The 71,894-nt window shown below is 46.7% G+C and overlaps 2 protein-coding genes across 2 annotated transcripts; both read left to right on the forward strand.

Moving 5' to 3' along the window:
- The first annotated feature begins 42,165 nt into the window (after positions 1-42,165).
- Positions 42,166-48,545, forward strand: LOC103630321 (decapping nuclease DXO homolog, chloroplastic). The gene is made up of 13 exons (XM_008651386.3): positions 42,166-42,694; positions 43,639-43,862; positions 43,943-44,008; positions 44,114-44,192; positions 44,651-44,733; positions 44,820-44,843; positions 45,078-45,199; positions 46,318-46,525; positions 46,617-46,670; positions 46,981-47,027; positions 47,429-47,513; positions 47,798-47,861; positions 47,993-48,545. Exons 1-13 carry the CDS (start codon positions 42,280-42,282, stop codon positions 48,112-48,114), a joined length of 1,593 nt encoding a protein of 530 aa, XP_008649608.1. The 5' UTR covers positions 42,166-42,279; the 3' UTR covers positions 48,115-48,545.
- A 791-nt stretch (positions 48,546-49,336) lies between these two features.
- LOC100285195 (uncharacterized) lies at positions 49,337-52,281 on the forward strand. The gene is made up of 8 exons (NM_001158089.2): positions 49,337-49,752; positions 50,282-50,395; positions 50,476-50,544; positions 50,728-50,747; positions 50,830-50,882; positions 50,977-51,007; positions 51,089-51,170; positions 51,830-52,281. The coding sequence occupies exons 1-8, from the start codon at positions 49,551-49,553 to the stop codon at positions 52,033-52,035; spliced, it is 777 nt and encodes a 258-aa protein (NP_001151561.2). The 5' UTR covers positions 49,337-49,550; the 3' UTR covers positions 52,036-52,281.
- Positions 52,282-71,894: the final 19,613 nt, after the last annotated feature.

Genomic DNA, 71,894 nt, shown 5'->3' on the forward strand with positions numbered 1-71,894 from the left:
GGACGTCGACGTCTTCTGCGAGGACTACGACGTCCACGACGACGACGACGAGGTATGTAGAGGAGTAGCGGTTCCGTCTAGGTATAAAATCTGGCTGGTCTCATATTCAACTCATATTTTTCTTAGTGTTTTTCCTAAACAAAAGTACAGTTTAGTATCTAATATATGGGCTATATATCCACCTTAATTTTATTCTTTTTGGGAGGGTCCACTTTGATTTTAAATTTATGTTTTGTGGGAGGGTACATCACACAGGCTTGCAACTCGGTCTTAAATATGATTAGTGTGTCGTTGCAACGCACAGTCATTGTACTAGTCTATATATATGAAAGAGTTTGTTTGCATCCACTCCTCTAAACTTTAAAGTTCCAAAATATTTAGAGTATTTTAACTTGTTTTTTAACTATAAGGCTCTTATGTGAGATGGATTAAAGTTTACAGTTAATTTCAGACCATTTATTTAGAGCTTTAGCTAATTCTGGACCTCTAAAATTTAAAAGATAAAACGTAAAAGGTCCTAAATATGGTGCTACTATGCAATATTACTATGTTGAACTTGTAAGAATTACTTGTGTCATGCTGTTATGCAATTGTAATAGCTGACAGCTGCGAATCTAGTCGAAAATACTGTCGGGGTCATCAAGAGCAGCTTTGTTATATTATACAAAATTTTATGAACGTTAACAGTGTTTGTTTAAATAAAATTTATCGGGGTTGGCTGACCCCGATAAATCCTCCTAAATTCGCCCCTGATAGCTGAACTCGTGTTATATAATGCTCAAAAGTTGTGTTTCATGTTGTTGAGAGATTGTGTAACATCAAACGAAACTACTCGGTTGCCCGTGTGTTACTACAATTTCTATATTCAGAATATTTACAATATATATTTTTTGTTGAACACAAATGATTATGAGTTACAATGTGCTTTATAATAATAGAGATAAATGTCAAATATATACTACTCTATTAATAACCTAACGTGGGTGCCCTGGCGATACCATGACTTCGCCCCTCCCCTCCCCTCCCCGTACGATCGACCAACGCTAACGCCTAGGCGCAGATCCTGTCCACACCGCGCCCCCGCCTCACCGTGCTCCCGCCCGCTCGTCTTGTCGCGACTGCCACCCCTGCTCTCCCTGCTTCCATTCCCTGCGGCCTCGGTGCCGCGACCCCCCGTGATGCTCGACCTTCCTTCACCTCCACGCGCCACAACCGCTCCACACCTCCTCGGCTCCCCTCTAGCTCCACCCCCTCCATGCCAGGCTCCCCCACCCCCTCGCCCCTATCACAACTGCCCCAAGAGAGTTGCCACCCAAAGACACTGTCGTCCCGCCCGTCGTGCCCACCTCTACGGTTCCTTCCTCTCCATCATAGGCACCGGGTGGACAACACGACTAGGGCGTAGCCTTCGGCTACTCTGCCTCCTCATCTAGCCCCGACACTCGGCATCTCCTCCCATGACTCCTCTGGCATCTCCTCCCATGACTCCTCTGGCATCTCCTCCCACGATGACTCCTTCGGCTACTCGATGGGAGACGCAGTCACGACTCGCCTAAGGCCAACCACGGGTGGGAGACATAGTCACGACTCGCCCGAGGCCAACCCTAGGCGGGAGAGGCAGTCACAACTCGCCCGAGGCCAACCCCGGACGGGAGACGCAGTCACGACTCACCCAAGAACAACCTCGGGTGGGAGATGCAGTCACGACTCGCCCGAGACCTCCCGCAGTAACGGCTCGCATGAGACCAACTTTGGGCGGAAGACGGTTACAGCTCGCTCGAGACCTCCCATAGTCACAACTCGCCCGAGGCCAACCTCGAGCGGGAGATGCAGTCGCGGCTTGCCCGAGACCTCCCGCAGTCACGACTCACCTGAGGGCGCATCGAGCGACAATCCTGTGACACCCAGACTGGCAGCACATTTCCAACTCGCCCGAGGGCGCCTCAGTCGACTGCTCCGAAAGGTGACTAACTCCGTTGACCAACTCCACCGACCAACTCTGTGTGGCGGTCCGACTGACCAACTCTCTATTGACCACGACTCGCTAGAGGGTGTCTGTCACACCCGGTTTTAGAAGGCAAACCGAATGCGAACCATGTACGTGCCAGGATCAGTTATTCACGTACACAGCAGTTACATAATATGGACATCATCACACAGTGCTCAAAAATAGTATTAATAAGGGAAATAGTCGATTACATCATACGTCTGAGACGTCCATATAGTCCTTACAATAAATCAAAGTGCGGAAAAAGAAACGTAGATAACCGCGGCCTTCACAGGCAGCCGACTGGGGGTTGCCGCTAACCCACACCTAGAACTCGTTGTAATCTTGGAACTCCTGGAAGTCTCCTTCCACAGCTTCATCTTCGCCTGAGCAGTGGTTGCAATGCTGACAACCTGGGGATGGGGGGGGGGGGGTTTGGTGTGTAGAGCAAGGGTGAGTACACATCAACATACTCAGCAAGTATCCTATTTGGCTGTAGTGGACTAGCTTTATGTGGGGATAAGTCAAGCAGTTGCTTTTAGTTGGTCAGATTATTACTTACTAGTAGAAAGCCAAGTTTTAGCATTAACCCAAGTTATTAACCCAAACGTACTCCTTTCCAAACGGAAAGAGTACCACTTACCAGCACCATAGTCATAACCAGAATCATCGATCTCATAACCACCTGTACCAAAGTATCTCTGATCAAGTACCACTAATCACTGGAGCTCCCTTGGCCGCTCATAACCGTGAGCACGGCTGATATATCAGTTTTCAAACACTCTGCAGAGGTTGTGCACTTTACCCACAAGCCGTGATTCCCATTCTGCCCGGAGAGAGCTACTCCCCATTGACCACTACCTAGGTGGCCTAGCAGGGCATCACTACGTAGCCTTTACAAAGATTCCCCGGGGCTGTAGCCACCCGTTAGGTTTCCTAAATGCACCACACTCCTCCCCAAGGGGCGAACCCAAACTTGGCAGAGCGAGCCGCATACACCGAGCCCCATTGACGGCACGACGGCTAAGTGAACTACACCCCGGATCCTCTAATTATTCAGCTAAGGGCACCCCATTCCACCCTCATGGTTGCACTGTTTTCCCGGGCGGTCATCCATAGAACAGGTCCTTACGGAGAGGCACTCGAGAAACCGCTCGAGCCCCCTTGATGACCACAAGTACAACATCATCATAAGAGAAGGGAAAACAGCGTATCATAGATAATCTCATCATGTTCATTGATTAGAGTTAAGCAATAGCATAAAACTAAACAGTAATAATCCAACCCAGATAGGTAAACAAGGACATGGATAACAAAAGCTAGTCAATCCTTAGGCATAAATGTGTAAGCGGGAGGTGAATTAAATAATGAATAGGACAGAGATAGGTCAGGGGACACTTGCCTCCACCAACCGACTGCTGCTCAGGGGCTTCTCCTGCGAATTCCTCGGGCTCTTCGACCGGATCGTTCTCTATGCGAGCGCAAACATACATACATCCACATATTTAATACAAAAGAACAGTACACCATACAAGGGAACAAGTAAAGCGAATATGCATCAAGTATGACATTCGATATCGCATTTGTTATGGTTAGAAAGAAACGGGAAAGGGTCTCGCAGGGGGTTAAATCTTATGCACTAACGATCAATTACAATTGGTTCTTAACAAAAGAATTCTGTTACATATACACTAATGGAAACCTAATCATTTTAAGTTGATCAACATTGCACGAGATAAACAATTAACTACATGAATCAACTAGCATAACAGAATTTTAAATTAAACTTCCTATTTCAATAACATGAACAATGATTAACCTACCTAAATTAAAATAACTATGATCACAGAAAGTAAATAAAATAAAAAAAAATAAAAAAAAACAGGGGGGGCGGTTGAACCGGCCCTAGGGCGGTTGAACCGGCCCTAGGGCGGTTGAACCGGCCCTAGGCAGGGCGGCCGAGCTGGGGCGGGCGCGCGGGGGAGGGCGGCTGAGCCGGCCGAACCGGCGGCCAGGGCGGCTGAGCCGGGGACGCGCGGGGGGGGGGGGGGGGGGGGCGGCCGGGCTGGCCAGGGCGGCCGAGCCGGCCGAGCGGCCAGGGGGCGCGGCCAGGGCGCGCGCGGCCAAGGGCCAGGCGGACGCGCGGCCAGGGCGGCCAGGCGGCCAAGGGCCAGGCGGCCAGGCGGCCGGACGGCTGGGCGGTTGGGCCAGGGAGGGAGAGGAGGGGAGAGGGGAGAGGGAGAGGGAGAGGGGGGGCTCACCGGCGTTGGGGAGCGACGGCGGCTTAGGGCAGGGGTAGGGGCGGCGCTAGGGTGAGAGAGGGAAAATGAGAGGGAGAGGGAGAGGGTTTGGGGAAAAAGGGAGATGGGGGGGCGGCTGGGCCGATTCAGGCCCAAGAGGGGGCGCCAGGGGCGGCTGGGCCGGCCGGGGTCGGCCCACGGCGCGGGAGAGAGAGAAAAAGAGGAGAGAGAAAGAGAGAGAAAAAGAAAGAAAAGATCTTCTCCTCATTTTCGAAATCCGATCTTTCTACATGAATGCATTTGCACTTTCAAAGCAATCAAAAGAAATGCAAGGTTCGGCATGGTGCATCAAACAACATAAAGTATTTAGGGTTTTTCTTACACGGGAAATCCAAACCGAATCCCGCTAGAACTTTGGAAAAGGTCAAGGTTTAGCGAGGGAAAAAAGAAAAAGAAAAGGTAACGCCCGAATTTTGGCGAGTAAAGAAAAGAAAAAATTCAACTGCAAAATTCGGGGCGTTACAAACCTATCCCCCTTAAAAGAATCTTGCCCTCGAGATTCAGGGCTGGCTAGCAAAGAGCTCTGGGTACTTGGCCACTAGATCATCTTCACGCTCCCAGGTTGCTTCTTCCTCAGAGTGGTGATTCCATCTGACTTTGCACATTCTGATGGTCTTCCTTCGGGTGACTCTGTCTGCAATCTCAAGGATCTGCACTGGCTTCTCAACGTAGGTCAAGTCCTCCTGGACCTCAAGACCTTCCACTGGCAACTGCTCTTCTGGCACACGCAAGCACTTCTTCAACTGAGACACATGAAAGACATCATGCACAGCAGACAAATTCTCTGGCAGGCTGAGCTGATAAGCCACTTCTCCACGCTTTGAGAGGATCTGGTACGGACCAATGTAGCGGGGTGCTAGCTTGCCTTTCACTCCGAATCTTCTGACTCCTCTGATCGGTGATACTTTCAGATAAACAAAGTCTCCGACTTCGAAACCCAGTTCTCTTCTTCTTGTGTCTGCATAGCTTCGCTGTCTTGATTGCGCTATCTTCAGATTCTCTCGGACCTTCTTGATGTTCTCTTCGGCTTCAAGCAAAATGTCTGGCCCAAACACTTGCTTTTCTCCAGGCTGATCCCATTGCAACGGAGTTCTACAACTCCTTCCATAAAGCGCCTGAAACGGTGACATCTTCAAACTGGCCTGGTAACTGTTGTTATAGGAAAACTCTGCATAAGGCAATCGCTTGTCCCATCCGGACTGATCTTGCAACGCACAGGCTCTCAACATATCTTCGAGAATTTGATTGGTTCTTTCGGTCTGGCCATCTGTCTGCGGATGATAAGCTGAACTGAAATTCAGATGCGTGCCCAAGGCTTCATGCAACTGCTGCCAGAAATGAGAGGTGAACTGCGTTCCTCTATCTGACACTATCTTCTTTGGCACACCATGAAGACAAACGATCCGAGACATATACAATTCTGCCAATACTGCACTGCTGTAGTTGGTCTTGACAGGTATGAAGTGGGCTGACTTGGTCAAGCGGTCCACTACTACCCAAATGGAATCGTAGCCGGCTCGAGTGCGAGGCAATCCGACTATGAAATCCATACCGATTTCATCCCATTTCCACTGAGGGATCTGCAACGGTTGCAACAATCCAGCAGGTCTCTGGTGCTCTGCCTTAATTCTTCGGCAACTATCGCACATAGCAACGTGCTCTGCGATTTCCCTCTTCATTCCGTACCACCAGAATTTCTTCTTCAGATCCTGATACATCTTCTCACTGCCAGGGTGAATCGAATAAGCCGTCTCAAGAGCTTCCTTGAGGATCAACTCTCGAATAGACTGGACATTGGGAACACATAAGCGGTCTTTGAACCATATCACGCCTTCAGCATCTTCTCGAAAATCTTTGCCTTTGCCTTCTAGAATCAGTCGCCGGATCTCACTGATTTTCTCATCATTCTTCTGCGCTTCTTTGATTTCGCGCTCCAAAGTAGGTTCCAACTCAACTGTGACTCCTCGCGAATTGTTCAGAAACCCGAGACTCAACCTGTCGAACTCCTTGGCCAACTCATAAGGCATCGGACGAGCGACCATCAGATTGACTTGACTCTTTCTGCTCAAAGCATCTGCCACTACGTTTGCTTTGCCTGGATGGTAATGAATCTCCAACTCATAGTCTTTGATCAACTCTAACCATCTTCGTTGCCTCATGTTCAACTCTGACTGAGTGAATATGTACTTCAGACTCTTGTGATCTGTGTAAACATCGCATTTCTGCCCATACAAATAGTGCCTCCATGTCTTCAGTGCGTGAACCACTGCTGCCAACTCTAGATCATGGATTGGGTAATTCTTCTCATGAACCTTCAACTGTCGGGACGAGTAAGCCACAACTCTTCCCTCTTGCATCAACACACATCCCAAACCTGTGTAACAAGCATCGCAATACACCGAGAAGGGCTTGTGCACATCAGGCAAGACTAGGACAGGCGCTGTTGTCAACTTCTCTTTCAGCGCTTCAAAGGCCTCTTGGCATTTCTGGGTCCACTTGAACTCAACTTTGTTGCCTAGCAACGCTGTCATTGGTTTCGCAATCTTCGAAAACCCTTCAATGAATCGCCGATAATATCCGGCCATCCCAATGAAGCTCTTGATTCCTCTAGCATCTGTTGGCGCTTTCCAGTTCAAAATGTCTGCCACTTTCTTCGGATCCACAGCCAATCCTTCCTTGTTGATTATGTGACCCAAGAACAGGACTTCGCTGATCCAGAACTCACACTTGCTCAACTTTGCGTACAACTGGTGCTCTCGCAATCTCTGCAATACCATCCTCAAATGATCTGCGTGCTCTTCTTCGCTTTGAGAATAAACCAGAATGTCATCAATGAATACCACCACAAACTTATCAAGGTAATCCATGAATACACTGTTCATCAAGTTCATGAAGAACGCTGGCGCATTGGTCAAACCAAAAGACATCACTGTGAACTCATACAACCCATACTTGGAAATGAATGCCGTCTTCGGAATGTCCGAAGGTCGGATCCTGAGCTGATGATAACCTGACCTCAGATCAATCTTGGAGAACACACTGGCTCCTCTCAACTGGTCGAACAGATCTTCTATTCTGGGCAAGGGATACTTGTTCTTTATTGTGACCTCATTCAAAGCTCGATAATCGATGCACATCCTCTTGGTGCCATCTTTCTTCTCCACAAATAGGACAGGGGCGGCCCAAGGCGAGGTGCTTGGCCGAATGTAACCTTTCTCTGACAGCTCATCAATCTGCTTCTTAAGCTCAACCAACTCTGGTCCGGATATTCTGTAAGCTCTCTTGAAGATAGGGGCGGTTCCAGGAAGAAGCTCTATGGCAAACTCAACTTTCCGCTCTGGTGGCATACCCGGTAAGTCCTTTGGAAACACATCTGGGAACTCGGACACAACCTTGATACTCTCGATTGGGTCTGCTCCACTGCTATCAACAGCTATCCGATAACAACTTCCTCTCTTCGGCTCAGGCGGGACTAACTCGGTCACCACTTCCTCTCCTAGTGGGGACACCAACTTGATTGTCCTTTTATCACAACTGATAACTGCCTGATACTTATCTAGCCAATTCATCCCTAGGATGACATCTATTCCCTGAGTACCCATTACTATAAGGTTGGCGGGAAACGCTATCCCCCTTATTTTCACACTTATATTCAAACAAATGCTATCGGCTCGAATTCTACCACCGGCTGAGTCAATTTGAATGGGGGTTGACATGGTAGTAATTGGAAGATTATGTGCTTCTACCCATGATGCAGTAATGAAAGAATGCGTTGCTCCAGTATCAAATAACACTTCTGCAATATGGGAGTCGACTGGGAACATACCTACTATCATGCCGGGGGTCTCCTGAACTGCTTCAGCCTCCAAGTGATTCAATCTTCCATGATTATAACGCGGCTGAGAGCGATTGCCTGCTCCAGGCTGAGGCACATTCTGCTTTGCTGGGGCATTGGGGCCTGACTGCTGCTGGGCTGCCTTCTTCGGACATTGCATCACCCAGTGGCCTTGCTCTCCACAGTGGAAACATGCTCTGTTTCCAACCTGAGCTGGTGCTGCCTGACTGTTCTGCTGGTTTGCTGGGGCAGGAAGGCGAGGTGTCTGCTGATTCTGCCTTTGAAACTGACCTCCTGACTGATTGCTCTGACGGTTCTGGTACTGATTCTGAGGGTACTGCCTTTGAAACTGCTGATGCTGCTGAGGTGGACGCTGGTTCTGCCTGAACTGCTGAGGTTGATTGCCTGAGAAACGAGGGCGGCTGTTGCTTCCAGGCTGGGGTCCACTGATCTTGCGTTTACGATCTTCCATCTCCTTACGCTTTCTCTCTGTCATGATTGCTCTGTCAATCAGGTGCTGGAATGTCGGGAATGTGTGATTCATCAGTTGATACTGAAGAGGGTCAACCAAGCCTCTCAGGAAACGGTACTGTCGCTTGGCGTCGGTGTTGACATCTTCAGGAGCATAGCGAGACAATTGCAGAAACCTGTCTCGGTACTCACTGACAGACAATGGCCCTTGCTTGAGGGCCAGGAACTCCTCCTTCTTCACTGTCATCAGACCTGCAGGAACATGGTACTGACGAAAGATACTTCTGAACTCTTCCCAGGTGATGGCGTCAGGATGGGCATGGGTGGCGAGATAAGACTCCCACCATGATTGGGCTGCTCCTCTCAACAGACGGGGACCATACAAAACTTTCTCCCTGTCATCGCACTGAGCGGTATGCAACTCCCGCTCCACAGTGCGCAGCCAATCTTCAGCATCCATAGGGTCAGAAGAATGAGCGAACGTTGGTGGATGACCTCTCATGAATTCAGCACGCTTGTCTCTGGGCATCTGAGGCATCTGAGGCTGAGGTGGGGCCTGCTGCTGTTGCTGCTGCTGCTGCTGAATGGCGGCCAAAGTCTGACCGATGGCTTGAACTGCCTGAGTCTGCATCAGAAACATCTGCTCGATCGACATCGGGGGCGGGGGCGGCAGGTGCTGCTGCTGGGGCACCTCCTCCTGTTGAGCGGCTCGCTCCTGCTGAGCACGCCTTCCTCCTCTGCGCCTGTTCTCTGACATCTGCAGAATGCAACCACACATCAGAACTGATATGGCAAATCTTGCAGCATAAGAAAAGAGTATAGAATTCTTCAACAGCACTGAACAGATGAGCATCTTCACTGATCTCCAACACAGACCACACATCTTCTCAGATCAAGAGGAAAGTGGAATAAAAGGTTTCCCAACTATATAACTAACTCCATTAACATAATATGTAAACCAAAATGCAGGGGATACCCACACTCTGGTGACAATCATTACAAAGATCCAAACCAAACATAGTTCATCATGACAAACATAAATGCACAGGATATAGCAAACTACCCTGTCTAACTAAGACTAACTAAGACCGAGATTAACGCTAAGACTGAAGCTTCTATGCATATATTTCGTATTAATTACAAGATCCAACTCTAGCGACCTATGGTTCTAGAGTTATCTTGGTCTTGCAGTCGGGGTTGCCATAAGACTGGTGTCCACGCTGAGGTGAGCGGTACGGGTGCTGAGTCCCGACGGGAGCGGGGGAACCACCATCCAGATGACGACGTTCCGCGCGCTCAGCCCGCAGCAGGGCGATCTCAGCACGAGCCCTACTCAGCTCGTCTAATGCATGGTCCAGCTCCGTGTTTAGCACGGCGGCTAGGTTGACTGTGCTGCTCAACCTAGGATTGCCCTCACCGACAGGTGAGACAATCACGCCTCCTGTGCTGCCAGATGGACGGCGGGGGTAATACTTCAGGTCAAGACCGTCAGCTGCCCCACCGAAAACTGAGCAGTAGTGCGAAAGCGCACGCCGTGCAGCATCTTGCATGGCTGCCTCAGCTGAGTCCCGTTCAGAGATAGAATAGTGCTCCGAGCAGGCCTCCGCACCCTGGAGACTGTTCTCCGGGCAGCGCACCAAGCAAGTCGCCTCCCAGCGGTCCGGGTAGACCCCGCGACTGTGCTGGTAGACCACACAGCGATACTCGACGGACCAAGTATGCCGGTTAAATGCCCGACGTAGCAGGGTGTCGAGCGCATCATGGAAGTGACACCCGCGAGCAGCGTCGCGAGTGATGGGTCGAGCAACCCATCCTTCCGGCTCAAGGTTAGCAGAGAAGTCGGTGTCGTGGCTCGAGCTGTCGTCGCCATCTCCGTCGTCTGGGTCTCCTCCAGCAGCTACTCCAGAAGCTGGGGCGCCCAGTGGTGGTGCAGGGGGCGCCTCCAGAGGAAGCACAGGGGAGCAGCTCCTCACAGACTCTATCTCCTGGTGGAGCGAGAAGGAAGAGCTCTGCTGCTCCTGTCGTCGACGCTCCTGCTCCTCACGCAGGCGGTGGTGTAGTCTCTCCAAGTGGCTGGACTGTCCGGCCACGGGACGGCGAAGCGGACGCTCAGCAAGGCGGGAGGGTAAGAAGGGGATGACGGACTTTCGTGCAGTGTGTCTAAGTCGAGCCATCTACAAAAGACATCGCAAGCAAAAGGGTGAGAACAGAATTAATATGACCAGCAAATAATGAATCATAAGTAAATGAAGGATTAGAATAAAACATGATTTTCAGCAAGGTATTATATATAGTAGAACATAGGTTTGGTCGGTATGACCAACTTTTGAAGGGATATCAAAGTCAAGGCAGAGACAGAGGTCTATAGTCCTTAGAACGACCATTCTACTCTAGGTTAGCGGTCCTACAGTCAGCACGGCTTTGATACCACTTATGTCACACCCGGTTTTAGAAGGCAAACCGAATGCGAACCATGTACGTGCCAGGATCAGTTATTCACGTACACAGCAGTTACATAATATGGACATCATCACACAGTGCTCAAAAATAGTATTAATAAGGGAAATAGTCGATTACATCATACGTCTGAGACGTCCATATAGTCCTTACAATAAATCAAAGTGCGGAAAAAGAAACGTAGATAACCGCGGCCTTCACAGGCAGCCGACTGGGGGTTGCCGCTAACCCACACCTAGAACTCGTCGTAATCTTGGAACTCCTGGAAGTCTCCTTCCACAGCTTCATCTTCGCCTGAGCAGTGGTTGCAATGCTGACAACCTGGGGATGGGGGGGGGTTTGGTGTGTAGAGCAAGGGTGAGTACACATCAACATACTCAGCAAGTATCCTATTTGGCTGTAGTGGACTAGCTTTATGTGGGGATAAGTCAAGCAGTTGCTTTTAGTTGGTCAGATTATTACTTACTAGTAGAAAGCCAAGTTTTAGCATTAACCCAAGTTATTAACCCAAACGTACTCCTTTCCAAACGGAAAGAGTACCACTTACCAGCACCATAGTCATAACCAGAATCATCGATCTCATAACCACCTGTACCAAAGTATCTCTGATCAAGTACCACTAATCACTGGAGCTCCCTTGGCCGCTCATAACCGTGAGCACGGCTGATATATCAGTTTTCAAACACTCTACAGAGGTTGTGCACTTTACCCACAAGCCGTGATTCCCATTCTGCCCGGAGAGAGCTACTCCCCATTGACCACTACCTAGGTGGCCTAGCAGGGCATCACTACGTAGCCTTTACAAAGATTCCCCTGGGCTGTAGCCACCCGTTAGGTTTCCTAAATGCACCGCACTCCTCCCCAAGGGGCGAACCCAAACTTGGCAGAGCGAGCCGCATACACCGAGCCCCATTGACGGCACGACGGCTAAGTGAACTACACCCCGGATCCTCTAATTATTCAGCTAAGGGCACCCCATTCCACCCTCATGGTTGCACTGTTTTCCCGGGCGGTCATCCATAGAACAGGTCCTTACGGAGAGGCACTCGAGAAACCGCTCGAGCCCCCTTGATGACCACAAGTACAACATCATCATAAGAGAAGGGAAAACAGCGTATCATAGATAATCTCATCATGTTCATTGATTAGAGTTAAGCAATAGCATAAAACTAAATAGTAATAATCCAACCCAGATAGGTAAACAAGGACATGGATAACAAAAGCTAGTCAATCCTTAGGCATAAATGTGTAAGCGGGAGGTGAATTAAATAATGAATAGGACAGAGATAGGTCAGGGGACACTTGCCTCCACCAACCGACTGCTGCTCAGGGGCTTCTCCTGCGAATTCCTCGGGCTCTTCGACCGGATCGTTCTCTATGCGAGCGCAAACATACATACATCCACATATTTAATACAAAAGAACAGTACACCATACAAGGGAACAAGTAAAGCGAATATGCATCAAGTATGACATTCGATATCGCATTTGTTATGGTTAGAAAGAAACGGGAAAGGGTCTCGCAGGGGGTTAAATCTTATGCACTAACGATCAATTACAATTGGTTCTTAACAAAAGAATTCTGTTACATATACACTAATGGAAACCTAATCATTTTAAGTTGATCAACATTGCACGAGATAAACAATTAACTACATGAATCAACTAGCATAACGGAATTTTAAATTAAACTTCCTATTTCAATAACATGAACAATGATTAACCTACCTAAAATAAAATAACTATGATCACAGAAAGTAAATAAAATAAAATAAAAAAAACAAAAAAAACAGGGGGGCGGTTGAACCGGCCCTAGGCAGGGCGGCCGAGCTGGGGCGGGCGCGCGGGGGAGGGCGGCTGAGCCGGCCGAACCGGCGGCCAGGGCGGCTGAGCCGGGGACGCGGGGGGGGGGGGGGGGGGGCGGCCGGGCTGGCCAGGGCAGCCGAGCCGGCCGAGCGGCCAGGGGGCGCGGCCAGGGCGCTCGCGGCCAAGGGCCAGGCGGACGCGCGGCCAGGGCGGCCAGGCGGCCGGACGGCTGGGCGGTTGGGCCAGGGAGGGAGAGGAGGGGAGAGGGGAGAGGGAGAGGGAGAGGGGGGGGCTCACCGGCGTTGGGGAGCGACGGCGAGGGGCGGCCAGGCGGCCGGACGGCTGGGCGGTTGGGCCAGGGAGGGAGAGGAGGGGAGAGGGGAGAGGGAGAGGGAGAGGGGGGGCTCACCGGCGTTGGGGAGCGACGGCGAGGGGCGGCCGGCAGGGGGCGGCGGCGGCTTAGGGCAGGGGTAGGGGCGGCGCTAGGGTGAGAGAGGGAAAATGAGAGGGAGAGGGAGAGGGTTTGGGGAAAAAGGGAGATGGGGGGGCGGCTGGGCCGATTCAGGCCCAAGAGGGGGCGCCAGGGGCGGCTGGGCCGGCCGGGGTCGGCCCACAGCGCGGGAGAGAGAGAAAAAGAGGAGAGAGAAAGAGAGAGAAAAAGAAAGAAAAGATCTTCTCCTCATTTTCGAAATCCGATCTTTCTACATGAATGCATTTGCACTTTCAAAGCAATCAAAAGAAATGCAAGGTTCGGCATGGTGCATCAAACAACATAAAGTATTTAGGGTTTTTCTTACACAGGAAATCCAAACCGAATCCCGCTAGAACTTTGGAAAAGGTCAAGGTTTAGCGAGGGAAAAAAGAAAAAGAAAAGGTAACGCCCGAATTTTGGCGAGTAAAGAAAAGAAAAAATTCAACTGCAAAATTCGGGGCGTTACAGTGTCTATGGAGACTGTCCGGTGTGGCCGAGATAGTCGAGGCCAACCCCGGGCGGAAGATGCAGTCACGACCCGCCAGAGGGCAACCCCAAACTGGAGAGGCATTTACGACTCGCCCGATGCCAACCCCGGTGAAAGGGAAATAGGGTCAAACCTTTTCCTAAATGATTTTGGTGGTTGAATTGCCCAACAAAATAATTGGACTAACTAGTTTGCTCTAGATTATAAGTTCTACAGGTGCCAAAGGTTCAACACAAACCAATAAAAAGTCCAAGAAAGGGTTCAAATAGAAAGGAGCAAAACCAACCGAAGGCTGCCCTGGTCTGCCGCACCGGATAGTGTCCGGTGCACCAGGGAGATCAACTCTAAATTGCTCACCTTCGGTTTTCTTGAAATGCCACTCCGCTATAATTCACTGGACTGTCCGGTGTGGCACCGGACTGTCCGGTGTGCCGGCGGAGCAACGGTCGCCAGCGAAACGGTCGAGTTCAACGGTCGGCTGACAACGCTACAGTGTGCGAACAGTTCACGTAGAGTCAGAGCAGGCACCAGGAGGCACACCAGACAGTGAACAGTACCTGTCCGGTGCACCACCGGACTGTCCGGTGGTCCCACATGTCAGAGCTCCAACGGTCAAACCCTAACGGTTGGGTGACGTGGCTGGCGCACCGGACAGTGTCCCGTGGCGCACTGGACTGTCTGGTGCGCCCAACGACAGTAGCCCCTCCCAACGGCCACTTTGGTGGTTGGGGCTATAAATACCCTCCCAACCACCACACTACAAAGCATCCAAGTTTTCATCCATCACATTCAATACAACAGCTCTAGACTTCACTCCAAGACACAAAAGCAAAGATCAAATCCTCTCGAAGTCTTAAATACATTCCAAAGATTTAGTGGCTTGTGAGAGAGAGACATTTGTGTTCATTTGAGTTCTTGTCACTTGGATCGCTTTTCTTCATCCCCATTTCTTGTTCTCAACATCCTTGTAATCAAAGCAAGAGACATCAATTGTGTGGTGGTCCTCGTGGGGACTAAGTGTCCCAATTGATTGAGGAGAAAAGCTCACTCGGTCTAGGTGATCGTTTGAGAGAGGGAAAGTGTTGAAAGAGACCCGGTCTTTGTGACCACCTCAACGGGGAGTAGGTTTGCAAGAACCGAACCTCGGTAAAACAAATCACCGTGCCACACTCTTCATTTGCTTGTGATTTGTTTTTGCCCTCTCTTTCGGACTTGCTTTTATTTCTAACGCTAACCCGGCTTGTAGATTGTGCTTAAAGTTTATAAAATTTCAGATTTGCCTATTCACCCCCCCTCTAGGAGACTTTCAATTGGTATCGGAGCCCGATACTTCATAAGAGCCTAACGGCTCGAAGTGATGTCGGGAGCTCACGCCAAGAAGGAGATGGTGACCGGCGAGAAGCCCGCCACAAGCCATGGGAAAGCTCCATCGGGGGGAGTCCGACAACAAGAAGAGGGAGGAATCAACTCCCCGCGTCAAGTCGCACCGGAGTGGCGACAAGAAGAAGAAAATGAAGAAAGTGGTCTACTACGAGACCGATTCTTCGTCGCCTTCTACCTCCGGCTCCGACACGCCGTCCATCACTTCTAAGTGCCATGAGCGCAAGAAGTTTAGTAAGATCCCCTTACACTATCCACACATTTCCAAATGCACTCCTTTACTTTCCATCCCACTAGGCAAACCACCGATTTTTTACGGTGAAGATTATTGTATGTGGAGTGATAAAATGAGGCACCATCTAACCTCACTCCACGCTAGCATTTGGGACATTGTTGAGTTTGGAGCGCAGGAACCATCCGTGGGGGATGAAGGCTATGACTCGAACGAGGTAGCCCAAATCCGGCACTTCAACTCCCAAGCCACCACTATACTCCTTGCCTCTCTAAGTCGAGAGGAGTATAATAAGGTGCAAGGGTTGAAGAGTGCCAAAGAGATTTGGGACGTGCTCAAGACCGCACATGAAGGAGATGAGGTGACCAAGATCACCAAGCGGGAAATGATCGAGGGGGAGCTCGGTCAATTCATGCTCAACCAAGGGGAGGATCCACAAGCCATGTACAACCGGCTCAAGACCTTGGTGAACCAAGTGCGCAACCTCGGGAGCACCAAATGGGATGACCATGAAATGGTCAAGGTTATTCTAAGATCACTCGTTTTTCTTAACCCTACATAAGTTCAATTAATTCATGGTGATCCTAGATATAAGCTAATGTCTCCTAAGGAAGTGATAGGAAAGTTTGTGATCTTTGAGTTGATGATCAAAGGCTCCAAACAAATCATCGAGCAAGGCACCACCTCCACACCCGAGGTGCAACCTGTCACATTTCAAAGCGACGGAAGAGAAGAAAGGAGAGTCTACGTCGAGTAGGCTTCCCATCGATGCCTCCAAGCTCGACAACGAGGAGATGGCACTCATCATCAAGAGCTTCCGCCAAAACCTCAAGCAAAGGAGGGGGAAAGATTACAAGCCCGCTCTAAGAAAGTTTGCTATAAATATGGTAAGCCCAGTCATTTTATTGCTAAGTGTCCATTGTCTAGTGATAGTGACAGGGGCGACGACAAGAAGGGAAAGAGGAAGGAAAAGAAGAGATATTACAAGAAGAAGGGCGGTGATGCCCACGTGTGTCGGGAATGGGACTCCGATAAGAGCTCCACCGACTCCTCCTCCGACGAGGACGCCGCCAACATCGCCGTCAACAAGGGCCTCCTCTTCCCCAACGTCGGCCACAAGTGCCTCATGGCAAAGGACGGCAAAAAGAAGGTAAAATCTAGAGCCTCCACTAAATATGCAACATCTAGTGATGAGGATAACTCTAGTGATGATGAAGATAATTTGCTTGCCCTTTTTGCCAATCTAAACATGCAACAAAAGGAAAAATTAAATGAATTGATAGGTGCTATTCATGAGAAGGATGAACTCTTAGATAGCCAAGAGGACTTCCTTATTAAGGAAAATAAGAAGCATGTTAAGGTTAAAAATGCTTATGCTGAGGAAGTAGATAAATGTGAAAAATTAACTAGTGAGCTAAGCACTTGCCATGATACTATTTCCAACCTTAGAAATGAGAATGCTAAATTAATTGCTAGGGTTGAGAAATTGAATGTTTGTGATGATTCTCTTGTCAAACCTAAAAATGATAATGCTAATTTTATTGCTAAGATTGACAAGTTAAATGAATCAATTGCTAGCATTAAGATAGAAAATGATAAATTGATTATTAAGGCTAAGAATTTAAATGTTTGCAATGATATTGTTTCCAATCTTAGAAATGAAAATGTCATGTTACATGTTAAGATTGATGAATTAAATGTTTGCAAACCCTCTACATCCACTATTAAGCATGTTACTATTTGCACTAGATGTAGAGACATTAATGTTGATGCTATCCATGATCACCTAGCTTTAATTAAACAACAAAATGATCACATAGCTCAACTTAGTGCTAAAATAAATGAGCATGACTTAGAAAATGAAAATTTTAAATTTGCTAGAAGTATGCTCTATAGTGGGAGACGACCTGGCATTAAGGATGACATTGGCTTCCAACAGGGAGACAATGTCAAGCTTAATGCCCCTAAGAAATTGTTTAACTTTGTTAAGGGCAAGGCTCCCATGGTTCAGGATAACGAGGGCTGTATTTTATATCCTGCTGGTTATCCCGAACACAAAATTAGGAGAATTCATTCTAGGAAGTCTGAAAGGGAATTAGGCTTACACCTAGTTCCTAATTGATTTTGGTGGTTGAATTGCCCAACACAAATAATTGGACTAACTAGTTTGCTCTAGATTATATATTCTACAGGTGCCAAAGGTTCATCTACAACTATACTAAATCGACTGTCCGGAATACCGTAGATTATTCCGGACAGGAGAAGCTTTTTGGAAAAACAGGCCAAGCGCGGACCGTCCGGGCCCTTGCGGCGGACCGTCCGCCACACCAGGATGACCCTCGGACAGAACCAATGCAAAAATACAAGTCTACACTACGGACCGTCCGGAGGAAAAGCAAGGACCGTCCGAGACCTCGCGCGGACCGTCCGGCCTCAGGCGCGGACCGTCCGGTAGGTGAGGAACCGAAAAACCCGAAGGTGACGGGTTCAGAAAAATGAATTATAGCGTCCTCGCGGACCGTCCGGGGTGCACGACCGGACCGTCCGCGACTGGCTTTATCTGACATCTGACGACGCATTAAATGCAATATAGCCGTTACTGCTGACCGTTGCATTTTTAGTCGTTGATCTACAGGGGCGGACCGTCCGGACCAGGCGGGCGGACCGTCCGCGCTCGGCAGAATGGAGCAACGGCTAGGAAGTGGTTGGTGGCTATAAATACAACCCCAACCACCTCTATTCACTTCACCCAAGCATTCCAACCTTCAACATTCAATACAAGAGCTAGCAATCCATTCCAAGACACATTCAAAGCCTCCATCTCTCCAAGTTTCACAATTGAGAAAAGAGATCATTAGTGATTAGTGACTTGAGAGAGAAAGTGATCCGTGTGTTATTTGTCGCTCTTGTCGCTTGGCTTTTGCAATCGTGCTTTCTTTCAATCTTTCTTGCGATCAACTCAATTGTAACCAAGACAAGAGACACCAATTGTGTGGTGGTCCTTGCGGGGAAGTTTGTTCCCGTTTGATTGAGAAGAAGAAGCTCACTCGGTCCAAGGGACCGTTTGAGAGAGGGAAAGGGTTGAAAGAGACCCGGTCTTTGTGACCACCTCAACGGGGAGTAGGTTTGCAAGAACCGAACCTCGGTAAAACAAATCCACGTGTCTCACTCCTTATTCGCTTGCGATTTGTTTTGCACTCTCTCTCGCGGACTCGTTTATATTTCTAACGCTAACCCGGCTTGTAGTTGTGATTATTTTTTAGAATTTCAGTTTCGCCCTATTCACCCCCCCTCTAGGCGACTTTCAATTGGTATCAAAGCCTGGTGCTTCATTAGAGCCTAACCGCTCGAAGTGATGTCGGGAGATCACGCCAAGAAGGAGATGGAGACCGGCGAAAAGCCCACTACAAGCCACGGGAGCACTTCATCGGAAGAGTCCCGCATCAAGAGGAAGGAGAAGAAGAAGGACTCCTCCAAAGGGAAGGAGAAGAAATCTTCTTCACACCATGAAGAGAAGAAGGAGAAATCCTCTTCCCACAAGCCGCATCGGAGTGGGGACAAGAAAAAGAGGATGATGAAGGTGGTTTACTACGAGACTAATTCTTCATCGGCATCCACCTCCGGCTCCGACGCGGCGTCCGTCACTTCTAAACGCCAAGAGCGTAAGAAGTATAGTAAGATTCCCCTACGCTACCCTCGCATTTCTAAACATACACCTTTACTTTCCGTCCCATTAGGCAAACCACCAACTTTTGATGGTGAAGATTACACTAGGTGGAGTGATTTAATGCGATTTCATCTAACCTCGCTCCACAAAAGTATATGGGATGTTGTTGAGTTTGGTGCACAGGTACCATCTATAGGGGATGAAAACTATGATGAGGATGAAGTAGCCCAAATCGAGCACTTCAACTCCCAAGCCACAACCATACTCCTCGCCTCTCTAAGTAGAGAGGAATATAACAAGGTGCAAGGGTTGAAGAATGCGAAGGAGATTTGGGAGCTACTCAAGAACGCACACGAGGGTGATGAACTCACCAAGATCACCAAGCGGGAAACGATCGAGGGGGAGCTCGGTCGTTTTCGTCTTCGCCAAGGGGAGGAGCCACAAGATATGTACAACCGGCTCAAAACCTTGGTGAACAAAGTGCGCAACCTCAGGAGCAAGAAGTGGGATGACCACGAGGTGGTTAAGGTTATTCTTAGATCACTCATCTTCCTTAACCCCACTCAAGTTCAATTAATTCGTGGTAATCCTAGATACACACTAATGACTCCCGAGGAAATTATCGGGAATTTTGTGAGCTTTGAATGTATGATCAAGGGCTCAAAGAAGATCAACGAGCTTGATAATCCCTCCACATCCGAAGCACAACCGGTGGCATTCAAGGCGACGGAGGAGGAGTCTACACCAAGTAGACAACCAATCGACGCTTCAAAGCTCGACAACGAGGAGATGGCTTTAATCATCAAAAGCTTTCACCAAATCCTCAAGCAACGGAAGGGGAAGGATTACAAATCCCGTTCCAAGAAGGTTTGCTACAAGTGTGGTAAGCCCGGTCACTTTATTGCTAAATGTCCATTATCAAGTGACAGTGACAGGGATAACGACAAGAAGGGCAAGAGGAGAGAAAAGAAGAGGTACCACAAGAAGAGGGGCGGTGATGCCCACGTGTGCCGTGAGTGGGACTCCGACGAGAGCTCCACCGACTCCTCCGACGACGAGGACGCCGCCAACATCGCCGTCACCAAGGGACTTCTCTTCCCCAACGTCGGTCACAAGTGCCTCATGGCAAAGGACGGTAAAAGGAAGAAGGTTAAATCTAAATCCTCCACTAGATATGAGTCCTCTAGTGATGATAATGCTAGTGATGAGGAAGATAATTTGCGTACCCTTTTTGCCAACCTTAACATGGAACAAAAGGAAAAATTAAATGAGCTAATTAGTGCCATCCATGAGAAGGATGATCTCTTGGACTCTCAAGAGGACTTCCTAATCAAGAAAAATAAAAAGCATGTTAAGGTTAAAAATGCTTATGCTCTAGAGGTAGAAAAATGTGAGAAATTAACTAGTGAGCTAAGCACATGCCATGACACTATTGCCAACCTTAGAAATGAAAATGCAAATTTGTTAGCTAAGGTTTATTCTCATGTTTGTACTGTTTCAACTTCCAATTCTAGAAATAATAATGATGATCTACTTGCTAGGATTGAAGAATTGAACATTTCACTTACTAGCCTTAGAAATGATAATGAAAAATTGCTTGCTAAGGCTAAAGATTTTGATGTTTGCAATACTACTATTTCCGACCTTAGAACTAAGAATGATATATTGCATGCTAAGGTTGTGGAATTAAAATCTTGCAAACCCTCTACATCTACCGTTGAGCACACTTCTATTTGCACTAGATGTAAAGATATTGATGTTGATGCTATTCATGATCACATGACTTTAATTAAACAACAAAATGATCATATAGCAAAATTAGATGCTAAAATTGCCGAGCATAACTTAGAAAATGAAAAATTTAAATTTGCTAGAAGTATGCTCTATAGTGGGAGACGCCCTGGCATCAAGGATGACATTGGCTTCCAAAGGGGAGACAATGTCAAACTTAATGCCCCTCCTAAAAGATTGTCTAATTTTGTAAAGGGCAAGGCTCTCATGCATCAGGATAACGAGGGTTACATTTTATACCCTACCGGTTATCCCGATGACAAAATTAGGAGAATTCACTCTAGGAAGTCTCACTCTGGCCCAAATTATGCTTTTATGTATAAGAGTGAGACATCTAGTTCCAGGCAACCAACCCATGCTAAGTTGCCTAAGAAGAAAACTCCTAGTGCATCAAATAAACATAGCATTTCATTTAAGACTTTTGATGCATCTTATGTTTTGACTAACAAATCCGACAAAGTAGTTGCCAAGTTTGTTGGGGGCAAACACAAGGGATCAAAGACTTGTGTTTGGGTACCCAAAGTTCTTGTTTCTAATACCAAAGGACCAAAAACCGTTTGGGTACCTAAAGTCAAGAACTAAAATTGTTTTGCAGGTTTATGCATCCGGGGGCTCAAGTTGGATACTCGACAGCGGGTGCACAAACCATATGACAGGGGAGAAGAAGATGTTCTCCTCCTATGAGAAAAACCAAGATCCCCAACGAGCTATTACATTCGGGGATGGAAATCAAGGTTTGGTCAAAGGTCTTGGTAAAATTGCTATATCTCCTGACCACTCTATTTCCAATGTTTTTCTTGTAGATTCATTAGATTACAATTTGCTTTCTGTATCTCAATTATGCAAAATGGGCTACAACTGTCTCTTTACTGATGTAGGTATCACTGTCTTTAGAAGAAGTGATGATTCAATAGCATTTAAGGGTGTGTTAGAGGGTCAGCTATACTTAGTAGATTTTGATAGAGCTGAACTCGACACATGCTTAATTGCTAAGACTAACATGGGTTGGCTCTGGCACCGCCGACTAGCCCATGTTGGGATGAAGAATCTTCATAAGCTTCTAAAGGGAGAACACATTTTAGGACTAACAAATGTTCATTTTGAGAAAGACAGGGTTTGTAGCGCATGCCAAGCAGGAAAGCAAGTTGGTGCCCATCATCCACACAAGAACATCATGACGACCGACAGGCCGCTTGAGCTACTCCACATGGATCTATTCGGACCGATTGCTTACATAAGCATCGGCGAGAGTAAGTATTGTCTTGTAATAGTGGATGATTATTCTCGCTTCACTTAGGTGTTCTTTTTGCAGGAAAAATCACAAACCCAAGAGACCTTAAAGGGATTCTTGAGACGGGCTCAAAATGAGTTCGGCTTAAGGATCAAGAAAATAAGAAGCGACAACGGGACGGAGTTCAAGAACTCTCAAATTGAAGGCTTCCTTGAGGAGGAGGGCATCAAGCATGAGTTCTCTTCTCCCTACACCCACAACAAAATGGTGTAGTGGAGAGGAAGAATAGAACTCTATTGGACATGGCAAGAACCATGCTTGATGAGTACAAGACTTCGGATCAGTTTTGGGCCGAGGCGGTCAACACCGCTTGCTACGCCATCAACCGGCTGTATCTACACCGAATCCTCAAGAAGACATCCTATGAACTCCTAACCAGTAAAAAGCCCAACATTTCATATTTTAGAGTCTTTGGTAGCAAATGTTTTATTCTTGTTAAAAGAGGTAGAAAATCTAAATTTGCTCCTAAGACTGTAGAAGGCTTTTTACTAGGATATGATTCAAACACAAGGGCATATAGAGTCTTTAACAAGTCCACTGGACAAGTTGAAGTTTCTTGTGACGTTGTGTTTGATGAGACTAACGGCTCTCAAGTAGAGTAAGTTGATCTTGATGAGATAGGTAATGAAGAGGCTCCATGCATCGCGCTAAGGAACATGTCCATTGGGGATGTGTGTCCTAAGTAATCCGAAGAGCCTCCAAATGCACAAGATCAACCGTCCTCCTCCACGCAAGCATCTCCACCAACTCAAAATGAGGATGAAGCTCAAGTTTATGAAGTAGAAGATCAAGCAAAAGAGCCACCTCAAGATGATGGCAATGATCAAGGGGGAGATGCAAATGATCAAGACAAGGAGGAAGAAGAACAAAGACCGCCACACCCAAGAGTCCACCAAGCAATCCAACGAGATCACCCCGTCGACACCATCCTCGGCGACATTCATAAGGGGGTAACTACTAGATCTCGTGTTGCACATTTTTGTGAGCATTACTCTTTTGTTTCCTCTATTGAGCCACACAGGGTAGAGGAAGCACTCCGAGATTCGGATTGGGTGGTGGCAATGCAAGAGGAGCTCAACAACTTCACTAGGAATGAGGTATGGCATTTAGTTCCACTTCCTAATCAAAATGTTGTAGGAACCAAATGGGTCTTCCGCAACAAGCAAGACGAGCATGGTGTGGTGACAAGGAACAAAGATCGACTTGTGTCCAAAGGATACTCCCAAGTCGAAGGTTTGGATTTCGGTGAAACCTATGCACCAGTAGCTAGGCTTGAGTCAATTCGCATATTATTGGCCTATGCTACTTACCATGGCTTTAAGCTTTATCAAATGGACGTGAAAAGTGCCTTCCTCAATGGACCAATCAAGGAAGAGGTCTATGTTGAGCAACCTCCCGGTTTTGAAGATAGTGAGTACCCTAACCATGTCTATAAACTCTCTAAGGCGCTTTATGGGCTCAAGCAAGCCCCAAGAGCATGGTATGAATGCCCTAGAGATTTCCTTATCGCTAATGGCTTCAAAGTTGGAAAGGTCGATCCTACTCTATTCACTAAAACTCTTGAAAATGACTTGTTTGTATGCCAAATTTATGTTGATGATATTATATTTGGGTCCACTAACGAGTCTACATGTGAAGAATTTAGTAGGATCATGACACAAAAGTTTGAGATGTCTATGATGGGGGAGTTGAAGTACTTCTTGGGATTTCAAGTAAAGCAACTCCAAGAGGGCACCTTCATTAGCCAAACGAAGTATACTCAAGACATTCTAAACAAGTTTGGGATGAAGGATGCCAAGCCCATCAAGACACCCATGGGAACTAATGGGCATCTCGACCTCGACACGGGAGGTAAGTCCGTGGATCAAAAGGTATACCGGTCGATGATAGGTTCCTTACTCTATTTATGTGCATCTCGACCGGATATTATGCTTTCCGTATGCATGTGTGCAAGATTCCAAGCCGGCCCTAAGGAAGCTCACCTTACGGCCGTAAAACGAATCTTGAGATATTTGGCTTACACTCCTAAGTTTGGGCTTTGGTATCCTAGGGGATCCACATTTGATTTGATTGGTTATTCGGATGCCGATTGGGCAGGGTGAAAAATCAATAGAAAGAGCACATCGGGGACTTGCCATCTCTTGGGAAGATCCTTAGTGTCTTGGGCTTCAAAGAAGCAAAATTCGGTCACTCTTTCCACCGCCGAAGACGAGTACATTGCCGCAGGCCATTGTTGCGCGCAACTACTTTGGATGAGGCAAACCCTGCGGAACTACGGTTACAAATTAACCAAAGTCCCTTTGCTATGTGATAATGAGAGTGCAATCAAGATGACGGATAATCCCGTCGAGCATAGCCGCACTAACACATAGCCATTCGGTATCATTTTCTTAGGGATCACCAACAAAAGGGAGATATCGAGATTTCTTACATTAACACTAAAGATCAATTAGCTGATATCTTTACCAAGCCTCTTGATGAACAAACTTTTAACAAACTTAGGCATGAGCTCAATATTCTTGATTCGCGCAATTTCTTTTGCTAAATTGCACACATAGCTCATTTGTATACCTTTGATAATGTCTCTTTCATATGCTATGACTAATGTGTTTTCAAGAAAAATTTCAAACCAAGTCATAGGTATATTGAAAGGGAATTGGAGTCTTCGGCGAAGACAAAAGGCTTCCACTCCGTAACTCATCCTTCGCCGTCGCTCCGCGCATCTCTCCATCTTTTTAGGGAGAGTTCAAAGCAAAAGGACTTCGTCTTTGGTACAATCTTCACTCATTTATTTATGACCAAAGGGGAAGAAAGTACTTCGAGGGCTCTAATGATTCCGTTTTTTGGCGATTCATGCCAAAGGGGGAGAAAGTATTAGCCCAAAGCAAAAGGACCGCACCACCACCTAATTTTAAGATTGGAGATTTTCAATTGGTAAATTTCAAATTGGTATCTTATTGTGTTCAAAAGGGGGAGAAAGTAGTATTTCAAAAATGATATATCAAAACCCTCTTGAACACTAAGAGGAGGATCTCATTTAGGGGGAGTTTTGTTTAGTCAAAGGAAAAAGCATTTGAAACAGGAGGATAATTTCATATCTTGAAAATGCTTCTCGAAATCTTATTCATTTACCTTTGACTATTTGCAAAAGGACTTTGAAAAGGATTTACAAAAGAATTTGCAAAAACAAAACATGTGGTGCAAGCGTGGTCCAAAATGTTAAGAATGAAAGAAACAATCCATGCATATCTTATAAATATTTATATTGGCTCAAATTCCAAGAAACCTTTGCACTTACATTATGCAAACTAGTTCAATTATGCACTTATACATTTGCTTTGGTTTGTGTTGGCATCAATCACCAAAAAGGGGGAGATTGAAAGGGAATTAGGCTTACACCTAGTTCCTAATTGATTTTGGTGGTTGAATTGCCCAACACAAATAATTGGACTAACTAGTTTGCTCTAGATTATATATTCTACAGGTGCCAAAGGTTCATCTACAACTATACTAAATCGACTGTCCGGAATACCGTAGATTATTCCGGACAGGAGAAGCTTTTTGGAAAAACAGGCCAAGCGCGGACCGTCCGGGCCCTTGCGGCGGACCGTCCGCCACACCAGGATGACCCTCGGACAGAACCAATGCAAAAATACAAGTCTACACTACGGACCGTCCGGAGGAAAAGCAAGGACCGTCCGAGACCTCGCGCGGACCGTCCGGCCTCAGGCGCGGACCGTCCGGTAGGTGAGGAACCGAAAAACCCGAAGGTGACGGGTTCGGAAAAATGAATTATAGCGTCCTCGCGGACCGTCCGGGGTGCACGACCGGACCGTCCGCGACTGGCTTTATCTGACATCTGACGACGCATTAAATTCAATATAGCCGTTGATATAGCCGTTACTGCTGACCGTTGCATTTTCAGTCGTTGATCTACAGGGGCGGACCGTCCGGACCAGGCGGGCGGACCGTCCGCGCTCGGCAGAATGGAGCAACGACTAGGAAGTGGTTGGTGGCTATAAATACAACCCCAACCACCTCCATTCACTTCACCCAAGCATTCCAACCTTCAACATTCAATACAAGAGCTAGCAATCCATTCCAAGACACATTCAAAGCCTCCATCTCTCCAAGTTTCACAATTGAGAAAAGAGATCATTAGTGATTAGTGACTTGAGAGAGAAAGTGATCCGTGTGTTATTTGTCGCTCTTGTCGCTTGGCTTTTGCAATCGTGCTTTCTTTCAATCTTTCTTGTGATCAACTTAATTGTAACCAAGACAAGAGACACCAATTGTGTGGTGGTCCTTGCGGGGAAGTTTGTTCCCGTTTGATTGAGAAGAAGAAGCTCACTCGGTCCAAGGGACCGTTTGAGAGAGGGAAAGGGTTGAAAGAGACCCGGTCTTTGTGAACACCTCAACGGGGAGTAGGTTTGCAAGAACCGAACCTCGGTAAAACAAATCCACATGTCTCACTCCTTATTCGCTTGCGATTTGTTTTGCACTCTCTCTCGCGGACTCGTTTATATTTCTAACGCTAACCCGGCTTGTAGTTGTGATTATTTTTTAGAATTTCAGTTTCGCCCTATTCACCCCCCCCCTCTAGGCGACTTTCAAAGTCTCACTCTGGCTCTCATCATGCTTTTATGTATAAGAGTGAGGCATCTAGTTCTAGGCAAACCACTCATGTTAAATTGCCTAAAAAGAAATCTCCTATTGCATCAAATGAACCTAACGTTTCATTTAAAACTTTTGATGCTTCTTATGTGCTCACTAACAAATCAGGCAAAGTAGTTGCCAAATATGTTGGGGGCAAACACAAGGGGTCAAAGACTTGTGTTTGGGCACCCAAGGTACTTGTTTCTAATATTAAAGGACCCAAGACCGTTTGGGTACCTAAGAACAAGGCCTAAACTTGTTTTGTAGGTTTATGCATCCAGGGGCTCAATTTGGATCATTGATAGTGGGTGCACAAACCACATGACTGGGGAGAAAAGGTTGTTCTCCTCCTATGAAAAAACCATGACCCCAAAGAGCTATCACATTCGGGGATGGAAATCAAGGTTTGGTCAAATGACTTGGTAAAATTGCTATATCACCTGACCATTCTATTTCCAATGTTTTTCTTGTAGATTCTTTAGACTATAACTTGCTTTCAGTTTCTCAATTATGCAAAATGGGCTACAATTGTCTTTTTACGGATATAGGTGTTACTGTCTTTAGAAGAAGTGATGATTCAGTAGCATTTAAGGGAGTACTCGAGGGTCGGCTATACTTAGTTGATTTCAATAGAGCTGAACTCGATACTTTCTTAATTGCTAAGACTAATATGGGTTGGCTCTGGCATCGCCGACTAGCCCATGTTGGGATGAAGAATCTTCACAAGCTTCTAAAGGTAGAGCACATTTTGGGACTAACCAATGTTCATTTTGAGAAATACAGGGTTTGTAGCGCTAGTCAAGCAGGGAAGCAAGTTGGTGCCCATCATCCACACAAGAACATCATGACGACCGACAGGCCGCTTGAGCTACTCCACATGGATCTATTCGGCCCGATCGATTACATAAGCATCGGCAGGAGTAAGTATTGTCTTGTAATTGTGGATGACTATTCTCGCTTCACTTGGGTATTTTTTTTGTAGGAATAATCTCAAACCCGAGAGACCTTAAAGGGATTCTTGAGACGGGCTCAAAATGAGTTCGGCTTAAGGATCAAAAAGATTAAAAGCGACAATGGGACGGAGTTCAAGAACTCTCAAATTGAAGGCTTTCTTGAGGATGAGGGCATCAAGCATGAGTTCTCTTCTCCCTACACACCATAACAAAATGGTGTAGTGGAGATGAAGAATAGAACTCTACTTGACATGGCGAGGACCATGCTTGATGAGTATAAGACTTCGGACCGTTTTTGGGCGGAAGCAATCAACACCGCTTGCTACGCCATCAACCGTCTCTACCTTCACCGAATCCTCAAGAAAACATCATATGAACTCCTAACCGGTAAAAAGCCCAATGTTTCATATTTTAGAGTCTTTGGTAGCAAATGTTTTATTCTTGTTAAAAGAGGTAGAAAATCTAAATTTGCTCCGAAGGCTGAAGAAGGCTTTTTTACTTGGTTATGACTCAAACACAAGGGCATATAGAGTCTTTAACAAGTCCACTGGGCTAGTTGAAGTTTCTTGTGACATTGTGTTTGATGAAACTAATGGCTCTCAAGTAGAGCAAGTTAATCTTGATGAGCTAGATGATGAAGAGGCTCCGTGCGTCGCGCTAAGGAACATGTCCATTGGGGATGTGTGTCCTAAGGAATCCGAAGAGCCTCCACAAGCACAAGATCAACCGTCATCTTCCATGCAAGCATCTCCACCAACTCAAGATGAGGATCAAGCTCAAGATGATGAAAATGAAGATCAAGAAGAGCCGCCTCAAGAGGAGGACAATGATCAAGGGGGAGATGCCAATGATCAAGATAAGGGAGATGATCAGGGACAAAGGCCGCCACATCCAAGAGTCCACCAAGCGATACAACGCGATCACCCCGTGAACTCCATCCTCGGTGATATTCATAAGGGGGTAACCACTCGATCTCGTGTCGCTCATTTTTGTGAACATTACTCCTTTGTGTCTTCTATTGAGCCGTACAGGGTGGAAGACGCATTAAGGGATTCGGATTGGGTGTTGGCAATGCAAGAGGAACTCAACAACTTCACGAGGAATGAGGTATGGCATTTAGTTCCACGTCCTAATCAAAATGTTGTAGGAACCAAGTGGATCTTCCACAACAAGCAAGATGAGCATGGTGTGGTGACAAGGAACAAAGCCGAATTATGGCCAAGGGATATTCACAAGTTGAAGGTTTGGATTTCGTTGAAACCTATACGCCCATAGCTAGGCTTGAGTCAATTCGCATATTACTTGCCTATGCTACTTACCATGGCTTTAAGCTTTATCAAATGGACGTGAAAAGTGCCTTCTTCAATGGACCAATCAAGGAAGAGGTCTATGTTGAGCAACCTCCCGGCTTTGAAGATAGTGAGTACCCTAATCATGTTTACAAACTCTCTAAGGCGCTTTATGGGCTCAAGCAAGCCCCAAGAGCATGGTATGAATGCCTAAGAGATTTCCTTATCACTAATGGCTTCAAAGTCGGAAAAGCTGATCCTACTCTCTTTACTAAAACAATTGCAAATGCTTTGTTTGTATGTCAAATCTATGTTGATGATATCATATTTGGGTCTAATAACAAATCTACTTGTGAAGAGTTTAGTAGAATTATGATTCAGAAATTCGAGATGTCTATGATGGGGGGGTTGAAGTATTTCTTAGGATTTCGAGTGAAGCAACTCTAAGAGGGCACCTTCATCAGCCAAACTAAGTACACTCAAGACATACTCACCAAGTTTGGAATGAAGGATGCCAAGCCCATCAAGACACCCATGGAAACCAATGGGCATCTCGACCTCGACACGAGAGGTAAATCCGTAGATCAAAAGGTATACCGGTCGATGATAGGATCTTTACTTTATTTATGTGCATCTCGACCGGATATTATACTTTCCGTATGCATGTGTGCAAGATTCCAAGCTGATCCTAAGGAAGTTTGCCTTAGGGCCGTGAAAAGAATCTTGAGATATTTAGTTCATACACCTAAGTTTGGTCTTTGGTACCCCCAAGGGATCCACCTTTGATTTGATAGGATATTCAGATGCTGATTGGGCAGGGTGTAAAATTGATAGAAAGAGCACATCAGGGACTTGTGAGTTCTTGGGAAGATCCCTAGTGTATTGGGCTTCAAAGAAACAAAATTCAGTAGCTCTTTCTACCGTCGAAGCCGAGTACATTGCCGCAGGCCATTGTTGCGCGCAATTGCTTTAGATGAGGCAAACCCTTAGGGATTATGGTTACAAATTCACCAAAGTCCCTCTCCTATGTGATAATAAGAGTGCAATCCGCATGGCGGATAATCCCGTTGAGCACAGCCGCACTAAGCACATAACCATTCGGTATCACTTTTTGAGCGATCACCAACAAAGAGGGGATATCGAGATTGCTTATGTTAGCACCAAAGAACAATTAGTCGATATCTTTACCAAACCACTAGATGAGAAAACTTTTACCAAACATAGGCATGAGCTCAACATTCTTGATTCTAGGAATTTTGATTGATACTTTGCACACATAGCTAATTTATATACCTTTGATCATATCTCTTTCATGTGCTATGACTAATGTGTTGTCAAGTGTATTTCATGCCAAGTCATAGATTGAAAGGGAAATGGAGTCCTCGGCGAAGACAAGGCTTCCACTCCACTCCATCGTAATATTTATCCTTCGCCGACACTCCGCCTCGCTCTCCACTTTGGTATAATCCTTCACTCACATATTGTTTGCCAAAGGGGGAGAGAATTTAAAAAGGGCTGTAAAGACTCCGTTTTTGGCGATTAATGCCAAAGGGGAGAGAGTATTAGCCCAAAGCAAAAGGACCTCACCACCACGCCAATTTCAAAATCTTTCGAAACAAGCTTTAACTGTTGTTTTCATTTGGTATTCTTCAAATTTGTAGTCCTCTAAGAAATTCTATCTCATTTGATATATTTATATTAAAGAAGGAGTTTTTCAAAATTGGTATCTAAAATATTTGATCTTCTTTCAATTTGTAAAACCCTCTTGAACACTAAGAGGAGAATTTCATTAAGGGGGAGTTTTGTTTAGTCAAAGGAAAAGCATTTGAAACAGGGGGAGAAAATTTCAAATCTTAAAAATGCTTTCGAAATCTTATTCATATACCTTTGACTATTTGCAAAAGACCTTGAAAAGAATTTCCAAAAACATTTGCAAAAACAAAACAAGTTGTGCAAGCGTGGTCCAAAATGTTAAAATGAAGAAAGCAATCCATGCATATCGTATGAAAGTATAAATTGATTTAATTCCAAGCAACATTTGCACTTACCTTATGCAAACTAGTTCAATTCTGCACTTAAATATTTGCTTTGGTTTGTGTTGGCATCAATCACCAAAAAGGGGGAGATTGAAAGGGAAATAGGGTCAAACCTTTTCCTAAATGATTTTGGTGGTTGAATTGCCCAACACAAAAAATTGGACTAACTAGTTTGCTCTAGATTATAAGTTCTACAGGTGCCAAAGGTTCAACACAAACCAATAAAAAGTCCAAGAAAGGGTTCAAATAGAAAGTAGCAAAACCAACCAAAGGCTGCCTTGGTCTGGCGCACCGGACTGTTCGGTGTGCCACCGGACAATGTCCGGTGCACCAGGGAGATTGAGAGCACCTAGAGGGGGGTGAATAGGTGATCCTGTAAAAATTCAACACTAATAGCCACAAAACTTTGTTATGTAAGTTAGAACGGCTAAGTAACTTGAAACGAGTTCTTGTGAACACGGATAAGCAAAGGTAAAGCACACAAGAGACACACGATTTTTATCCCGTGGTTCGGCCAAGTAACACTTGCCTACTTCCACATTGTGGCGTCCCAATGGATGAGGGTTGCACTCAACCCCTTTCAAGTGATTCGATGATCAACTTGAATACCACGGTTTTTCCTTTCTTTGACTTTCTCCCGTTTGCGAGGAATCTCCACAACAGTCACTGTAGACGGTCCGGTGCGGATCTGTTTCCTTTTCTAGCGTAGATGCTCATTGCAGCGCCGTGGCAGTTGGCGCACCGGACACTTTTCGGTGCACACCGGACAGTCCGGTGCCCCCTGCCGACCGTTGGCGCGGGCCACGCGTCGCACGCGGATTGCGTGGCCGACCATTGCGCTGGCGGCCGTTGGCTCACCGGACAGTCCGGTGCACCACCGGACAGTCCGGTGAATTATAGTCGTACGTCGCCAAATTCTCGCCAGAGCGGCCTGTTCACCGGAGTTCAGCCTGGTGCACCGGACAGTCTAGTGTGCCAGACACAGTTGGACTTCGGCTGTATACAACCAAGTCACTTGCAATTCTTTTCTTCTTTTCTTTTCTCTGTTTCTAGCACTTAGACAAATTATGTTAGTACTCAAAACAATGTACTAAGTCTAGAAACATACCTTGTTACATGATTTGCACCTTTTGCTTGTTTGGCACATAATATCTCACTTACTATGTGTTGGACACTTAATCACCAAAATATTATAGAAATGGCCCAAGGGCAAATTTCCCTTTCAATCTCCCCCTTTTTGGTGATTTATGCCAACACATCAAAAAGCAATGCAAAACATGCAACATCGACTCAAATTGAAGACAAAATTGTTTTTGATTCTAATTTGGCATATTTGGATCATTCTTTGCCACCACTTGGTTTGTTTTTTCAAATCAAACTCATTTTCCTATCTCTAAGTCAAACACACTTGTTTAGGCACAAGGAGAGATACTCTAATGAAAAAATTGATCAAGTGCCAAAAACTCCCCCCTTTTCCCATAATCATAAAATCTCCCCACAAGGGACCAAATTTTGCAATAGGAGTATTTTGACAAATCAAAAGCTCTAACTCTATTGTTTTCAAAAATTTTCAAGTGGTAGCTGATCCATTTGCTTTGGCCTTAATTTCTCCCCCTTTGGCATCAAGCACCAAAACGGGATCATTTTTGGCCCTTTAACCCCATTGCCTCACCAAAAAATGTCAAATAAGAGCACAAAGGCAATAAGAGCATAAGAATGAACTTGGAGGTGAGTACACTAATACCAGAGTGCAGTGAAAGTCTTTGCATGATCCAAGTTCACCTTTTCTCTTTCAATGCACCTTTAAGACTACATCAAGTACACTTACACACAAAGGTTAGTCTCAAAGGGTCAAGTTGTAGCACATCTCCCCCTAAATATGTGCATCATTCACACATGGACTTTTAAGGTCCGGGGATCCCTTGCACAACTTGAGCACCATAAACAAGCAACAAATTTCATAAATGCATAAAGTAACATGATCAAAGGCATAAAACACATGTATGCTATAGATCAATCCAAGTTACGCGAATCTAAGACATTTAGCTCACTACGCAGCCTGCAAAATGTTTTCTCATCTAATGGCTTGGTAAAGATATCGGATAGCTGGTTCTCGGTGCTAATATGGAAAACCTCGATATCTCCCTTTTGCTGGTGGTCTCTTAGAAAGTGATGTCGGATGTCTATGTGCTTAGTGCGGTTGTGTTCAACAGGATTATCCGCCATGCGGATTGCACTCTCATTGTCACATAGGAGTGGGACTTTGCTCAGATTGTAGCCAAAGTCCTGGAGGGTTTGCCTCATCCAAAGTAGTTGTGCGCAACACTGTCCTGCGGCAACATACTCGGCCTCAGCGATGGATAGGGCAACAGAGGATTGTTTCTTTGAACTCCAAGACACCAGTGACCTTCCTAAGAATTGGCACGTCCCTGATGTACTTTTCCTATCAACCTTGCATCCAGCATAATCGGAGTCTGAATATCCAATCAAGTCAAAGGTAGACCCCTTTGGATACCAGATCCCGAAGCAAGGCGTAGAAACTAAATATCTAAGAATCCGCTTAACGACCACAATGTGACATTCCCTTGGGTCGGATTGAAATCTAGCAGACATGGATACGCTAAGCATAATATCCGGTCTACTAGCACATAAATAAAGTAACGACCCTATCATAGACCAGTATGCCTTTTGATCAACAGACTTATCTCCTTTGTTGAGGTCGACATGTCCGTCGGTTCCCATCGGTGTCTTCGCGGGCTTGGCGTCCTTCATCCCAAACCGCTTGAGAAGATCTTGAGTGTACTTCGTTTGGGAGATGAAGGTGCCGTCCTTGAGTTGCTTCACTTGGAACCCAAGGAAGTAGTTCAGCTCGCCTATCATTGACATCTCAAATTTTTGAGTCATCACCCTGCTAAACTCCTCACAAGACTTTTGGTTAGAAGAACCAAATATTATGCCATCGACATAAATTTGGCACACAAAAAGGTCACTGTCACAAGTCTTAGTGAAAAGAGTGGGATCGGCTTTCCCAACCTTGAAAGAATTAGCAATTAAGAAATATCTAAGGCATTCATACCATGCTCTTGGGGCTTGCTTAAGTCCATAGAGCGCCTTAGAGAGCTTACACACATGATCGGGGTACCTGTCATCCTCAAAGCCAGGGGGTTGTTCCACGTACACCTCCTCCTTTATTGGCCCGTTGAGGAAAGCGCTCTTCACATCCATTTGAAACAACCTGAAAGAGTGGTGAGCGGCATAGGCTAATAATATTCTAATAGACTCTAGCCTAGCCACAGGAGCAAAAGTCTCCTCTAAATCCAAACCTGCGACTTGGGCATAACCTTTTGCCACAAGTCGAGCCTTGTTTCTTGTCACCACCCCGTGCTCGTCTTGCTTGTTGTGGAACACCCACTTGGTTCCCACAACATTTTGCTTGGGACGTGGCACCAGGCTCCAAACTTCATTCCTCTTGAAGTTGTTGAGCTCTTCCTGCATGGCCAACACCCAGTCCGGATCTTGTAAGGCCTCTTCTACCCTGAAAGGCTCAATAGAAGAGACAAATGAGTAATGCTCACAAAAATTAGCTAATCTAGAGCGAGTAGTTACTCCCTTGCTTATGTCACCCAGAATCTGATCGACGGGGTGATTCCTTTGAATTGTCGCTCGAACTTGAGTTGGAGGGGCTGGTGGTGCTTCTTCCTCCACATCTTGTTCTTCTTGTGCTCCCCCTTGATCACACGCCTCTTCTTGATGAACATGTTCATCATCTTGAGTTGGGGGATGCACCATCGTTGAGAAAGAAGGTTGATCTTGCTCTTGTTGTTCCTGTGGTCGCACATCTCCAATCGCCATGGTGCGTATTACGGCCGTCGAAACATCATCTTCATCTATATCATCAAGATCAACTTGCTCTCTTGGAGAGCCATTAGTCTCATCAAATACAACGTCGCTAGAGACTTCAACCAAACCCGGTGATTTGTTGAAGACTCTATATGCCTTTGTATTTGAGTCATACCCTAGTAAAACCCTTCTACAACTTTGGGAGCAAATTTGGAGTGTCTACCTTTCTTCACCAAAATGTAGCATTTGCTCCCAAATACACGAAAGTAAGAGAGATTAGGTTTGTTACCGGTAAGTAGTTCGTAGGAGGTCTTCTTGAGGAGACGATGTAGATAGAGCTGGTTTATGGCATGGCAAGCTGTGTTCACAGCTTCCGACCAAAACCGCTCGGGCGTCTTGAACTCTCCAAGCATCGTCCTCGCCATGTCAATAAGCGTCCTGTTCTTCCTCTCTACCACACCATTTTGCTGTGGTGTGTAGGGAGCGGAGAACTCATGCTTGACTCCTTCCTCCTCAAGATACTCCTCAACTTGTAAGTTCTTGAACTCGGACACGTTGTCGCTCCTTATCTTTTTCACCTTGAGCTCAAATTCGTTTTGAGCCCTCCTTAGGAAGCGCTTTAGGGTCCCTTGGGTTTCTGATTTATCCTGCAAAAAGAACACCCAAGTGAAGCGGGAAAAGTCATATACAGTTACAAGACCATACTTACTTCCCCCGATGCTAAGGTAGGCGACGGGTCCGAAGAGGTCCATGTGGAGAAGCTCCAGCGGTCTTGACGTTGTCATCACATTCTTGCTGTGATGAGTGCTTCCCACCTGTTTCCCTGCCTGACAAGCTGCACAAGGTCTGTCTTTCTCGAAGCAGACATTGGTTAGTCCTAACACATGTTCTCCCTTTAGAAGTTTATGAAGGTTCTTCATCCCAACATGTGCTAGACGGCGATGCCACAGCCAGCCCATGGTAGTCTTAGCTATTAAGCATGCATCTAGATCAGCCTCCTCTTTCGAAAAATCAACTAAGTAGAGTTTGTCGTCTAATACACCCTTAAACGCTAATGAACCATCACTCCTTCTAAAGACAGAAACATCAACATTTGTAAACAAACAATTGTAACCCATGTGGCACAATTGACTTACAGACAGGAGGTTGTAACCAAGCGACTCTACTAGAAATACGTTTGAAATGGAGTGCCCGTTGGTGATGGCTATCTTGCCCAAGCCTTTGACCTTGCCTTGGTTCCCATCTCCAAAGATGATTGTATCCTGGGAGTCCTTGTTCTTGATGTAGGAGGTGAACATCTTCTTCTCCCCCGTCATGTGGTTTGTGCATCCGCTGTCGATAATCTAGCTTAAGCCCCCGGATGCATAAACCTGCAAGGTAATTTACACTTGGGTTTTAGGTACCCAACTCTTGTTGGGTCCTACAAGGTTAGTCACAATAACCTTTGGCACCCAAATACAAGTTTTATCTCCCTTGCATTTGGATCCCAACTTCCTAGCAACTACTTTTTCATTCTTACAACAAATTGCAAAAGAGGTATTGCAAGCATGGTAAATAGTAGAAGGTTCATTACATACTCTCCTAGGCACATGATGCGCAACATGATTTCTCCTCGGCTTACTTCTACCATGCACAAAAGTAGAGCTAGAAGCAAACATAGCATGTGAATTAAACGTATTATAACTCCTATTATAATGAGCATTTATAGAAAATTTTCTATCATTATAAATGAAAGCATGATTCCTTAGAGCACTATTAGCCATAGGGGCCTTCCCTTTCTCCTTGTTGGAAATGGAAGTCCTTTGGCTTATTAAGTTCTTGGCTTTCTTTCGAAAGCCAAGTCCATCCTTAATTGAGGGGTGTCTACCAATGGTGTAGGCATCCCTAGCAAATTTTAATTTATCAAAATCAACCTTGCAAGTCTTAAGTTGAGCATTAAGACTTGCCACCTCATCATTTAATTTAGCAATGAACACAAGATGTTCATCACAAGCATTGATATCAAAATCCTTGCATCTATTACAAATTACAACATGTTCTACACATGAACTTGATTTATTAGCTTCCTCTAGCTTAGCATTTAAATCATCATTCAAAGTTTTTAAACTAGAGATAGATTCATGGCAAGTAGATAACTCAGAGGAAAGCATTTCATTTCTCTTAGTTTCTAAAGCTAGATATTTTTGCACACTCACAAGTTTATCATGCTCCTCATATAAAATATCTTCTTGTTTTTCTAACAATCTATCCTTTGCATTTAGAGCATCAATCAATTCATTGGTCTTTTCTACCTTCGTTCTATCTAAACCTTTGAATAAGCTAGAATAATCTACTTCATCATCACTAGAATCATCATCGCTAGAAGTAGTGTATTTAGGGGTATCACGAACACTTACCTTCTTCTCCTTGGCCATGAGGCAAGTGTGGCGTTCGTTGGGGAAGAGCGAAGACTTGTTGAAGGCTGAGGCTGCCAGTCCTTCATCGTCGGAGTCGGATGAAGAGCAGTACGAGTCCCATTCTTTGCCAAGATGAGCCTCGCCTTTTGCCTTCCTATAGCTTTTCTTTTTCTCCTTCTTCCCATGTCTTTCTTCCCCCTGGTCATTTTCATTATCGGGACATTGAGCAATAAAATGATCTGTCTTACCGCATTTGAAGCAGGAGCGCTTTCCCCTTGTCTTATTCTTGTTGGGGTACTCCTTGCGTCCTTTTAGTGCGGTCTTGAAATGCTTGATGATAAGCGCCATCTCATCTTCGTTGAGGCGAGCGGCCTCCACTTGTGCCACCTTGCTTGGTAGCGTCTCCCTGCTGCTGGTTACCTTGAGAGCAACAGTTTGAGGCTCGTGGACGGGGAGTGGACCATTTAGAGCGTCGTCCACATATCGAGCCTCCTTCACCATCATGCGCCCGCTCACAAACTTTCCAAGAATCTCCTCGGGCTTCATCTTGTTGTACCTGGGATTCTCACGAATAAGGTTAACAAGATGGGGTCAATTACTGTGAATGACCTTAGCATAAGTCGGACGACGTCGTGGTCCGTCCATCTTGTGCTTCCATAGCTCCTAATCTTGTTGACCAGGGTCTTGAGCCTGTTGTATGTTTGTGTTGGCTCCTCTCCCCTGATCATCGCGAACCTTCCCAGCTTGCCTTCCACCAACTCCATTTTGGTGATCATGGTGGCATCGTTTCCCTCATGTGATATCTTGAGGGTATCCCAAATTTGCTTGGCGTTGTCCAAGCCACTCACCTTGTTGTATTCATCCCTGCACAAGGATGCTAGCAAAACAGTAGTAACTTGTGCATTCTTATGAATTTGCTCATTAATAAACACATGGTTATCCGTACTATCGAAATGCATTCCATTTTCAACTATCTCCGAGATGCTAGGATGGAGAGAAAATAAGTGACTACGCATTTTGTGACTCCAAAAAGAGTAGTCTTCTCCATCAAAGTGTGGAGGTTTACCGAGTGGAATTGAAAGCAAATGAGCATTGGAATTGAACGGAATGCAAAAATAATCAAAAGAATAGTTTTGATTAACCGATTTCTTTTTAGACGAGTCCTCATCGTCGTCGTCTCTTGGTGAAGAAGAGGAGGCGTCGCTGTCATAGTAAATGATCTTCTTGATCCGCCTCTTCTTCTTCCCGTCCCTCTTCTTGTGACTCGATCCTGAGTCAGTGGGCTTGTCGTCACTTGGCTCGTTGAAGAGGGACTCCTTCTCTTATCGTTGACCACCATCCCCTTTCCCTTCGGATCCATCTCTTCGGGCGATTAGTCCCTTACGTGAAGAGAACGACTCTGATACCAATTGAGAGCACCTAGAGGGGGGTGAATAGGTGTTCCTATAAAAATTCAACACTAATAGCCACAAAACTTTGTTATGTAAGTTAGAATGGCTAAGTAGCTTGAAACGAGTTCTTGTGAACACGGATAAGCAAAGGTAAAGCACACAAGAGACACACGTTTTTTACCCCGTGGTTCGGCCAAGTAACACTTGCCTACTTCCACGTTGTGGCGTCCCAATGGACGAGGGTTGCACTCAACCCCTTTCAAGTGATCCAATGATCAACTTGAATACCACGGTTTTTCCTTTCTTTGTCTTTCTCCCGTTTGCGAGGAATCTCCACAACTTGAAGCCTCTCGCCCTTACAATGAAGATCACAAAAGATGTACGTAAGTAAGGGAGGGGAGAGCAACACACACAAGACTCAAATCACAACACAATCACGCACACAAGTCACAACTTGAGCTCAAAACACAACCCACGGAGTTCACAACTCAAATGGAGCTCAAGTCCCTATCTCAAAGAATCAAATGTGCGAAGCTGGAGTCTTGGAGGCTTAGAATGTTTCTTGAATGCTTGGGTGACTCCTCCATGCGCCTAGGGGTCCCTTTTATAGCCCCAAGGCAGCTAGGAGCCATTGGAGGCCAACAAGGAAGGCCAAAGTTGCCTTCTGTCGGGTGGTGCACCGGACAGTCCGGTGCGCCACTGGACAGTCACTATAGACGGTCCGGTGCGGATCTGTTTCCTTTTGTGGCGCAGATGACCATTGCAGCGCCGTGACAGTTGGCGCACCGGACACTGTCCAGTGCACACCGGACAGTCTGGTGCCCCCTGCCGACCGTTGGAACGGGCCACGCGTCGCCCGCGGATTGCGTGGCCGACCGTTGCGCTGGCGGCCGTTGGCTCACCGGACACTGTCCGCTGCACCACCGGACAGTCCGGTGTGCCAGACAAAGTTGGACTTCGGCTGTATACAACCAAGTCACTTGCAATTCTTTTCTTCTTTTCTTTTCTCTGTTTCTAGCACTTAGACAAAATATGTTAGTACTCAAAACAATGTACTAAGTCTAGAAACGTACCTTGTTACATGATTTGCACCTTTTGCTTGTTTGGCACATAATATCTCACTTACTATGTGTTGGACACTTAATCACCAAAATATTATAGAAATGGCCCAAGGGCACATTTCCCTTTCAGAGATCAACTCTGAACTGCTCAGCTTCGAGTTTATGGAAATGCCACTCCGCTATAATTCACCGGACTGTCCGGTGTGCCAGCGGAGCAACGGTCGCCAGCGCAATGGTCGAGTTCAACGGTCGGCTGACAACGCTACAGTGCGTGGACAGTTCGCGCAGAGTCAGAGCAGGCACCAGAAAGCGCACCGGACAGTGAACAGTACCTGTTCGGTGCACCATCGGACTGTCCGGTGGTCCCACATATCAGAGCTCCAACGGTCGAGCCCTAACGGTTGGGTGACATGGCTGGCGCACCGGACAGTGTCCGGTGGCGCACCGGACTGTCCGGTGCGCCCATCGACAACAGCCCCTCCCAACGGCCACTTTGGTGGTTGGGGCTATAAATACCCCCAACCACCACACTTCAAAGCATCCAAGTTTTCAGCCATCACATTCAATACAAGAGCTCTAGACTTCACTCCAAGACACAAAAGCAAAGATCAAATCCTCTCCAAGTCCCAAATACATTCCAAAGATTTAGTGGCTTGTGAGAGAGAGACATTTGTGTTCATTTGAGTTTTTATCACTTGGATCGCTTTTCTTCTTCCCCATTTCTTGTTCTCAACATCCTTGTAATCAAAGCAAGAGACACCAATAGTGTGGTGGTCCTTGTGGGGACTAAGTGTCCCAATTGATTGAGGAGAAAAGCTCACTCGGTCTAGGTGACCGTTTGAGAGAGGGAAAGTGTTGAAATTGACCCGGTCTTTGTGACCACCTCAACGGGAAGTAGGTTTACAAGAACCGAACATCGGTAAAACAAATCACCGTGTCACACTCTTCATTTGCTTGTGATTTGTTTTCGCCCTCTCTTTCGGACTTGCTTTTATTTCTAACGCTAACCCGACTTGTAGATTGTGCTTAAAGTTTATAAATTTCAGATTTGCCTATTCACCCCCTCTAGGTGACTTTCACCCGGGCGGGATACGCAGTCATGACTCGCTCGACGAGAGATACAATCATGACTCGCCTGAGGCCAACCTCGGATGGGAAACACAGTCACGAGTCACGATTCGCCCGAGGCCAACCCTGGACGCAAGAAAGTAGTTCCGACTCGCCCGAGGCCAATCCCGGGCGGGAGACGTAGTCACGACTCGCCCAAGGCCAACCCAGGCGGGAGACACAATTCCGACTCGCCCGAGGCCAACTTCAGACGGGAGACGCAGTCACGACTCGCCCGAGGCCAACCTCGAATGGGAGACGCAGTCACGGCTCGTCCGGGACCAACTTCGGGCGGGAGACGATCACGGCTCGTCCGAGACCTCCCGCAACCATGAATTCTCTGAGGCCAACCTTGGGCGGAAGATGCAGTCACAGCTCGCCCGAGACCTCCCTTAGTCACGACTCACCTGAGGGCGTGTCGGGTGACATTCCTGTGAGACCCAGACTGGCAGCGCATTTCCGACTCGCCCGAGGGCGCCTCAAGTGACTGCTTCGGAAGCTGACCAACTTCGCCGACCAACTCTGTGAGGTGGATCAGCTGACCAACTCTCCGATGACCACGACTCGCCCGAGGTCGTCTCGGGAGACTGTCCGGTGAGGCCGACAACGGCCCGAACTTGCTTTTTTCCTCCTTTTCTTCTCCACTTGACTTCAACTCTTGGAAGGACCTTCATGTGACTAAGTCCTAGAGATTATCTCTTCTCAGTCATGAGGGACCTAAGTCACGACTCGCCCGAGACCAACCTCGTGAATAGAGCAAGTTCTACAATCAGATCCCTTGGAGGATGCATATACAATAGTTCACAATCCTAAGAACCTGATTGATTATGACATGTTTAGATCATGTTTATGCTGATATATAGGAACCGTAGCAAAGTACGAGCACCTAACTATTAACTTATGATGAATGAAATTCGTGTCGATTTCTCATGCCTAAGAATGTTCGGAGATATCTTAACCTCATCGAAGAAAAATAGATAATTATACATTCGACAGGATTTTTATTCATACTTAGAATATTTAGATTTCTAAACTACAATGGTATACAGATAATGTTCTTGGAATATGTCTCCATTTCTTATTGTTTACTTATATGTTAACGTTACGTTTATTCTGGGTTAACATCATTCAATCATTTGTCTATTACTTATCATCGTTCACTTTTATTTTTGCATCATTATTTTGAACCAATTTTTAATCTATCGTAGGCACGGACACGCATCTAGTTTTTATTTTTAAAAAATGCCAAGTGCCCGTGGTAAACCTTATTCGAGGTTTCTTTTGTTCCGTGTCGTGTCGGACCCCACCACAACCCTCTTCTCCGTTTCGTTTCCCGACCAGGCCTCGCCGGCTCACCGCCCCCGCCGCGCCCGCCATGGACTTCTCGGAACAGGACGTCGACGTCTTCGGCGAGGACTACGACGTCCACGACGGCGGCGCCGAGGCCGAGGCCGAGGCCGACGGCGGCGGGGACTCGTCGGGCTCCTCCTCCCCATCATCGTCCTCGTCGTCCTCTGCCGCCGCGTCCTCCTCATCCTCAAGTGGCGGCTCAAGCCTCAGCAGCAGCGGCGGCGCTGCCGGTGAGGGCGAGGATGGCGCCGATGCGGGGGACGGGGAGGAATACGATTCGTCCAACCTCATAGCCACAAGGAGCGCCGGCGCCGCCGGCTATCTGGACGATGAGAGGAGGGAATATGAGAACCAGGAGGTAGAGGAGGAGAGAGATTTGTTCGGCTCAGATAACGAAGAGTACGTCAGAACTCCGGCGCGCAGCCACTACCTAGTCCCAGGTCCGCTTCTCGTCAATCCTAAAGTTGGTACCAATGCCCTAAAATATGTTTCTAGATTGAATAGTAGTAGCTTCTGTGTTGCCATTGAATTATCTAGGAGGCCGATACTGAATCCTGCCAAGTTTATCCAATGGTTTTATTGTGAGTAGGTTGTTCGTATTGTTTTGTGAGATGAGGTGCACTTTGACACTGTACAATTTCCACTTTAAGATGTGTAAATGGTGAATCTTTCACTGTTCCTTTGCTTGTTTCTTTCTCATCAACTTTCCTCAGCCGTAATGCGGGAGGTGTACTGTAGGTTATGGACCATTGCCTTCTGGCTTTTTTTGTTATTGTTAGTTTTTTTGGTGCAACATAGTATTTTAATATATCAGTACGCATAGGTTGGATATAAGTTTGTTAGGAAGTATACGTCTAGCCATTTTCATTTCCATCTTTCACACAACTGTAATTTATGACTCTGAAGAATACTGCCTTTCTCTAATGAATTCTCAAAGCCTTTTTCTGGGTGAATAATGCCAGCAGCCAGCTCACAGAAGACATGAAAGTTTTTATTCAAGGATCATAACTGGAGCGAAATCACAACTACAATAGAGCAAATAGTTACAGCTTTGAGCATCTGCTGTACATGTTCTCATTGAGAACCTCCCTGAAAGTTACTATACATTTCTTTTGTGGGGTTATGCTGACACCAAGCACAGGCTTTTGTATGTGACAACTCAAATTCTGCCGTTTAAATGTCCATTCAATCTATCAATACTCTGTTATAGAAGGACCCTTGCTATATGCTAAAGGATGTGACAAATGAACTGATTTTTTTTCATGGGCAAGATACTTCATATTTTGGGGGCTTAGTGCAACTAATGATTTTAAAAGCTTGACTGGATTTGAATTGAAAGGTGGAAGTATTAATACTTCAGTCCGTCATGGGTAATTTCTTGCAGTGCTTCCTCCAATTCGGAACACTAATAATCATTCTCGAGGAGGCTTTGGAGGACGAGGTGGTAGAGGCCCACCACTTCTTCCAAGGCCAGGAGGCCATCCAGGGCGACATAACTTTGGTTACGGGAGATTCGGGAATGGGCGTCATGTTGAAGGTTTAGTTTCAGATATGAAGCTTAATAAGAGCGAAGAAACATTGTCTAGAAAAGCTGTTACTTTTCAGGAGGTGTGTAGTGTTATCATGTTTATTTCATCTTCTGATTGTTACTCTTCTATGTGGAGTCATGTTCGTTGTCTCATATGCAGCCTTGTGAGATTGCATGCTTAAGCCGTGTTGAGGGTGGAGAGGTGTATTTTGATGATCGCAGCTTGGTAAGACCTTGGAGTTGCTAATTGGCATTGATTTCTCTTCCTTCACAGTAAATATCTGCTAAAAATGATGTTACTAGCTTTTCTAATGTCCTTTATGTTTTCTAGAGGCTCTTCAAACGTGAAATCTGTGAATACCGCGGTGCAGATCTCAATAAAGGATTCGAGTCATATATAGAGAAGAGAGGTACATTCTTTTTACAACTCATGTCCTTATTCTCTATATCATTGATATTTACTACTATTAGACTTTTAGTGTATGAATCTTTTGCTGTCTGCACCTCACATTTTTTTTCAATTAATATGATATATTGCTTAAATTGGATGGACCACTTTTTAGGCCATAAATACACATAGTAGTAACATAGAGAATACAAGTAGAAAGTTGTTTATTAGTGTATTAGTGCATGAGGAAACCATCCTGCTTTGCCCTTGCATTCACCTTCTGCCCAACCATTGCTTGAAAGCTGTTTCAAATAGTAGAGAAAAGGGAGGGGAAAACTCAATTCAGTTTCTCCTTTTGCATTCTACATATGGATCCTGAAATGCAGTAATTCTGCTATTGAAAGTTAGTATTTGTTTTTAAAATTGTTGCATATGAGGGTTTTGCTTCATGATGAATGTGGTTCAATACTTCAATGTCAGATTTGGGTTCTGAAGGATTTGGCGATCTACTCGCATGCATACGAAATTCCAACATACTTCTTCAGAATACTATACATTTTGTGGTAACATTACATTGATGCCAATCTTGTATTTGTTACCTTACTAAAAAAATTCTTAGACATGGTGATAATATATGCTCTTCTTGCAGACATACCGCAACAATCTTAATAAGGTATCATTCATCTATTGTAAACTGCCAAACTTCTTTTCCCCTTCCTTTTACTTACATTTAATTGAATTTTCAGTAAAGCATTGCAGTATGGTGTTTCCAGTGCAAATTGTCTGAATGGCCCCTTTTTTTTGTACCCTACCCCTTTTCCATATATTTCTAATCACTCACTAACATAACATTTTTTTAACTTTTTATTTTGTAAGACCAACATAACAACTTCTATTTTATCATCAGATATTGGCCACTGCTTACCTAAGAGAACCATGGAAGATGGGCGTTCATAAAAGAAGGGGTGTTGTATATCTTGATGTTCATAAGCTCCCTGAAAGACCAAAAAGTGAAGTTGAGCGTAAGAGGTGATTTTTCTGCCCCTCCCCATTATATCTTGCCCCTTTGCATGTACATAGTAGATTATGATGGTATGACATGTAGTGTGCTTGCTGACAATAGAAGGTTCAATAACAAAGAAACCAGTCAAGGTAAGGGTGCATTTGGTAGGGATTCTCCAAACTGATTGTCTCCAAACAGTCAAACACAGAAGAATCCCTACCAAACAAAAACTTGTTTTCTGAAGAGAAACAAGAGAATTCCTACAAAATGGTTCAAGAAGTTAGAGACAATCAGAAATGTTTCTCGGTAAAAAAAACTAGAAACAAGAAAAACCTGTTCCTCAGGAAAATCAGTATCAGTTTATCACAGGAGTCAGGAACCATTTTCTTAAAACTGAATCCTTGCCTATTGCAGCTTTAGTTTATAAAAATGTTAATAGATTGAGTTTATGCAGGTGTCTTGTGGTTTATCAGCACATGAGTTACTATGTTGACGTACATGAAACCAGAAACCAGAACAACTTTGTAAATGCATAATTGTTGCCCTGTTTCATCATAATTTTTCATGACGCTGATTTGCTTTGTTGCCATATTTGCCATGTGATGCAATAACATATAGTTATTTGAAATGTTAATACTTGGCAGGAAGTTCGGAAATTTGTGGAAGATGTAAATTCGAATCTGAAATCATTCTTAAACTTCATGTTTTGAATACTAGTACAATCAAAGTTTCATGAAAACTTTAATAACATATCTAATAATATAGTTTTCATATGGTCGATGTAGATAGTTTTAGCCTTGTTCAGATTGTACTACTTTTGAAAGCATGATCACATGGATTTTTGTGGACCATTTGAAAAGGATGGAGTGGTTTAATTATCTGAGCATTGAATATTGGACAAGGTGGGAAACATAGAAAGATAAGGTCGTGGGCTACAAAAGCGGCTCATTTGTATTCTAGTTTAATAGGCCGGACGTGTTTAAGGAACCAAGTATAGACCCCTATTTATGGTTTATACACACACATTGATTCCTGGTTATTTTGTCTATTGACGTTCTGCCAAATTAGATTAGCAGTGACTTAATGATAATCCAAACCACAATAATACTGATGAACCTGTATTCTCTCTTCATCCGATTCCCAGATGTTATTGGGGCTATTCTTTTGAAAACCTTGCCACTGAGAACTCATTCAGCGACGATGGAAGGGGTATCGATGCAAATGTAGAGTTTTGTTCTGTAATAAAGACAAAATTGGGTGCCCATCGGATTGTCATGGGTGCTGAGATGGACTGCTGTGATGCAACTGATGATGGCAGGAGGTTCTATGTGGAGCTGAAAACAAGCAGAGAGGTTTTTTTTTGCATGAATTGTAAAGCTCTGCTATCACTTTTAAAAAAGATAATAATAATAAGATTCTGTCCTTGAACTTGACGTGTAACAGCTGGAATACCATACAGTGGAAGCATATGAAAAAGAAAAGCTACTTAGATTTTGGGTAAGTCATAGCACCCCCCCCCCCCCCCCCCCCCCTATAAGGTACTTAGGTTTCAGGGTTTACTCCTGCTATCTTTTTCTTTGCTGTTATTTTACATAATTTGAAGCATTTTCATAACTGCTCATGCATTTTATTATTCTATTCTCTTTCGCAGTGTGAAATTTTGCTGAGTGATAACTTAGCAATTTTGTCACAAAGTCTGCCCAATATGTTGTTTCAGCAACTTAGGATTTTTTTCCCCAGATTTCAGAAGGAACAACTTATTATCTTGATAAAATATTGATTTCCTTTACTTATCTAAATATTGTAGATTCAATCGTTTCTTGCCGGTGTTCCTTATGTTGTTGTGGGATTCAGGTATTATTCACCTTTTATCATGTTCACTAAATTATCATGGGTACTAAACTTTGGTACTTGCTATTTTTCAAACTCATCTGACTGCTAAATTTAAATCATGTTCATATGATTATATATGCAAAATCTTTTGATAATTGTAGTATTGGGCCTTGATACCTCTCCGTTTATGTTATAGATACGTTATTAATGTGACATATCATGCTTATCTGTGTGGTGGTCTTATACAAGTAATTGCTACGGAGTACTATCATTTTTTTATTGCTGTTGCTATCAATTCAACCTTTTTTTGTTGTATATTTAATACATTTTTTTTGCTATAAGACCGTAAGGCAATTGGTTCTGGTGTTCCGTACCAGTTTAAACTATTCCAAATTTTGCTCTGCACTTCTTTTGGTCTGTAGGAATGATGCTGGCATACTTGTACGGACGGAAAGACTAAGAACCAAAGATATTACACAAAAGGTGAAGGCAAAGAACTACTGGCAGGTACTTCAAACAGTTTTCCTACTATTTATCAGCAGTGCAATAATCTAGCAATGCTGATCTAAGCATCTCATGTATAAAAGGGAAATCAATGTACACAACTTTCTGGTACACTACCTATTTTAAACACTTTAAAAATGAGGTGACATTTTTTTGTGGAAAGTTGAGAATCCGAAGAATTTCCTGCAACCTAGATTCGTTTTATTAAATAGAAAACTGCAGTTACTTTCATGCATCTAAATCAATACATGACTTTGAATACCTGTAATGATTTCTCTGTACTTTAGGGTGGCGTTTGCCTTGCCTTTGCCGATGAAGTCTTATGTTGGTTGTATGGGACTGTCAAAGAGAGTAAGGATTCATTCTCCTGCAAGTAGTTGCATTTTAGCTCAGCAAATTTTGGATTTTTGTTCGTGTGTTCACAATGTTGACCTCTCAATCATAATCATTTTCACACATGTTTTTGTTTAATTGTATTGCAGATGAAGACTATGTTCTTCAATTTGTACATCCATTTAACCGCCTCGAACTTCTGCGTGCCCAGTCCCCCTGTCCGGAAGCCATAACGTTGCATGTGCAGCAGCTCTCAGGTGCAGCGGACTAGATTCTAGCAGTGACCTCGGCGGGGACTACTTGCCTTGGAGAAAAACCCAATTCTAGCAGCAGCACTGAACAATGGTTGATCTGGCAACTTACTCAACCCCAATTACCAAGCAGATGTGCTAATGCATCAAAGAACTGATGAGATCGATCACTGGTCTAGCTACATCCATGGTTTACACTCTTGAATGGCCAAAGAGATTTTGAATCCATCAAACATGTATTTCCATTGTAACATTATTACATAATAAACAATACAGACAGAGCTACTAGTGCTGTGCTACTGTAACATTATTGCATCAAATCCTGTAAACTTCAGCAAGGGATGGATGTTCTTAAACATCCGAATTGTCAGCCTTTATAAGTCATAATATGTAAGCAGAACTTTTTCGTACTCTAGCGTTTTGAAATAATAAATTTCATTAATGACGATTAGAATGGTGAGTGGCTGTCGCCTATGGCTGCAGATGGTTTTATGCTCACAAGGCATCGTGGATTGCAATGTGAACCTGCTGTAATACGAGCTTTAAAGGTCACCTTTTGTCATTGTTTGTGTAGGCGCTGTGGAATTGTTCATGATGAGGTGCGACAGTATGCCATAAGATCCATGTGCGTTGAGCATTCGCGAGACAATAGGTGTGTGTCTGGTTGACTTACAAGGAGACATAGAAGGGGACAATCATATTTTCTACAGTGTTTAGACGATCTAGAGGATGGTGTCGTTTCCGTCTTATCCTACTTCTATCTGAGATCTAACATCGGAGACAATGCAGGCTGCATGCGGGTGCGTGGATTACCACCAGCTCGGCATTGATCAGGACGATCCGACGGTATAGAAGAGGTGTAGTATATGTGGTGATGTACATCACGCACGTATGGAAATTTTTTCCATCAACCAAAAGGTGTATGATACGAGGCTGGTGACCACTAAACTTTAGTCTCTACATGTTTGGTTCTAGGGACTAAACAGATTCTAAAGTCATTAAATATATTGTCCAAAGACTCAAATGTCCTTAGAATATACTCATAATATTAGTTATCTATAAAAAAGGTAAGGGCAACATGATAATTATGGGCTTTTAGTCTCTTTTAGCACCTATGTGAAGGACTAAAGACTAAATCATTTTAGTCCATATTTTAGTCCTAGTGTTTGGCAAAAAAGAGACTAAATGGGACTAAAAATTAGAGACTAATACTAACCAAACAGCCCGAAGACTACCCTCTCCATTCGTTCAAACACGCCGCCCGCAGTCCCGGTCCCGCTGCCTGTCCCAAGAACATCTCGCTTCTCGCACGGGCACAGCAGGTCAACGCTCTACACGCCTCGACGCCTTGTCCGGCCTGCAAAGCTGCAGCCCCGCTGCCCAGCCGCCTGCCTCAACCCTCTCCCTCTATCTTCGTGAGCCAGCGGGGAAGGAAGGAAGCAACACCCAGGGTAGGATGGGGGTAGGCGAGTGCAAGAGCAACGACTACGGCGCCGCCGCATACTGGGACGCCCGCTACTCCTCCGGCTCGCCAGCTTCCGCCGCCGCCGGCTGTGGGTTCTTCGACTGGTACCAGACGTACCCGGCGCTGCGGCCGCTCCTCCGCGCCCGCGTCCCGACCTCCTCCCGCGTCCTGATGCTCGGCTGCGGCAACTCCCGTACGTCTCCCTTCAGTACTCACGAGCTGCTGTTATTTGCATACTGTAAGCCTGTAGCTACTACGTTCGCCATGCTTCATGGCGGAGCTAGAGTCTGCAGCTTGGTGTTGCAGATTTGCGGTTCCCCACACGGGTCCCGAAATATCCGGCTGCTATTGCGTTTCAAAGTGGCAATCGTAGTCGTAGACATGCGCACCTTTTAGATCCGCCAATTAATTTGAAAGCTTATTGGCGAGCAGCTCAGAGAGTCTGTTAGCACCGAGCCTACATACATAACTATACCCTTCATCCGTTATGGTATACCAATGTAAGCCTATGCTCAGTGCTCCCTTGACACCCCTTCTTCCATGAATTTTATTTATCGATTCTTGTTGGTTGGCTATGGACTGTGGTAAGCAATGTGTGCTTAAAATTGACACTGAAGTTATTCTGTAATTTGGCTGCTGAAGATTATTATTTTTGCTATTTCGTGCACTGACAATCAACTCCATGGTGCTACCTGATATTGTTCTTATCTTGATTTGGTCAGTTTTGTCGGAGGATATGGTGAAGGATGGTTACGAGGACATTGTAAACATAGACATTTCATCTGTGGTCATCGAGCAAATGAGAGAGAAACACAAGGAGATTACACAGCTAACATGTAGTGTTTTCTGATAGTTTCATCTTCATAACTTAAGGCCTTTATATTGGACTATTGACTTGGTTTTCTTATGCCTTAAGATATGCAGATGGATATTAGAGACATGGGATTTTTCGGTGATGAGTCATTTGATTGTGTCCTTGATAAAGGTAAATTATTAGCATCACGTTTTATAACTCTAAAACAATATTAGCATCACCTTTACTCAAAAGCCATTAAACTAAAATTGTTTCATTACTTCAGTGCCCAATTGATTTTTTTATGAATGTCATACAAATTGATCCATTATGCTACTTCATTTATGGGTTAGTTTGTTGTACCTTTCTCTTTAGGGACCCTGGATGCTATGATGGTAAGCACTATCTACCAGTTGAACTACATAGCAGCCTTCTGATTAGGCATGTGTTGAGATCGGTATTGCTATAATTTTCCAGTGTGCTGATGATGCTCCTCATGGTGCTTTCAAAATGCTAGCAGAAGTGGCAAGGTTTAAGACAGTTTTTCCTCACTCTTTACCTATCAATCAATCCAGATTGATGTATCAATTTTCCTGAATTTATGTATGCTGTATATTCGTGCAGGCTTTTGATGCCTCATGGGATCTACTTATTGGTACATCCTCTGAGTTCAAAAAATATTCTGTTCCTGAATCCTAACGAGATCATTATATGAAGAGAGATTGTCTTCTGGCAGATAACATATGGTGCTCCAAAGGAACGTGTCCCACTTCTGGACCAGTCCGGATGCAGCTGGAGTATTGCACTCTACATCATGCGTAAGTTTGAATCACTCCCGCCAGCCAGAGCACTCTGCCTTAATATTTCTTACTATCTCTCCTCTGTTATGGCTAGTAACATGGGATCCTTATTTCTGAGGATTCTGTTCACTAAATGGAAATTTTTAAGTGGATATTCTTTTCTTTCGCTTTTATTCGTATCTGCAAAGCTCAAAGAGTCTAATTGGTTCTCGCATTAGATACCTAATATTCATGAACGGGGCCATTATAGAGCACACCCTTAACCTGCATAAAGGCTATACAATTAGTTGTTGTTTGTTCGTCTAGATAGGAGGTTGTACATTGTTATGCGTGTGATAGGTTGCCTGCGGAGCTTTGGATACGCAGAGCTGGTGCGGGAGGGAGGGTGCATAGATGCAGATTGGGCTTAGTTTGAGGACAGTGATAGCCTGCATATGGATTTATGCATGTAACCAAATGTGTGAATTGCACTAGGGGGACTAGATAATCGGTTATGCAAGCAACAATTAGAAAAAAAAATACAATTAAAATTTTCAAAAGATTCTATGAATAATGAAAAAACCTATTGCAACAGGTAACGTTGAATGGAAAAATTACGGCGAAAGAAAACACATTATGCATACCTCAATTTTGTAATTGTACATACTTGACATCAGATTTATTCCTTTTGTTGACAGCCACAGCTGGATACCAACTGAGAATGAGTAAAGGTGCTCAACATCTTATAATGGAGGAGGTTACACTCACAGAGGGTGGCCAACTGCCACCTGACTATGTTCTCAAAGATCCAGATTCACATTTCATTTATGTTTGTGAGAAGTTGGAAGAGAAAGGGACTAATTGCAGAGATACTGATCCAAAGGAATCAACAAATGCAAATTAACTCACTACCAACTTCAGATTTCATTTTGATTATTGCTGGGGAAGTTTGTTGTTGCAAAGGCATAGTCGGAGCTCGTCTTTTGAATCATGTGTTACCCTTCGTATGAAAAACCTGGCTGGCTTCGCCCCGACTGGGTGTTTGGTTTAAAGAACGTGTTAGTATCTTTTCACTTCTCATTTTTTTGTTTGGTTTCACTTCTCACTTTTTAGTGCAGAGATAACACAAAATTAGGAAAATGAGGCTCTATTTGGAACGCCCATTTTTTTCTCGAACACGTGGGGGTGGGAGAACCACGTATCATTATATTAAGAAGTCAGAAAAAGGCCTAGAAAAGACCAAATACAAGGTGCCTAGAAAGCACCTAAGAAAAGGAAAAAAGAAAGAAAAAAAAGAGAATATACACTCAAATATAATGAAAAATAAACTAAAAAGCCAAACTACTGCCAAACACTTCTAAGAGGAGCAGCCCTAGCAAGGCCCCATAATAAGGCCTCTTCATGGATGGACATCAAGATTGCGTGGATGTTTGGGAAAGCATTATCAAACACACAAACATTTCTATGCTTCCAAATTTTCCATGCTACTAAACTCACAATAGAGTTAAAACCTTTTTTTTTCTTTTGTTTAGTCACGTTTCTTTCTGCCTCTCCCCAGCAATCCTGGAACATTGTTGCATTAGATGTGGGAGTAAGATGTTGCAGTCCCAACCTGCTTAGAGTTCTAAACCATACATCCCTCGTAAAGGCACAAGCCACCACAATGTGTTGCACTGTCTCATCTTGCTGGTCACACTGGGGACATCTATCCGGACGATCCATTCCACACCGAGCCAACCGATCAGCCGTCCAACATCGGTTGAGAGATGCCAGACAAATGAAATACTTGCATCGCGGAGGAGCCCAAGTCTTCCAAATTCTTTTGGCCGGCTCAAAGGTTGTTGCACCACCATGGAAGAGCTTGTAAGCAGAACTGGCTGAATACAGCCCCGAGGAAGAAGGCAGCCACCGATGCTGGTCCTCAACTTTTGGTTGCAATTGCACCTCTTGGACTAAATCCCAGACCAACAGAAACTCAAACAGCACCTACGTCGGAAGGCTCCCAGAGAGATCATGCACCCATCCATTTGTTGTTAAGGCTCTTTGGACTGATATGCTCTTCCTAGTTCTCTTGGAAACACGATTTGTTAGAGCGGGAGCAATCTGTAACAAAGACTGGCCATGCATCCATTTATCTGTCCAGAAGAGAGTATTTGCCCCATTTCCAACAATAGAACAAACAGAGGCTGCAAAGAGGGTTGTAGAAAATCTGTGCACCTTTATTTCAAAATCAACCCAAGGTCTATCTGGTTCAGTTTTCTGGAGCCAAAGCCATCTCAAATTTAAAGACCATCCCATCACTTCCAAATTAAAAATTCCCAACCCATAAAGGGAGATGGGTCGACAGACCTTGGACCAACCAACAACACAATGACCTCCTCTTATATCAGTTCTTCCTTTCCAAAGAAAACCCCTTCGAATCTTATCTATTGCATTGATCACCCATCTTGGACATTGCAATGCTGTGAGGTGATAAATGGGGATAGCAGTGAGAACATCTTTAACCAAAGCTGCCCTCCTGGCTGGGTTAAGACTAGTAGCCTTCCAGCGAGGAAGTTTTGCAGCAACCTTATCAATAAGCTCTAGGAAGGAACTTCTAGGGAGCTTTTTTTATTGAGAGAGGAAGACCTAAGTATTTACATGGGAAAGGAACAACATTGCAGGGTAACACCTGCTGAGCAGCATCAATGACATGATCCTCACACTGAATATGTGTCATATTGCATTTACTTATATTTGTGATCAACCCCGATGCCTTACCAAACACCCTTAGCAGCTCCTTGACCACACCAAGCTCATTCCTATTAGGTTGAACGAATAACACAACATCATCCACATAAAGAGAGACACGTTGTCCCTTACCCCTTCTTATCAAAGGTTCCATAAACCCCAATTCATTTGCTTTCTGAAATAGAGAGTTCAACACATCCATTGCTAGGATAAAAAGCATTGGGGAGAGAAGATCCCTCTGCCGCATGCCTCACTAGTGACAAATGAGGTCTCCAGGTCCCCCATTTACTAACACCCGAGTAGAGGAGGAACTCAACAGTTTAGCAACTAGATTATGACATAGCACACCAAACCCCAAATGTCCGAGAACTTCAAGGAGGAATCGCCAAGAAACTGAGTCAAAGGCCTCGCCAATGTCCAACTTAAGCAAGATTCTAGGAGTTTTCTCCCTGTGAATAGCTTCGTAGTTTCTCGAAACACCCATTTTTGTGGCTTGCAATGAGACTGAGTTGATTCCTATGAAATTCCTACAAAATCAATGAAATTCTGCATTCCAAAAGGGCTCCAATAAGGTGAAAATCATTAGCTGTAGCGAAAACTATCCCTATCTCATGTTATTAGGCTTTGTTTGGGTACTCTAGTATTGAAAGGGAAATAGGCTTACACCTTTTTCTAAATTGATTTTGGTGGTTGAATTGCCCAACACAAATAATTGGACTAACTAGTTTGCTCTAGACTATAATTTTTACAAGTGCCAAAGGTTCACAATAAACCAATAAAAAGACCAAGAAAGGGTTCAAACAAAGAGAGCAAAATACAACCGAAGTGTGCCCTGGTCTGGCGCACCGGACTGTCCGGTGTGCCACCGGACAGTGTTCTGTGCACCAGGGAACTCAACTCCGAACTGCTCACCTTCTAGAATTCTGGGAGCCGCTCCGCTATAATTCACCGGACTGTCCGGTGTAGCACCGGACTGTCCGGTGTGCCAGCGGAGTAACGACTACTACAACACCAACGGTCGTCTGCAACAACAGTTAATGCGCTACAGTGCGCGCAGAAGTCAGAGCAGAGCCAGAAGGCGTACCGGACAGTCTACAGGACCTGTCCGGTGCACCACCGGACTGTCCGGTGACCCAGATGTCAGAAGCTCCAACGGTCAGAATCCAACGGCCGGGTGACGTGGCTGGCGCACCGGACAGTGTCCGGTACGCCATGCGACAGAAGCCCTCACCAACGGTTCTTTTGGTGGTTGGGGCTATAAATACCCCCCAACCACCACACTTCAATGCATCCAAGTTTTCAGCCTTCAAACACCTTACAAGAGCTATAACATTCAATACAAAGACACAACCAAAGAGATCAAATCCTCTCCCAAGTCCAAAGATCATTCCAATCAAATAGTGACTCGTGAGAGAGAGAGACTTGTGTTCATTTGAGCTCTTGCGCTTGGATTGCTTTTCTTCTTCATTCTTTCTTGTGTTCAACTCAATTGTAACCAAGACAAGAGACACCAATTGTGTGGTGATCCTTATGGGGACTTAGTGTCCCGTTTGATTGAGGAGAAAAGCTCACTCGGTCTAAGTGACCGTTTGAGAGAGGGAAAGGGTTGAAAGAGACCCGGTCTTTGTGACCACCTCAACAGAGAGTAGGTTTGCAAGAACCGAACCTCGGTAAAACAAATCACCATGTCATCCACCTTATTTGCTTGTGATTTGTTTTCACCATCTATTTTGGACTCGTTTATTATTCTAATGCTAACCCCGGCTTGTAGTTGTGCTTAAAGTTTGTAAATTTCAGATTTGCCCGATTCACCCCCTCTAGGCGACTTTCAATTGGTATCAGAGCCCGGTACTTCATTAGAGCCTAACTGCTCGAAGTGATGTCGGGAGCATCCGCCAAGAGGGAGATCGGGACCGGCGACAAGTCCGCAAGCTCGGGGAGAACACACTCAAGGGAGTCCGCCCACAAGCACAAGGAGGAATCCTCTTCCTCCATCAAGTCCCAACGGAAGGGTGACAAGAAGAAGAAAATGAAGAAGGTGGTCTACACGAGACCGACTCTTCGTCACCCTCCACCTCCGGCTCGGAATCGGCATCCGTCACGTCTAAGCGCCATGAGCGCAAAAAGTATAGTAAGATGCCCCTTCGCTATCCTCGTATTTCAAAACGCACTCCATTACTTTCTGTCCCATTAGGCAAACCACCTATGCTTGAAGGTGAAGATTATTCTATGTGAAGTGATAAAATGAGGCATCACCTAACCTCACTCCACAAAAGCATATGGGATATTGTTGAGTATGGAGCGCAGGTACCAAAGAAGGGAGACAAGGATTACGACTCGGAGGAGGTCGAACAAATCCAACACTTCAACTCCCAAGCCACTACTATACTCCTCGCCTCTCTAAGTCGAGAGGAGTATAATAAGGTGCAAGGGTTGAAGAGCGCAAAGGAAATTTGGGACGTGCTCAAGACCGCGCACGAAGGAGACGAGGTGACCAAGATCACCAAGCGGGAGACGATCGAGGGGGAGCTCGGTCGCTTCATGCTTCATCAAGGGGAGGAGCCACAAGCGATGTACAACCAGCTCAAGACCTTGGTGAACCAAGTGCGCAACCTCGGGAGCACCAAATGGGATGACCATGAAATGGTCAAGGTTATTCTTAGATCACTCGTTTTCCTTAACCCTACGCAAGTTCAATTAATTCGTGGTGATCCTAGATACACACTAATGTCTCCCGAGGAAGTAATAGGAAAATTTGTGAGCTTTGAGTTGATGATCAAAGGCTCCAAGAAAATCATCGAGCAAGGCGCCTCCTCCACACCCGATGTGCAACCCATGGCATTCAAGGCAACAGAGGAAAAGAAAGAAAACTCTACACCGAGTAGAGTCCCCATCAACGCCTCCAAGCTCGACAATGAGGAGATGGCACTCATCATCAAGAGCTTCCGCCAAATCCTCAAGCAAAGGAGGGGGAAGGACTACAAGCCCCGCTCCAAGAAAGTTTGCTACAAGTGTGGTAAGCCCGGTCATTTTATTGCAAAATGTCCATTATCAAGTGATAGTGACAGGGGCGACGACAAGAAGGGAAAGAGAAGAGAAAAGAAGAGGTACTACAAGAAGAAGAGTGGCGATGCCCATGTTTGCCGAGAATGGGACTCCGACGAGAGCTCCATGGACTCCTCCTCCGACGAGGACGCCGCAAACATCACCGTTACCAAGGGCCTTCTCTTCCCCAACGTCGGCCACAAGTGTCTCATGGCAAAGGACGGCAAAAGCAAGAAGGTAAAATCAAAATCCTCCACTAAGTATGCAACTTCTAGTGATGAGGATAATTCTAGTGATGATGAGGATAATTTGCTCACCCTATTTGCCAACCTAAATATGCAACAAAAGGAGAAATTAAATGAATTAATTAGTGTTATTCATGATAAGGATGAACTCTTAGATAGTCAAGAGGACTTCCTAATTAAATAAAACAAAAAACATGTTAAGGTTAAAAATGTTTATGCTCTAGAGGTAGAAAAAATGTGAAAAATTAACTAGAGAGCTAAGCACTTGCCATGATGTTATTTCCAACCTTAGAAATGAGAATGCTAAATTAATTGCTAAGGTTGAGAATTTAAATATTTGTGATGATTCTCTTGTTAGTCTTAGGAATGATAATGCTAGTTTGATTACAAAGATTGACAAGTTAAATGCATCACTTGCTAGCCTTAGAAATGAGAACGGAAAATTAATTGCTAAGGCTAAGAAATTAGATGTTTGCAATATTTCTATTTCAAATCTTAAAGATGAGAATAACATTTTGCATGCTAAGATTGTTGAACTAAATTCTTGCAAACCCTCTACATCTAGCGTTGAGCATGTCACTATTTGCACTAGATGTAGAGATATTAACATTGATGCTATTCATGATCACATTACTATGATTAAACAACAAAATGATCATATAGCAAAATTAGATGCTAAAATTGCCGAGCATGAACTAGAAAATGAGAAATTTAAATTTGCTCATAGCATGCTTTATAGTGGGAGACGCCCTGGCATTAAGGATGACATTGGTTTTCAATAGGGAGGCAATGTCAAACTCAATGCCCCTCCTAAAAGATTATCTAACTTTGTTAAGGGCAAGGCTCCCATGCCTGAGGATAACGAGGGTTACATTTTGTACCCTGTCGGTTATCCCGAGCACAAAATTAGGAGAATTCATTCTACGAAGCCTCACTCTGGCTCTAATCATGCTTTTATGTATAAGAGTGAGACATCTAGTTCTAGACAATCAACCCATGCTAAATTGCCTAAGAAGAAAACTCCTATTGCATTAAATGAACCTAACATTTCATTTAAGACTTTTGATGCATCTTATGTTTTAACTAACAAATCTGGCAAAATAGTTGCCAAATATGTTGGGGGCAAACACAAGGGGTCAAAGGCCTGTGTTTGGGTACCCAAGGTTCTTGTTTCTAATGTCAAAGGACCCAAGACCGTTTGGGTACCTAAGAACAAGGCCTAAAATTGTTTTGTAGGTTTATGCATCCGGGGGCTCAAGTTGGATCATCGATAGCGGGTGCACAAACCACATGACAGGGGAGAAGAAGATGTTCTCCTCCTATGAGAAAAACCAAGATCCCCAACGAGCTATCACATTCGGGGATGGAAATCAATGTTTGGTCAAAGGATTGGGTAAAATTGCTATATCACCTGACCATTCTTTTTCCAATGTTTTTCTTGTAGATTCTTTAGACTATAATTTGCTTTCCATTTCTCAATTATGTAAAATGGGCTACAACTGTCTTTTTACAGATATAGGTGTTACTGTCTTTAGAAGGAATGATGATTCAGTAGCATTTAAGGGAGTGTTAGAGGGTCAGCTATACTTAGTAGATTTTGATAGAGCTGAACTAGACACTTGCTTAATTGCTAAGACTAACATGGGTTGGCTCTGGCACCGCCGACTAGCCCATGTTGGGATGAAGAATCTTCATAAACTTCTAAAGGGAGAGCACATTTTGGGACTAACCTATGTTCATTTTGAGAAAGACAGGGTTTGTAGCGCATGTCAAGCAGGGAAGCAAGTTGGTGTTCATCATCCACACAAGAACATCATGACGACCGACAGGCCTCTTGAGCTACTCCACATGGATCTATTCGGCCCGATAGCTTACATAAGCATCGACGGGAGTAAGTATTGTCTTGTAATTGTGGATGATTATTCTCGCTTCACTTGGGTGTTCTTTTTGCAGGATAAATCACAAACCCAAGAGACATTAAAGGGATTCTTGAGACGGGCTCAAAATGAGTTCGCCTTAAGGATCAAGAAGATAAGAAGCGACAACGGGACGGGGTTCAAGAACTCACAAATCGAAAGCTTTCTTGAGGAGGAGGGCATCAAGCATGAGTTCTCTTCTCCCTACACACCACAACAAAATGGTGTAGTGGAGAGGAAGAATAGAACTCTATTGGATATGGCAAGGACCATGCTTGGTGAGTACAAGACTTCAGATCGGTTTTGGGCCGAGGCGGTTAACACCGCTTGCTACGCCATCAACCGGTTATATCTACACCGAATCCTCAAGAAGACATCATATGAACTCCTAACCGGTAAAAAGCCCAATGTTTCATATTTTAGAGTTTTTGGTAGCAAATGTTTTATTCTTGTTAAAAGAGGTATAAAATCTAAATTTGCTTCTAAGGCTGTAGAAGGCTTTTTACTTGGTTATGATTCGAACACAAGGGCATATAGAGTCTTTAACAAGTCCTCTGGACTAGTTGAAGTTTCTTGTGACATTGTGTTTGATGAGACTAACAGCTCTCAAGTAGAGCAAGTTGATCTTGATGAACTAGATGACGAAGAGGCTCCGCGCGTCGCGCTAAGGAACATGTCCATTGGGATTGTGTGTCCTAAGGAATCTGAAGAGCTTCCACAAGCACAAGATCAACCATCTTCCTCAATGCAAGCATCTCCACCAACTCAAGATGAGGATCAAGCTCAAGATGATGATGAAGATCAAGAGGAGCCACCTAAAGAGGAGGACAATGATCAAGGGGGAGATGCTAATGATCAAGACAAGGAAGATGATGAGGATCCAAAACCGCCACACCCAAGAGTCCACCAAGCAATCCAACGAGATCACCCCATCAACACCATCCTCGGCGACATTCATAAGGGGGTAACCACTAGATCTTGTGTTGCTCATTTTTGTGAACATTACTCTTTTGTTTCCTCTATTGAGCCACATAGGGTAGAGGAAGCACTTCAAGATTCGGATTGAGTGATGGCGATGCAAGAGGAGCTCAACAACTTCACAAGGAATGAGGTATGACATTTAGTTCTACGTCCTAACCAAAATGTTGTAGGAACCAAGTGGGTCTTCCACAACAAGCAAGATGAGCATGGTGTGGTGACAAGGAACAAAGCCCGACTTGTGGCCAAGGGGTATTCACAAGTCGAAGGTTTGGATTTCGGTGAAACCTATGCACCCATAGCTAGGCTTGAATCAATTCGTATATTACTTGCCTATGCTACTTATCATGGCTTTAAGCTTTATCAAATGGACGTGAAAAGTGCCTTCCTCAATGGACCAATCAAGAAAGAGGTCTATGTTGAGCAACCTCCCGGCTTTGAAGATAGTGAGTACCCTAACCATGTTTATAAACTCTCTAAGGCGCTTTATGGGCTCAAGCAAGCCCTAAGAGCATGGTATGAATGTCTAAGAGATTTTCTTATCGCTAATGGCTTCAAAGTAGAAAAAGCCGATCCTACTCTCTTTACTAAAACACTTGCAAATGATTTGTTTGTATGCCAAATTTATGTTGATGATATCATATTTGGGTCTACTAACGAATCTACATGTGAAGAGTTTAGTAGGATCATGACTCAAAAATTCGAGATGTCTATGATGGGGGAGTTGAAGTATTTCTTAGGATTTCAAGTGAAGCAACTCCAAGAGGGCACCTTCATTAACCAAACGAAGTACACTCAAGACATACTCACTAAGTTTGGGATGAAGGATGCCAAGCCCATCAACACACCCATGGGAACTAATGGGCATCTCGACCTCGACACGAGAGGTAAATCCGTAAATCAAAAGGTATACCGGTCGATGATAGGTTCTTTACTCTACTTATGTGCATCTCGACCGGATATTATGCTTTTCGTATGCATGTGTGCAAGATTCCAAGCCGATCCTGAGGAAGTTCACCTTAGGGCCATAAAACGAATCTTGAGATATTTAGTTTATACTCCTAAGTTTGGCCTTTGGTACCCCAGGGGATCCACATTTGATTTAATTAGTTATTCCGATGCTGATTGGGCAGGGTGTAAAATTAATAGAAAGAGCACATCAGAGACTTGCCAGTTCTTGGGAAGATCTCTGGTGTCTTGTGCTTCAAAGAAGCAAAATTCTGTGGCTCTTTCTACCGCCGAAGTCGAGTATATTGCCGCAGGCCATTGTTGCGCGCAATTGCTTTGGATGAGGCAAACCCTTAGGGACTATGGTTACAAATTAACCAAAGTTCCTCTTCTATGTGATAATGAGAGTGCAATCCACATGGCGGATAATCCCGTTGAGCATAGCCGCACTAAACACATAGCCATTCAGTATCATTGTTTGAGGGATCACCAACAAAAGGGGGTGTTGGAACTTGCTCTCTGTTGCAAGGGGATCCAACGGGAGGTGTAGTGACGTGAACAGGGTTTTCGCACGAGATGGCAATAGCTCTGTTAATCTGGCCTCTCAAGGGCACTGTGCGGGGGTATTTATAGGTATCTGAGTGCCCAGTGTCCTGTGTTAAGGACGCACGTGCCCTCAGACACCTAGGTTATTCCCAGAACATTCCTATAAAGCGGGGTTACAGACTTTAATTACAGGAATGCCTTTACAAATTAGGCCCGTAACACGCAGCGGCCACGCAGGGCCCGTTACAATGGGCCGGGTGACACGTGGGCCTCCATGCTGGACGAGGCCGCACGGTGGGATGACCTCGTCACAGGTCTTCGTCCGATGTCGTATAGGGCGAAGGGTCTCCCTGCCCGTTGTCTTGTCTTCGCTGGGCCAGCGACTACGACGAAGGCCTCGAGCGAAGGGTGGCGTCTTTGCCTTCGCCCCAACATTTGCCCTCCGAGGGAACAGTTCGACTAAGTCATCTGGTGCCGAAGACGTCGCTAGATGGCGGAGACGCTGCCCTCGCTCGAAGTGGTTCCGCGGGGGTTTTGGACATGACCGTTGATTGACACCGTACTGTTGGACTGCGGGTTTCCCGAAGCGCCGCGCCCTGTATATAAAAGGGGGCGGGGGGCGGCGGGTTTTGAACCTTATCTTTCCGCGATCCGTGAAAACCCTAGCCGCCTTTTCCACCTTCTTGCTGCTCGTCTGCCCTCCTTGTTCTTGTTCGCCGGAGATCTGGCCCGAGTGAAGCAGACCGCCTGCCGCCGCCGATGGTACGTAGCGATGCCGACCTCTTCTTCTTCTGCTGCCGCTACGCCGCTGGCCGACGCGTCGTCTGAGGAAACGCTGAGTACTGCGACGGTGGAGGAGTTGCGCGCCGGTGATACAGTGGATTTTGGTGTGTCGCGGATGTCGTCGGTCCGCGTGCAAGATATGCAACGGCTGGGTTACTTTGGCGGCGGAGTCGCTCGTGTCCCGGGGACGGAGGAGGTCCCCGAGCCGGAGGGCGAGTTGGTTGTGTTCGAGGCGTTCTTCGCCGCCGGTCTCCGCCTGCCTGCGCATCGATTTGTTGGAGAAGTCCTGCGCAGATTTAACGTTCAGATCCATCAGCTGACTCCGAATGTCGTGGTGGCTCTGTCAAAGTATGTCTGGGCGACGACTTCGTATGGCGGACAGCCATCAGTCGAAGTCTTCGCGAAGTACTATTGCCTGCACTGGCAGAAGAGGATGATTGGAGATGAAGTGGCCTAGTTTGGGTCCTGTACATTTACGCCGAAGACCGACAAGACCACCATGGAGGTAGTTGAGTTGGTTCCTTGCGCCCGCAACAAGTGGGGCAATTGGCATGAGTTTTGGTTCTACGTCGCGGAGGGTACAGTCGAAGACCATCCGGGGCTCCCCGCGTCCGAGATGTGCTCGCATTTTTACTCAGCATACCCGCCTTTTGAAGTGGCGGAGGAGGATGCGGACGAAGGGGCCCTTCGGTGCGCCGCAGGCCTGAGCAGCGGGCGCAATTTGGTTGAAGAGTTTGTGGCGTACGGGGTATGGCCTTTGGCGCATGGCTGGGCGTTGGACGAAGTGTGCCCTCGCCAGATGCCTTCCCATGGTGGGAAGCTGGTGCGAAGTCCTGCCTTCGCGCTGGATCTGCAGAGCCGTGACCCGGCCGCCTTTGTGCGTGAGGCGGAGGATGGGGCGGTGCGGATCGTTGGTCGGTACGTGCCGAGGACAGAGGTCCAGCGTAGCTGGGATATTCGCGGATCGAACGACCGCTTGAACAGGGTTTTTGAGTTGAATCGTCTACCGTATGGCGATTATCCCGGCCAAGACGATGCGGATCGTCGCGGGAAGAAGACGGTGGTAGAGTCTGGAGACGACCCCGCGCCGGCGACCGCCCCGTCCTCTAAGAAGAGGAAACTAGGTACTGCTATGGGAGGACTTGGGGTTTCCGATGGTTTTGCTAGAGAATTGATGAGGACATGCGCGGCCCCGGGGGGAAGGATGTCTTCGCCCGAGCTCCGGGAGTCTTCGGCGCAGATGCTGAGGGTTAACGGGGGTTGGTGGCCTAAGAATGTTCCTATCCCCCGCGTGGCCGGCGAAGACCTTTTTACATCTCGCATGGTTCGTGAATGGAAAGTGTTTCCTTACGGGCGGAATATTGCTGCTGTTGTGTCGGCAGTGATGGACAAGGATCGCCAGGGAGCCGCACAGAAGCGCCAGGCGGTCGTCAGGCTTCATGAAGCCAGGCCGAAGAGGCAGCGGGGGGCTGCGAAGTCTACTGCCCCCGGCGGAGGCAAGCCGCCGCTGGCGGCGAAGTCGGTCGTCCCTGCATCCAGTAGGGCGCCGGAGGCTACGGCTGCCGCCGGTGGTTCCAAGTCTGCGAAGGCTGCACCGGCGTCTAGCAGGGTGCTGGAGGCCGCGAAGGCGGCCCGAGAGTTGCCGCCGCCGGGCAAGCACGACGTCGACTTCGCCACCGACATTAGTGTGGACGATTATCTTGTTGGTAAGTCGTTGGTTCGATTTTTTTGTTGATACGTCGCAAAGTCGGATGAAGGCCAACTTGTTGTTGTTACGCCTACCGCGGCGACCACGGCGGCTGCCGTGGTGCCAAGGGCGAAGGGCGGTGCTCTTAGTGCCGGCGGCGAGATGCCGGCACTCACTGCTGTCAGGGACGAGGCGGGTGCTGTATCCCGCTGGCTGAAGGAGATGAAGGAGGCACTGAGTCAGGTACGTTGAGCTAGACTTCGGGTTTTTTTTTGGCTTCGCCGGGGCTGTGGTCTTATGTGTGTCTTGCAGGCGGCTGACTTCGCAGATCGCGCGGCGTCGGGGGCCCTGACGACAGTTGTGTCTGCCGAAGTCGAGAGACTTCGGACGCAACATGCTGACGCCGTCCGGGAGAAGTCGGCCGCCGACAGTAAGTGCCGCAAGCTGGCGGACAAGGTGGCCGCGCTGGAGGGGGAGAAGACTGACCTCCGGCGCCAACTGGCGGAGGAGAGGAGGGACGAGGGAGGCCAGTGAGGCCCTCGCCAAGGCGCAGGCTGCGCAGGCGGAGGCCAATTTGGCGCGGGTGGAGGGCAGTCTTGCCAGGGAGCGCGCCGAGCAGCTGGAGGAGCGGCTCAACGCGCTGCAGAGCCGCGTGGAGAGGGCCGAGGCCGCGACGCGCACGGAGGCTGAGCGGACGCGCAAACAGCTTATGGATTCATACCATGAGCTGGGCGCGCGGACCGCTGACTTCGAAGTGCCGGACCGAGAGCCCGGACTTCGCTGCCTGGAGTGGGTGCAGGAGGAATTGCAGGCGCTCCCCACCATCGTGGAGGGGTTTATGTCTTATGCCTCCCTGGTCACCTGCGAAGGGGCGATGAACGCGCTCTCCCGCGAAGGGTGCCGGCACTATGAGGTCTTCGACCAAGATGATGAAGATTTCGAGCGTGATATCTACAAGGTTGAGGACCCTATAGTGAAGGAATCCACCGGAGCCCTCTACGACCGGATGTGGGGCCCCTACGGTCGAGAGGTGGTCAGGGAGCGGGCCGAGACGGCGAGGGGCCAGGTAATGTTTGGCTTTTGTTTGGTGTTTGTTGAATGTGGGCTATGCATGGGTTTGCTGAATTTGTGTGCTGTGTCTCAGGCGGCACGTGGCGAGAGGGTGGATGACTTCGGGGCCTTGAACAGCGTGCTGCCTGACCCGGAGCCAAACCCGACGGAGGCTGTGCCCGAGGCCGCCTTGGAGCCGCCTCCGGAAACCGCCGAAGGCGCTCCTGATGCCCCCGCAGCCGCTGCAGCAGGCGGAGGCCCGTCGCCAACTGCCGCGCAGAGGGCTGAGGATCCTGTGGAGGTGGCGACGGAGTCGACAGCGGAGGAGCCTGCGACGGCTGGGTCTTCGCAGGTGGCGTAGTGGGTGTGGGTAGTTAGGGAATTTCGGATATGTTGCTGAATCTTGGTTGCTGCGCAGGTTCAAGATTTTGGGCCTGCGCACGCAACCGCTACTACTAATTTTTTGGCGGCTTCGACCGTGGATGATGGTAATGAATCGGATGGGTCTGCATCTAAGTTTTCTGATTTTGGTGACTCCGAGAGCTCGGTTGAGTGGACTGAGAAGTCGTCGGATGAGGACTTGGACTACTTTGCGGCATTGGATGTGGCAGCGGCGGAGGCTTCGCCGCACGCTGCGGATGCTGAAGTTGTGCCTGGTCCGAGTACTGGGCGTAGGCGGTGAAGGGCGGTTGCGAAGCGTAGAGTGAGTGGGGCGGACGGCGGTCGGCGGTCGGCTTCGTGTGAGTAGGGCTGGCCGGCAGGAACTGTTGTCCTTGCCGGCCGCCGTGAGTGCAGGTGAGGGGGAATTGCGAAGTCTTTTTGCGGGTGAGGAGCTTAGGATAATGTTATTTAACTATAGGGAGATGGGAATTATTCCGAAGGTTGAACCGATGTAGAGTGTGATGCCCTCGCTTGTACATGTGAAATGGCTTGTATGATGGGGTTGTGTGCCTTCGCACTTTCGGCTATGCTTGCGAAGGCGCTACATACTTGGTCAGGTGTATTTGGTGTGCTGAACTGGTGCGCATGTATTCGGTCTTTCCTCGGACAGTTTATTGTAGTCGTTTTCGCTTTTGTTGCGCTAGTCCGGCTGCGCCCGTAGGCGACTTCTGCACGGATAGTCTTTGCGGAGGACTTCGAGTTTTCGCACTTGTTGTGCTAGTCCGGCTGCACCCTTAAGCGACTTCTGCACGGGTAGTCTCCGCGGAGGACTTCGATTTTTCGCACTCGTTGTGCTAGTCCGGCTGCACCCTTAGGCGACTTCTGCACAGATAGTCTCCGCGGAGGACTTCGGTTTTTCGCACTTGTTGTGCTAGTCCGGCTGCACCCTTAGGCGACTTCTGCACGGATAGTCTCTGCGGAGGACTTCGATTTTTCGCACTTGTTGTGCTAGTCCGGCTACACCCTTAGGCGACTTCTGCACGGATAGTCTCCGCGGAGGACTTCGGTTTTTCGCACTTGTTGTGCTAGTCCGGCTGCACCCTTAGGCGACTTCTGCACGGGTAGTCTCCGCGGAGGACTTCGGTTTTTCGCACTTGTTGTGCTAGTCCGGCTGCACCCTTAGGCGACTTCTGCGCGGAGTTGTCGCACGCAAGGGTGGCTAGCGCTAAGCCTCGCGGTGACTTTGTATTGGTCGAATGTCGAAGACCGTCGTCGCGGTCTTTTTTCGACGCATGTTTTTGCGGGGGATTTTTCACTTGTATATTACATGGCTCCGCCTCGTTAAAAACCTCACCCCCCGGGAGGAAAAGAGTGCGGGCCAGAATAAAATTGTTTTTGTGAATTACAAGGGCGAATCGGCCCTGATGAGTCAAACAAAAAATTTGCGGAGATTGTCGATGTTCCAGGAGTGCTCTAGGTCTTCGCCATTTGGCGTTGCGAGTCTGTAAGCGCTGGGGGAAGCTTTCGTCTTGACAATGAAGGGGCCCTCCCACTTGGGCTCCAGCTTGCCCCTGGACTCTGTCCGAGCTGTTCGGACGAGTACGAGGTCCCCTTCGCTGAATTCCCTCGGGATGACTGCGTGGTCGCGCCATGCTTTTGTCTGGGCTTGGTATTTATTTAAAGCCTGTAGGGCGAAGACTCGGTCTCCGTCGATGAGATCCTTCGAAGTGGGCTCGTCCACGTCGGGGACGACTAACGGAACTGTTCGCGGGGACCCATGTTTTAATTCTTGTGGGGTCATAGCCTCCGATCCATATAGAAGGCGAAAAGGAGTGAACCCGGTCGCCCTGCACTCAGTCGTGTTTAGTGCCCAGACCGCCTCGGGTAACAAATCGGCCCACCTGCCCTTTTTTCGTCGAGGAGCATCTTTTTGACAGCTGTGAAGATTTTTCCATTGGCGCGTTCCACAACTCCGTTGGACTGCGGGTGATAGACTAAAGCGAAGGCAAGCTTGGTGCCGATGGAGAAGCAAAAATCCTTGAAGTCTTGGCTGTCAAACTGCTTGCCGTTGTCAACTGTTAGCTCGGACGGTACTCCGAAGCGACAAACAATGTTTTGCCAGAAGAATTTTTGGGCAGTCTTTGATGTTATTGTGGAAACAGCTCTTGCCTCGATCCATTTGGTGAAGTATTCGACAGCGATGAAGGCGAACTTAAGGTTCCCCTGAGCCGTGGGCAGGGGCCCGACGATGTCCAGGCCCCAGCGCTGGAGAGGCCATGTGTGGGCGATCAGCTTTGTAAATTGTGAGGGGCTGCCTGATCGAGGAGAAAACTTCTGGCAGGCTTCGCAGGACCTTGTGACCCGATTTGCGGCGCAGATCATTGCGGGCCAGTAGAAACCTTGGCGGATCACCTTAGCAGCTAGGGCCCTTGGCCCTGCGTGAGAGCCGCAGGTACCACTGTGGACTTCGCGTAGGATCTGGACACCTTCGGTTTCGGTGATGCATTTAAGCATTGGCTGACTGACCCCCTTCTTGTAGAGTTGGCCCTTGATCAATGCGAAGTCTCAGCTTCGATGTTTGAGGCGCTTCGCCTCGTTGATGTCGGTTGGGTGATAGTACCCCTGTAGGAATAGAGTTATTGGTGCCCGCCAGTCTTCGGTCATGATAAGATTGACTATGCGGTGGCCCTCGCTGTCATTGGTTATTTGGAGCCCTTCGGGGCTCCGGACGACTGGCGTGCCGATGACATGGAAGAACACGTCGGAGGGCAGGGACTCGCCTCTGGCGGCAGCCTTGGCCAATGCGTCGGCCTCTTCATTCTTGGCCCGGTCCACATGCTGCAAGGTGAATCCCTTGAATTGTCTCTCGAGACTTCGGATGGCCGCGAGGTATTGCATAAGTGCGGGGTCCTTTGTTGCATAGTCTTTCTCGACTTGGCCGGCAACTACCTTGGAGTCCGTTCTGATGATGCAAGTGGTGACCCCAAGGGCCCTCAGCTTGCGGAGGCCAAGGATGACTGCTTCGTATTCTGCTATGTTATTTGTGCATCTGTCAGATTCCAGAGCGAAGCTGAGGCGTGCTGCATATCTGTGCTTGACCCCGGCTGGTGAGGTGATGACTGCAGCGGCGCCTGCCCCCGCATGGCACCATGCGCCGTCGCAGTGGATCGTCCAAACCTTCTCTACGGACGGGTCCGACTGTGTTATTGACCCAGTCCAGTCGACGACGAAGTCTGCCAGGACTTGTGACTTGATGGCTGTCCTGGGCTCGAAATTGATGTGGTAGCCGGAGGGTTCGGCCACCCACTTGGCAATCCTCACCGATGCTTCCGGGTTTCTGAATAATTCGCCGAGTCCCCTGTCTGAGGTGACTCGGACCTTGAATGCTTCAAAATAATGGCGCAATTTGCGCGAAGACATAACAACTGCGTAGGCAATCTTCTCCAGTTCTGTCATGTTACATTTGGACGGTGTCAGCATTTCGGAGACGTAATAAATTGGGCACTGCCTGATCACGCCCTCAACTGTCTGCTCCTGCACCAGTGCCGCGCTGACCGCATGCGGCGAAGCCGTAACATAGAGCAACAGGGGTAGCGAGGAGTCGGGGCTTGTAAGGACTGCCAACTCCGATAGGTACTGTTTTAATGAGGCGAAGGCCGCTGCCTGCTTTGGTCCCCAAGCGAAGTCTTTTGCGCCACGGAGAGTTTTGAGGAAAGGAAGACTTCGCTCAGCGGATCTGGAGATGAATCTGTTGAGGGCGGCCAATCTGCCCGTCAAGCGTTGGACGTCTCTAGCGGACTGCGGAGGCGTCATGTTTATGATGGCTTTAATTTTGGTTGGGTTGGCCTCGATGCCGCGGTGTGATACCAGGTAGCCCAATATTTTGCCTTGGCGAACGCCGAAGACACACTTTTCCGGGTTTAGGCGGAGTCGAGCGTCTCGCATATTCGCGAATGTCTCGGCGAGGTCGGCGAGATGGTCCTCCTTGCTCTTGCTGGCAACGACGATGTCGTCCACATATGTGAATATATTTCTGCCAACTTGCCCTTCGAGCATTGTTTTGGTAAGCCTGGAGAAGGTGGACCCGACGTTCTTGAGTCCCTCCGGCATTCTGATGAAGCAATATGTGCCGAAAGGTGTTATAAAGCTGGTGCTAGCCTTGTCTGCCTCCTTCATGTATATCTGGTGGTAACCGGAGAAGCAGTCGAGGAGTGACATGACCTCGCATCCAGCCGCGCTATCGACTATTTTGTCGATCCGCGGCAACGGGAAGTTGTCCTTTGGGCAGGCCTTGTTGAGACTGGTGAAGTCTATGCACATTCGCCACTTGCCGCTCTTTTTCTGCACCATCACAACGTTGGAGAGCCATGTGGGGTAAGCCACCGGCTCGATGAATTTGGCTTCCAGGAGGCGGTGCACCTCTGCCTTGGCGACCTCTGTCTTCTTGTCAGACATTTTGCGAAGCCGCTGTTTTTTCGGTCTCACCGAAGGGTCGATTCCCAAGTTGTGCTCAATTATGGATCGGCTGACCCCGACCAGGTCGAGGGCTGACCAGGCGAAGACATCTTTGTTCTTGGACAAGCAGCATAGGAGTTTCTCCTCTTCATGCGAAGTGAGGTCTTCGCTGATAGTGATTGTCTGCTTGGGCGTGGCCTGGTCGAGGGGGACAGTCTTGGTCCCGTCGTTGCTCTGCAGTTGTGCCTTGTCGTGCTCTTTGTCGGTTGGGCTGACGGACGCAGGGACCTCGCGTTGTGCCGTGAGGCAGTGCACGTTTCTTTGTTCGGGGACGAAGTCCCGCTCTATGTTGCGCGCGGTCTGTTGATTGCCGTAGACCGCAATGGCGCCTAACGGACCTGGTATCTTCATGCATAGGTACAGTCCGTGAATAGCTGCCTCAAACTTGTTGATGGAGCCCCGACCCATGATGGCGTTGTACGGATATACCATATCGACGATATCAAAGGTTATTTGCTCACTTCGGGCATTGGGTGCTACACCGAAGGAGAGAGGCAGCTCTATTTTGCCGACAGGAAAGGTGCCCTTGACGCCGAAACCATACAATGGGTTGTCCGAAGGCTTGAGCAGGCTGTGGCTGATGCCCATGCGGTCGAAGGCATGGAGAAAAATGATGTCCGCTTGACTGCCATTGTCGACTAGGACTTTGTGCAGATCCCAGCCTGCCACGCTGCAGTTGATAACCATGGCGTCGATGTGGGGGGCGCTGCGCAGGTCGACGTCTCGTGCGTCGAAGGTTAACGGTACGTGGGACCACTTCGTCTGCACGACTAGGCCGGTGATGGCGACGTGGTTTTGCTGCGGTAGTGGTCCCGCTTTTGCCGCTTTGTGTCGAAGTCGGCGCTGGACCCCCCGGTGATCATATGAATGACTCCGCGATACGGCTGATCGGCGAAGTCTTCTTGTTCTGGGGCGTGGGGGTGGGGGATGTTCTGATGTTGCTGGTGTGGAGGTGGGGGTGGAGGAGGTATTATTTGTACTTCCTGGTGGTGTTGGTATGCGTGGTGCGGTGGATGCGAGGCGGGGGCGTGGATGTAGGGTGGGGGGGGTTGCTGGTAAGTGTGCGCGACAACTCTGGGGTTGTCGGCTGGCTGCGCCCGTGCCATCCTGTCTTTGGTGGCCTTCGTTTCTGGACAGTCTTTGGTTTGGTGGGCGCAGTCTTCGCCATGAAAAAGACAGTAGAATCGGCGTGGCGGCTGCGCACGCCCCCGACCCCTACCGCGAGTTCCATTTCCGCGGTCCTGGGGGGATACTCCTGGCGGCGAGGGGCGTCAGCAGCGGGGTGCTGGTTGGCGATGTTGTGCACTTGCTGTTGATTGCGGCCGTCTCGACCGGAGTCTTGTTGCAGAGTCCTCGTCCACGTGCGGCTGGACTGTGGAGCATCTTTGGGCTTCCTTTGAGACTCAACCTTGCGCTGGTGGAGCTCTTCGGATTTGGCGTATTTTTCAAATAGCTGATATAGTTCCTGGAGTTTCTTGGGCGGATCTCTGATGCAGTGGCTATAGAGGACGCCGACGCGAAGGCCACTGATGGCGTAGTGGATGGCGATCTGGTCGTCGACTGAGGGCAGCTATGACTTGAGTGTTAGAAATTTGCGGTAATACTCCCGCAGCGTCTCCCTTTCCAGCTGCTTGCAGAGCGAGAGTTCGGCCAAGGCATCGGTGTCTGGGCGGTACCCTTGGAAGTTGAGCAGGAATTTGTCCCGGAGGCTTCTCTAGGAATCAATGGACAGCGGAGGCAACCTGGTGAACCAGGTGAGAGCTGGGACTTCGAGGGCGATGATGAAGGACTTGGCCATCGTGGCGTCGTCCCCTCCGGAAGATGCGACAGCGACCTGATAACTCATTATGTATTGTGCTGGGTTAGTGCTGCCGTTGTACTTGGGGTAGGTCCCTGCCCGGAAGTTGGCGGGCCAAGGCATCACTTGCAGATGTGGCGC

The sequence above is a fragment of the Zea mays genome, chromosome 6 (genome assembly GCF_902167145.1).
Source record: "Zea mays cultivar B73 chromosome 6, Zm-B73-REFERENCE-NAM-5.0, whole genome shotgun sequence".
Lineage (NCBI taxonomy): Eukaryota > Viridiplantae > Streptophyta > Magnoliopsida > Poales > Poaceae > Zea > Zea mays.

Excerpts from the sequence above, each read along its gene's own strand:
- LOC100285195 (NM_001158089.2), top strand. The coding sequence starts at position 49,551 with ATGGGGGTAGGCGAGTGCAAGAGCAACGACTACGGCGCCGCCGCATAC. Across the intron at positions 50,883-50,976 it reads ATGCTAGCAGAAGTGGCAAG|GCTTTTGATGCCTCATGGGA; the intron begins GTTTAAGACAGT and ends ATATTCGTGCAG. Across the intron at positions 51,008-51,088 it reads CTCATGGGATCTACTTATTG|ATAACATATGGTGCTCCAAA; the intron begins GTACATCCTCTG and ends GTCTTCTGGCAG.
- LOC103630321 (XM_008651386.3), top strand. The coding sequence starts at position 42,280 with ATGGACTTCTCGGAACAGGACGTCGACGTCTTCGGCGAGGACTACGAC. Across the intron at positions 42,695-43,638 it reads CAGCCACTACCTAGTCCCAG|TGCTTCCTCCAATTCGGAAC; the intron begins GTCCGCTTCTCG and ends AATTTCTTGCAG. Across the intron at positions 45,200-46,317 it reads AGTGAAGTTGAGCGTAAGAG|ATGTTATTGGGGCTATTCTT; the intron begins GTGATTTTTCTG and ends TCCGATTCCCAG.